General features: G+C 48.6%; 1 protein-coding gene across 1 annotated transcript; it reads right to left on the reverse strand.

Annotated features, from left to right (window-relative positions):
* Positions 1-19,430: 19,430 nt before the first annotated feature.
* On the reverse strand, positions 19,431-33,837 carry LOC119434883 (leucine-rich repeat-containing protein 24-like). Its single transcript, XM_037701924.2, is given in 5 exon segments — positions 19,431-21,492; positions 21,495-21,523; positions 24,774-25,024; positions 30,710-31,162; positions 33,515-33,837. Coding segments are annotated over 5 exon segments (1,839 nt in total). The 5' UTR covers positions 33,761-33,837; the 3' UTR covers positions 19,431-20,632.
* Positions 33,838-60,001: the final 26,164 nt, after the last annotated feature.

Below are 60,001 nucleotides of genomic sequence, written 5' to 3' on the forward strand. Positions count from 1 at the left end.
AAAATATACGCGGTGATATTCGAATTGAATCTTATGTTTTAACCATAACCGATGCTGTTATATACCTTCTGCCGACTCGTCTAGTCTGGTGGGTGGTTACCGTATACGTCTCTAAATGTGCGTGGATAATGACAATGGTATGGTAGCAAAGGTGCTCAAAATTTAGCGGGAGCGGAGACGTCTCTGCTAAAAAGTGACAGCATGTACTGTGCTCTCTACCAAGGAGGTTTAAATAGAAATTCCTTGGTCTCTACACGCTTTGTTTTTCGTTGAAGCTGCAGCAGCCACTATGCGTTTCCCGCTGTGATCGCAGTCTAACTGTGGCGCATTTGCGTTCTCACGGTTGATATCAAAGTTGTCTTTCCTTATCAGAATAACTCTTCAGAACGTCAAGTACAGTATTGGAAACCTCGTATTTTTGTTCCAGCTGTGTGCGCGATTTCAGATAACACAAAGGAAGTAAAAGGAGACAGCTGCTCTAGTCTTAACTGTGTTAGGTCAAGTCTTAAAATACGTCTAGAGATTTCAGAACGATTGGAAAGTCCTAGAAACATCGTGGTAATCAACAGAAGCAGCAACACTAAAAACGACAAAGTAACTAGAATTCGCTTCAGGAAAGAGTTCAAGACTATAACTAACGCATGTATGACACCTTTTTTTTCTTTACCTGAATGTTTCTTTTTTTTTCACTTCTTATCACCCATATATCGTATAGCCTAAAACCATAACATCACAAAGCCTTAGCGCACACTTAATACCTTTCTTTGCCTCCATATATTGTCTGTTACGAGAGTCCATGTTATAAATTGTGATATAAACACGAAACGTGGATTCATCCAAATTAAAGTCTTACTAGGCAACCCAGTATTAGAAAGTGTGGCATTTGGAGGAGCTACAGAAGGCTACATCCACCATAAGCCCTTCCACCAATTAGGCTAGGCAACGAAAAATACACTGTTGCCAGACATTGACGAGACCGCTCCACACTTCGCGTACGACGAAAGTTCGACGGCGTGGAACGAGGTTAATTAAAATTTCAAACTTTCGAAAAACCGCTTGCATCGATGTGCTGCGACCTGTGGACCATGCCGCGTAACCCAAACTTGCTTATCACGCCTCGTGGCAACAGGCGCTTTCTTCCTTTACAAATTATTGTTTCCCCATTTTCACCGCAACTGATTTTTTTTAATATTTACTTGTTCTGCATTAAATGGGTAAGCCAGTATAGACATGAGGATTAAAAGGTGGCTAACAAATTTGAGCAGCAGCATATATAAAAAGGGTGCAATGACGATGCTAACAGGTAATGAACAGGAAGCACAGGAACCAAAAGGAAGCACATTGATTTAATTTAATTAGACGTGGATATAATGGGTCATTATTATCTTCAGTTGATGCCAAAAAAATCAAAGCCACTTTCTTAAACAAAGATGGTCGAACGCGAAGCTCTCTCCCATGCAAACTGAATCAAAGTCCAAAGCGAACGACCCCGCAACGAACCCAAGATATGCTGAGCGACCCGATACGATGCATGTGGGATTTGATTGCTTGTTTATGATTGAATTTTTGGACGTTGAAGTTGAATGTAGACACATTTCGTTAAGTTGCATAGCCTTTATTTTAGATCATATAGCCGTTGATTACACGAACACACTCACACTTTCACGGACGACTCTAAACTTGCACAATATTGCCTTGTGATCGCTGTAGTAGACGGTCAGAGGGTCTGCCGTTGCCGATACACAGGATCGGCCTTACGGGCACAATCACGCTCGTGGTTACGCTCGCGTACGGCAGCCTCTTCTGCCATGCGCTGCACCCGCGGCCTACGCATTGTGACGACCGGGAATACATTGCGTGACTCGCGTGATATAATTCAGATATATACATTTCGTCTGGGTATCGTAGTGTTAGGTTGCTATTGCTCCTATTGTTCTTATCGGTACAACTGCGAATGTAAATTATTGTGTTCTACGATACGTATGTCCCGCGCCGTTGTTCTATTTTGTGCGCAGATGCGCAGCCGTTGTTCTATTGTGTGCGCAGATGTGCAGATAACTGCATTGTGTTAATTCGCTTTCCTACAGTGCGTTTTCGGCGCTCACGGACGAATCAGTGATAAAGAAAAAGCCTTGCTTTAATTATCATTCAATCCTCCGACTATTTGTAGCTCACTTGCACGCGGTCACGCGGCGTGCCAAATGGAGCTCGCGGATTCTAGTAGTTTCCAATTGCGGTAACGTGCTGGCGCGTAAAAGGGCCGTTATACTGCAAACTGAAATGACGCAGTGAAGGCGTCAATACTGAAAACAGTGTCCTTGGAGGCATGAGCAGTCCAATCATGTACTCACTTAAAAATAGAACGCTTGTAAAATTTAAGCAAGAAATCCGACACAATGTAATATATAGTGAAAGTAAATGGCACTCAATTCCACAGTAAGGATGCTATGAGCTTAGAAAGCTAGCGAAACTGGTGGCATGCAGCGTCCGGACGTTCCAGAGCACTCACGCATAGTAACCTTGTTTACATGAGGATAATCATAACTTCATCATTCCTGCAATAAAGAATTTTCGCTTCCGCATAAAATAATGAACAAGTGAACTTCCATGTCCAGCATTAGCTCAAAACACTTTCTGCTATTATATACTTCACGCAGAAACCCCTCAGCTTAGATCAAACTACCATAAAGTGCTGGTAGAAACTTTATTATAAACAAGGCACTTTTTAGCTGTTTTAGCGCACCGTTCCACAGGCGCTACCACTATGAATGTGTCGACTGCCTCGAGTCTAAAGCTGTTCGCCTAATGCTGGAGAAACGCTAGAAGTACTTCGCGGCTCTAAAAGAACTTGACAAAAGAAGACATTTCTGAAGTATATTAGCATTACTTTCATCACTTGGGGGAGGGGCGGAGGGAATGGCTATCGGCGCTAGAACAATTTACAACTAGCTAGTTAGCAGTGTGCGAAAGAAATTCTATCATCTGTTATGAGACAGGTGAAAACGTCTATTCACAAACGTTTCGTTTCTCAGTTCGAGGAATGCATTTGTTTCCATTGTAATTTGAAATAAAACTTGTACAACAGTGCAATTCTCTGCCAATTCCGATCAAGATTGCGCTTAGCGCTGTTATGCTGAGTACTTTCGTGTTAGGTTGAACTTTGTAGAGCACGTGGAGATTAAGTCCTTGCGTGCTGAGTACTAAACGCAAAAGTTCCAAGTTACCCGTTCCCCACGGGCATTCAATAAATGGTATCCCGCGCTTCTCGCACCGTTTTCTGCTGAACCAAGTGATATCTTATTTTCTGTCATTCTGATTCATTTCCTTCACTTTCTCGAGCAGCTTCAAATCTGAGCCACGACGTCGTCTTTTATTATCCTATCCCTGCAACACAGCGCTCAGCAAACTGTACAATTATTTCCTCCTCTGTCTCGAAGGTATGCGTGTCTCGAGGCTAATATTACACCTCTAATCGCACTCACGGTTCATATATAGTTTTTCCTTTTTCTTTGTTTTCATTTCTCTCTCTTCGCCTCTTTCCGTTCCGCACCGCGGAAAGAACCCCGCTCAGAGAAATCTTTATTTCATTAATTTGGAGCCCGACAAAAGCGTTCGGGCGGAGCAGCCAGATTGTTCTCGGGGGTGGAAGAAAGTAATCGCCATTGCTTCGGTGGCGGCCGCGCTGGGAATTAAGACACTTGTCACGGCAATATCGTATCCGCTACCACACAGGCTTTACACACTTACAAATTGCCGGTTGTTATAGCGGATTTATAGACTGTGGCCCTTTCTTTTCCTCAATCTAGGTCATTTATTTTAGTGCCTCCATATTATACAATCTTACAGCTTTAAAATATTTCTGCCGGCCTCCATTAAAACGGGAGGCAAGAGCCTGGCCACAGAGAAGCACTTTATAGCAGTGAAGAACTGGGCCAGCTCTTGCCTACGGAAACATGTAAGGAAGTGCGGGTTTTCAACGACGTGACATTGATCACGTGACTCCAGACACGTGACGTCCCTATAGCAGCCGCCATTGATAACACAGGTTTTAGTTTTAGTTCTTTTACTTTTCTGGCTATGTTACGTGGCCTTTCGACGTTTCGTCTTGCGCGTCTCTCATTGTTGTTCTCGTACACGTACGCTTTACACACCTTCGGTCAACATGGGAACCGCATTGCAAATTCTGTTTGACTCTGTGTATCGACCCTTTGTTTCTGGTGCGCTAATGTCACAAGAGCCCTTCCGTGTAAGTTATCTTGTGTATGTGTTCTCCGCTCAGAACCAGAATTCCTGTATTGGCAGCCCAATTAGGCGCTTGTTCCCGCATGGAACGTGTTGTAGAAGCCGCGAATTCACGCGAGGATTGAAACAAATCAGGAAGGTGTTTCTCGGGTTTGCCATAACGTAGAGCAACGTAGATTTGATACAAACCGATGAGATAGATCATGTATGTTGTGTCCCTTTTGTGTTTATTTTTTCGAAGTTAGACTGCCTGTGATTTTTTTTGTAACATTCTGTTTTTGACAGCGTTTTGTTGTCTGTTTAGAGCAACATTTTACGGTTTGTCTCTTTATTGCCCGGTGCTCAAGTATGGTGTTCGTAACATTTTATTGGTTGTCTTGTTTTGTGTGTGGGAACGTCCGCCTGAAACGCATTTTTTAAATTATTGTATGAATGTTTCTTATTTGTCCCAATAAGTTAGTGAATGGACACGAGACAAACGAATACAAAAACGTAGCTTGAACGCATTTGAAACCAAGAAAACACGTAAAAACATACACCATAGAAGGGCGGCACGCAGGAATGCTATTTATGTGAGCATGCAATGACGAAATAGCGTTTAAACCATCATGGAAACCATGAAGCAAAATATTGCTGCGCCATATCCCACCCCTCTGCCAAAGTGGGACGGGGATTACGAGTAGGTGAAAAGAGTGCAAGATTATCTTCACACAATATTTATAGGGAGATCAAATGGCAGTGCAGTCCAGCAGTTTGTGGAAACTTTCACCAAAGCCTCATCTTCGCGCTGCGAGGCGCTGCGGCAGCGTTGTTGCGTTTATGCGCAAGCGCCACGTAAAAATATCTAAAATTATCGCATGAAAACGAGTAAGCCACGCCGTTTTCTCTTGCCAGCGTCTCCTTACGTTAACTTCTTCTCAGCAACAGGGCGAACAACCACAAAGGAAAGAAATATACACAAATGGCCCTGCCCCGGCTGACCCACAACTGCAACTACCTAGACTGCACGTACGAACGTCGCGGTCACGTCTGCTCCGACGGTGACGTTAGGCCCGCGTCTGAACACATAATGCACTTCCACCGTAAAGAAGATCCAGGCTGCGAGCAATGTACACGGCTTACTGATGGCCGATAGGCCCACCGCAGAGTAGTGTATTTGATTTTTGGGGTAAGATGGCCCTAAAGAGGCCCTATATACTTTCGCATTCTCCAACATTTATGATAAAAAAAGTCCTTCAGAATCTCTTGACTTGTGGCCGGTACTGTTCGCGGGCCGTGATACTAGAGCTTTTCATCGTTCACCGTCCTGCTGCATTTCAACATTCCCCACACTTTTTCGTCGTGTTTTCTTCTACTTCTTAAATTGTGTTATCATCAACGTCACTTACGTCGTGGTTGTTGTTGGTGTTGTTGTCGTCATCGTCGTCGTTGTGGATGTTGTGGGAGACTTTAGAACATACAACGCGACCCGATGAAAAGAGGGCAATTCTGCTCTTCAGGAAGGAAGGGGGGAAATTATCTAAATAAGGGCTCGGAAAAACAATGGGCGGCTGCGACGCACATACTGGAATCTATTCGGAAGCTTTAGTGAAGCAGATAATGCTTTACAACTAACAGCGATGCCTACCATTTTCTTTACTCTCATGCTATGCAACGTCTAAAATCATGAAATGTTTCTCTTTGTCCACCACAAGATGCCACCACTTTATTGTCATGCAATTTTTATTCTTATGCACCACATTGGCCACAAGCTATGGCGAAATACAAACTCCAAATCAGGCGGGTGCACTGTGTGAGGCGGGTACGCAGCGGGATTACAAGAGCGAAGACGGTGCATGATGCTTGCCGGGGGAAGAATGGTGATGACAGTCGTATGCACAGAGAAGAACGACGAGTATCAAGCAAATTGTAGAGATTTTATGAAGCCAACAGACCATATGACACCACAAAAAGCACTGGGTAAATAGTTTTTTTTTGTGTTCTTTATGTTGAAATCTAGAAATGTTTGTTTATATTTCGATGAAAAATACCAACACAAGCAATTTTCTTACCGCTTTCCTTGGTGCATTGGTCTATTGTGACTATGTTCAAGCCGAGTGCATTGCTGCTGGAGGCAAATCATTTATCCAAATGCGACATGCTTCCCTTGCCACTGAACCTGCAAACTGGCGCTTGATGCTAATGCGGATATTGCCCGAATATTGTTCTTCATGACTTGTCGGAAGTTTATGCAACAAGCTTACTTAGTCCCATTTTGAATATGGCATATTGCTCTTAACTAAAGGTGTATAATCAAACAGGCAAGCACTCACTAGCCTTAATTTGGACAGATACGGTGGTTGGCAGAGACTGAAAGGTGAAGGAATAGTGTCACACACGGTGACGTCTTTAAAATGGGCACTGCACTCGAACAAATGACACTGAAAATGACAATAAGCTTTTCCGTTATGCTCTAGCGGTTCCGGTCAGTGCTTCTATTCGATTTGGTAGAAAGATTTAGCAGATATTTGGTCTGTTTAGTGACAAATACTTGTTTTTAGCGACCAGCTACTTTTTTTCAGTGCTGTGTGCCAGAACAATTGGTGAACAATTGTTTTAGTGACTTTCAAGTTAAGAAAGTTACTTCAAATTAGGGCATTCTAGAACGGGCTTTGTTATTCAAAACCTACAAAACGGCAACCGAAATTGGTAGTGTAGAACATGGACTCCATGACAATAAAAGCCGGGAGATCCCACGCCCTGCATGTGGGAATCGATGTTATGCGAAGCAGTGTGCGGGGAGCCTACCAAATTAACCAAACGTTCATGAAAGCACCAAGCCTTAAGCGGCTGTTGCATGACCTACATGTCAAGCATGTCATGACATTCAAGTCATGAGTCCTGAAGAGTCCCTTTAGCTAGGCCTAAGAGTAGCCTAAGTGGTTTTTGAGTGTAAGGCTTTTTTCGCTGAGTCATTGTCATTTTTGCAGGGTCATGCTCATGACTATGACTTCTACCATCATCCCTTGGTGTTTCCTTCCCTTAGTACCCACGTCGGAACCTATTCCAGTGGTTTTGGAGTGTAAGTCTTTTTTCGCAGTGATTGTCATTTTTGCTCAATCATGCTCATGACCATGACTTCTACCATCATCCTTTAATGTTTCCTTCACTTAGTACACACGTCCGAACCCATTTCAGTGGTTTTTGAGTGTTAATCTTTTTTTGGGGTCATTGTCATGACCTACATGACACGCATGTGATGAAATTTATGTCATGGCCTATTACTTATGTTCGTCATACACTCCTTTTATACTATGTCAATTTTGGTACCTACCAGGTTAACGAAACGACCATGAGAGCAACAAGACGTAGGTGGCTGTTTCATGAGCTACATGACATATCATTTGTGTTCGTCATATACTCTTGCCATGGTATGCCAATTTTGGTACATACCAAATTAACGAAACGACTACGAGAGCACAAAGTCGTAGGCGGCTTTATAGATAGATAGATAGATAGATAGATAGATAGATAGATAGATAGATAGATAGATAGATAGATAGATAGATAGATAGATAGATAGATATTGTCAAAGTAGCAAATGTTCGCCAAGAAATGCTTCGCATTTAAAAGCTGGCTGATCCCACGCCCTATAGGCACCGGGCGGCCGTCGTAAGGCGCCAGCGGCGCGCCGGCGATATCCTGGCAAACAGCGCCGCGAACGGCAGCTCTCAGAGCACTGGCATGTGAAGCAGAGACGGGACGAAGGCGCTCGGTGCTTCCAGTGATTTCGCACTGCGGGTTTTAAGGGCTGACGCACCGGAAAACGCATTTTCATGGCTCTGATTTTGAGAAAGGTCGTCACTTGTACGAGGCAGATCACATTCGTGGCATCAGGTAGTATATAACGCAGAAAACGAGCGCAAATTGCGATGCAAATGCACCACGCGAATGGAGCTCACCGCGGCAAGCTAAGACGTGGAACTCCAGCAGTTATATTCCAGATGTTATTTTGCTGTGCCCGTTACCATTCTCGCGTATTTAATCATGTCAAATAGGCGAAGAACAGAAAAATTATGGACATAAAAAAAGGAGACATACGCCTTCCTTATTCTGTTTCTTGAGCTGCTTCGCCAATCGCACATGTGTCAGTAAGTTCCCATTCTCTGTCCGTTGTAGTTGTTTTATCTTTGCAATGCTGCCCCATTGTTAATTGCTTATAAACTAGCCCAATCTTGAGTCACGGCCCATTTTATATAGCTTAGCACGACAGGAGCCGTCGGTGGTGGCGAGTGTGAACACGCCACTGTGTTGGCGTTCGCCGTCGATGGGCACAGTCATGTGCCGGACGCAACCAGAGTTGGGAATTGCAGGAAGAAAAGTGTACATTAAAAGGAGGACTTAATACACTCATAAGACGATGTCGCAGCTTAGTGTTCGCCTTCGGTGCCCAAGCTCCGGAGCCGTTACACTGCGGAGGCGAAGACAGGCAAGTGGGACACGAAGCTTTTGCGTATGAACGGCTCTTTTATTAACTTTAGAACAACTAGACCATAGCAAATCAGCGTCGGAAATGTACAGTGCCCAGTGATTGAAGCGCTGGCAGCGCGCGGCTGCCACCGTTTTTTTTTTCTTTTCGCGTCACAGGTGAGCGCCGTGGTACCAAATGCAGTCATAATGCGTTACGAAGGTTCTCGCTTTCACTCTACACCACAATGCATCAGTTTCGTGTCGCCAGCACTTACAGTCAGTGCAAAAAGCGCTGGAGACCATGCGATTCGAGTATCGCGTTTTAATTGCTGAGCACTGAGCGCGCTGTTGCCTACAGACCGCACATATACAGACTTTCCGCCTGAAAAACGCGATGCCGCGATGAACAATGGTTAAACTTAATGGCCTAACCAGCTTCAGTCATGTTTCAGTAACTGTTGGTGCACCCAAAAACGCAACGTGGTTGATCAGACTTGGTTTCACGGCAGCGCCTGCTGCGCGCGGCCCGGCCGCCACATGCCATTACATTCGCGGCGCCGCCGCATGACGGCGCCACCGGTCCAAATTCATCCCGCGCCCGGTGCCTATTGAAATCGATGTTATGCGAAGCAGTGTGCGGGGAGCCTACCAAGTTAACGAAACGTTATGAAAGCATCAAGATTTGAGCGGCTGTTTCATGACCTACATGACAAGCATGTCATGACATTCATGTCATGAGTCCTGAATAGTCTATTTAGCTAGGCCTAAGAGAGCTTAAGGCGGAAGCCTTAGTCATACTCATGAATATGACTTCGACCATCAATCTTTACCCTTTTCCTTCACTTAGTACCACATCCGAACCCATTATATTCATTTCTGAGTGTTAATCTTCTTTCGCTGAGTCAGTCATTTTTTGCTGATTCATGGTCAGACTATGACTTCTACCGCCATCCGTTAGTGTTTTCCTCACTTAGCACCCACGTGCGAACCCCATTTCAGTGCTTTTTGTGTGTTAATATTTTTTGCTGAGTCATTGCCATTTTTGATGTGTCATGCTCATGACAATCACTTCTATCATCATCCTTTAGTGTTTCCTTCATTTACTACCGATGTGAGAGCCCATTGTGTCGGTTTTTGAGTATGAATTGTCATTTTGGGCGGCTCTTTCATGACCTACATACGCATGTCATGAAATTCATGCCATGACCTGTCATTTATGTTCGTAATACACTTTTGTCATTCTATGCCAATTTTGTTAAATAGCAAGTTAACGATACGACCATGAGAACACCAAGACGTAGGCGGCTAGATAGATAGATAGATAGATAGATAGATAGATAGATAGATAGATAGATAGATAGATATTGTGAAAGTGGGAAATGTTCGCCAAGAAATGCTTCACGTTTTAAAATGCTTCGCATTTAATAACAAATAATTGTCTCTACTCAAGGGGGTCATACTCTGCGGGTTATGCTGCTGGGGCAAACAGGCTTCAAAATGTGCACATATAATGCCCATTAGTAACCTATTAGAAATGGTGTTAACGCTGCCGGTGCTACAAATACTGTACTTGAGTTCAATTTGTGGACGTTGACAAGCATGTCAGCAAAATATTTTATTAAGACTTCATCATCATCATCAGCAGCAGTCTATATACATATGCCCGCTGCAGGACGAAGGCCTGTCTCTGCGATCTCCAATTACCCCTGTCTTGCCCAAGCTGATTCCAACTTGCGCCTGGTAATTTCCTAACTTCATCACCCCACAGCTTGGTTTCTGCTGTACTCGACTGCACTTCCCTTCTCTTGGTATCCATTCTGTAATTCTTATGGGCCACCGGTTGTCCATCCTACGCATTACATGGCCTAACCAACTCCATTTTTCCTCTTTATGTCAACTAGAATATCGGCTATCCCCGTTTGCTCTCTGATCGATACCGTTCTCTTCCTGTCTCTTAACGTTAGGCCTAACATTTTTCGTTCCATCGCTCTTTGTGCGGTCCTTAACTTTTGATTTTTTGTTAACCTTCAAGTTTCTGCCCCACATGTTAGCACCGGTGGAATGCAGTGATCATGCACATTTCTTTTCAACGACAGTGGTAAAGTCCCAGTCAGGATTTGGTAATGCCTACCGTATGTATTCCTACCCAATTTTATTCTTCTGTAAATTTCCTTCTGATGATCAGGGTTCTCTGTAAGTAATTGACGTAGATAAGCGGAGGACTGGCGATCCCTAATTATTGTTTCCTTGCCAGGTTATTGAACGTTATCTTTCTTTTCTGCATATTAATCTTCAACCCCACTTTTACACTTCCTCGGTTAAGAGCCTCAATCATTTGTTGTAATTAGTCCCCGTTGTTGCTGAATAGGACAATGTCATTTGCAAACCGTAGGTTGCTGAGATATTCGCCGTTGATCCTCACCCCTAAGCCTACCCAGCTTAAGCGCTTGAATACTTCTTCTAAGCATGCAGTGAATAGCATTGGAGAGATTGTGTCTCCTTGACTGATTCTTTCTTCATAGGTATCTTTCTACTTTTCTTGTGGAGAACCAAGGTAGCTGTGGAATCCTTGTAGATATTTGTCAAGATATTCACGTGTGCCTCCTGTACGCCTTGATTACGCAATGCCTCTATGACTGCTGGTATCTCTACTGAGTCAAATGCCTTTTCATATCCTATGAAAACCATACAGAGAGGTTTATTGTACTCCGCAGGTTTCTCGATTACCTGATTGATGACATGGATATGATCCTTCGTAGAATATCCCTTCCTGAAGCCAGCCTGTCCTCTTGGTTGGCTGGAGTCAATGTTGCCCTTATTCTATTGGAAATTATTATGCTTAATATTTTATACCATGCTGAAAGCAAGCTAATGGGTCTATAATATATTTTTGAATACTTACGTGTAGTTATACGTCTGTGTTTAAAAAAAGCAAGGAGATCCCACGCCCTGTGGGAATCGATGTTATGTGAAGCAGTCTGTGGGGAGCCTACCAAGTTAACGAAACGCTCATGAAAGCACCAAGACTTGAGCGGCTGTTTCATGACCTACAAAACACGCATATCATGACATTCATGTCACGCGTCCTGAAGAGTCCCTTTAGCTAGGCCTAAGAGAGCTTAAGGCAAAATCCTTAGTCATGCTCATGACTATGACTTCACCCATCAATCTTTACCTTTTTGTTCCACTTAGCCCCACATCCGAACCCATTTCATTGGGTTTTGAGTGGTAAACGTTTTTTTTTTAGCTGAGTAATTGTCGGCTTTCTTGAGTCGTGATCATGACTATGGCTTCTACCACCATGCTTTAGTGTTTCCCTCCCTTAGCACCCACGTGCGGACCCACTTCAGTTGTTTTTGAGTGTTTATCTTTTTTGCAGTCATTGTCAATTTTGCTGAGTCATACTCATGACGATGACTTCTGCCAGCATCCTTTAGTGTTTGCTTCATTTAGTACCCTCGTCAGAACCCATTTCAGTGGTTTTTGAGTGTTTATCTTTTCTCGCCGAGTCATTGTCATTTTGCTGAGTCATGCTCATTACTGTGACTTCTACCATCAACCTTTAACGTTTCCTTCACTTAGTACCCACGTTCGAGCCCATTATGGTAGTTTTTGAGTATGAGTCATTTTTTGCTGAGTCATTGTCATTTTTGCAGTCATGCTCATGACTGTAACTTCTACCATCATCATTTGTTGTTTCCTTCCCATAGTACCCACGTCCGAACCCATTTCAGTGGTTTTTGAGTGTTATATTTTTTTTCGGTGGGTCATTGTCATTTTAGGCGGCTGTTTCATGACCTACATGACATGCTTGTCATGAAATACATGTAATGACCTATCATGTATGTTCGTAACATACTTTTGCCATTCTATGCCAATTTTGGTACTTTCCAATAACGAAACTATCATGAGAGCACCAAGACATAGGCAGCTGTTTCATGACCTACGTGACACACATATCATGATATTCATGTCATAACCTATAATTTATGTTCGTCATACACTCTTGTAATATTTTGTCAATTTTGGAAAATAGCAAGTTAACGATACGACCATGGGAGCACAAAGACGTATATATATATTGCGAGACAGCTGTTCAACCTCAACGGTTTATTATGCAGGTCGCGCGCTGAAGCGAATGGCGCTGACCATGATGATGAGTATATACAGATGAAGAAGATGAAGGGGTAATATAATGCTCACACAATCACCCCCGCGCATGGAAGCGGCCAACCTGGCCGCTGGCTATGGCGGCGAACGCCGTATGAAAGGCTTTAAACGTGAAACATGCACAATCTCTGTGGTACGGCAGCGGCCGTCCAAAGGCGTAACAACGGGCGCGACACGATAGTTAACTGGCGAAGTCTGTTCCTGAACTGTGTAAGGCTCGACAAAACGGGACTGAAATTTCTCGCATAAACCAGGAACGCGAACTGGAGTCCACAGCAACACTTCGTCTCCAGGCTGGAAGGAAACGACACGGTGGGATGCATCATAGCGAGTTTTGCGGTCTTGTTGACAGGCGTCGGTGTTGAGGCGGGCGTGTTGGCGACACTGGGTAATTCGCGAAACAAATTGCTCACACGTTGATGTGGACGATGGCACGGGGACGTCAAAGAAAGAGACGTCGAGGACAGTGATTGGTTGGCGACCATACACAAGGAAAAAGGGCGAGTACCCCGTTGTGCGTTGGACGGCCGTGTTGTAAGCGAAGGTGACGAATGGGAGAATAACATCCCAATTGGTGTGATCAGGGTTGATGTACATTGAAATCATGTCGGACAGCGTACGATGAAAGCGCTCTGTGAGGCCATTAGTTTGAGGGTGGTAGCTGGAAGTCGTTTTATGGATGGTATTGGACGCACGGAGAACATCGTCGAGAAGTTGAGACAGAAAGGTCCTGCCGCGGTCACTCAAAAGAATACGTGGGGCTCCGTGTCGTAAAAAGATGGTTTCCAAGAAAAAGGATGCAACCTCCGCTGCGGAACCGGAAGGTAGTGCGGCTGTTTCAGCGTACCGTGTCAAGTGGTCTACAGCTGTGACAATCCATCGTTTACCGCCAGCCGATAAGGGTAGTGGACCATACAAGTCGATACCAACTACTGCGAAAGGAGCTTCAGGACACGGGACAGGTTGTAGCAGTCCAGCCGGAGGTGAGGTCAGTCGTTTGCGGTGTTGGCAGATCGAACAGGAAGCCACGTATTTTGCTACGCTTGTTGCAAGTCCAGGCCAAGAGAAGCGGCTGCGAATTCGCTCATAGGTTTTATGAAAACCAAAGTGACCGGCAGTGGGATCGTCATGAAAGGTCTCCAGTATCTGGGTCCGAAGTGATCGGGGAACTACAGGGACCCAACGGTGTCCTTCGGGGTGAAACACGTACCGGTATAGCACCGAGTTTTGAATCTTGTGGTTCTTCAACTGCCGACGGAGTCGAGCATTAGGTGTGCGAGAGGAGCCCCGAATACGTTCCATAACGGAGTGGCAGTAGGGGTCACTACGTTGGCAAGATGCAAACGTAGAATGGCTAGGTGGGTGCCGGTCGAGAGCTGCGAGTGAAGGAAATGCAGGAGAGACGTCCGGCGGGTTGCTCACGGAAGGTGGTAAGCAGGCAGTGTTTGAAGACGGTGGTAGGGAACAACGAGAGAGAGCATCGGCATCCTGGTGTTTCTTTCCAGACTTGTAGGTGACGTCGAAGTTGTATTATTGTAAACGAAGTATCCAACGGCCGAGACGGCCCGTTAAATTTTTTACCGTCGCCAACCAGCACAAGGCGTGGTGATCAGTAACGACCGTAAAGTGGCGGCCGTGCAGATAAGGCCGGAATTTTTGGACGGACCAAACAACGGCAAGACACTCTTGCTCGGTAATCGTATAATTTTTCTCTGCAGGTGTTAGCGTGCGACTTGCGTATGCGACCACACGTTCTTCGGAAGTGTGCTGACGTTGCAGAAGAACAGCGCCGATACCATGGCCGCTGGCGTCAGTATGTAGAAGAGTGGGTGCGGAGTTGTCGAAATGACAAAGCACAGGTTCGGACGTGAGGGCACGCTTGAGGGCGTCAAAAGCAGTTTGGCATTCGTCGGACCATACATAGGGAGCTCCAGAAGGGAGTAGTTGATGGAGCGGCGCCGCAATGGTGGCAAAGTTACGTGTGAAGTGCCGGAAATACGAGGCTAGGCCAAGGAAGCTACGCAAGTATTTGGCGCGTTGAGGCCTGGGGAAGCGCAGGACAGCGGTAATCTTATCGGGGTCAGGTCGAAAGCCCTCCTTGCTGACAAGGTGTCCGAGTACTTTAATGGTTTTGCTGGCGAAGTGGCACTTTTTTGTATTCAGATGAAGGCCAGCAGCAGAGAGGCATGTCAAGACTTCGTCGAGGCGCTGCAAGTGCTGATGGAAGGTCGACGAAAATATGACGATGTCGTCAAGGTAGCATAAGCAAGTCTTCCACTTTAGGCCCCGTAGTACGGTGTCAATCATCCGCTCAAATGTGGCGGGAGCATTACACAGGCCGAAAGGCATTACGTTAAATTCGTAAAGCCCATCGGGAGTGGCAAAGGCAGTTTTTTCCTTGTCTTCTTCGTGCATGGGGATCTGCCAGTATCCGGAGCGTAGATCAAGGCTGGTGAAATACTCCGCGCCTTGTAATGAATCTAACGCATCATCGATTCGGGGAAGTGGATATACATCTTTGCGGGTTATTTTGTTCAAGGCACGGTAGTCTACGCAAAAACGCACTGAGCCGTCTTTCTTACGCACCAAAACGACAGGTGATGACCAAGGGCTTGAGGAAGGGCGGATGATGCTTCGTTTCAGCATGTCGGCAACGTGGGTATCGATGATCTGGCGTTCGGCGGAAGAAACACGATATGGCCGCCGGCGCACGATGGAAGTTCCATCTGTGTGTATGCGATGAGCCGTTGCAGAAGTCTGCCCCAGAAGAGGAGAGTGCACGCCGAAGGAGTCTTTATGCTTGGATAAGAACGCCAGTAACTCTTCCGTCTGCTGTGGCGTTAGATCAGTGCTGATTGCACTAGCGAGAACAGAAGTAGGGGCTGGCTCTATAGTGGTAGGTGCCCGTGAAACAGCAGTAGTCGAGGTAAGCACACAGACAGGCTGAGTGTCCAAGACGCAAATGACAACAGCGCCTTTAGGAAGAAGGACTGGCTCAGTGGTTGTGTTGAGTACAGCCAAAGTGGCCGTACCGTTGGTGAAGCGAACAAGGCTAGGTGCCAGAGCAATCCCTTTGGATAGGCAACGAGCTGATGGTACAACTAAAACGTCACCATCGGCGATGTCAGAGTGTACTACAAGAAGTTGTTCGCGGCCAGGAGGCACCATACAATCGTCAGCAGTTCGTAAGCGAAGGCGCGGTTCGGGCACGTCGTCGGAATTGTCGGTCTCGGTCAAGTTAACGAGGCGTTGACGGCACGAAATAAAAGCGGACGCGGAAGAGAGAAAGTCCCACCTTAGTATAAGCATGTGAGCACAGGAAGTCAACACTGCGAACTGAATATGGTGGCGAATCCCGTCAATCGAAACTCGAACTGTGCATTGCGCCGATGGCCGAATCACAACATTATTTGCGCCATGTAGAATAGCTCCATTGTAAGGTGTACTAACCTTGCGTAGACGAGAGCACAAGTCAGCGTGAATAACAGAAATAGCTGCGCCCGTATCAATCAATGCAGGAACGGGTACACCTTCTACACACACTAATAAAGTATTGGCCGGGCACACTGGAGGAATTGTAGTCTGTGCGGGCCATGCAGCTTTCCCTCCAAAACCTGCACCATCTAGTTTTCCGATCGGTAGTCAGGAGTGCCGGAGGCCGGTAGCAGAGGTGATGTCGAGCGTCGGAGAGGGGAAGGCGAGCGGCGGCGCCCTGGACGGTAGTTGCGAGGCTCTTCGGGATTTGGAGGCGGAGTAAGTAAGCCGGCGCTGGTAGGCACTTGGAAGAGGCAATGGGTCTCGCTCGTAAACATCATAACCACGGCGTTCGTCCTGTTGTCGTCTGCGACAAAAGCACGATATGTGCCCGCGAATACCGCAGTAATAACAAATGGGGCGGGGCGAAGGCCGGGTAGGGTAATATGCTGTGGCAGGTGCACGAGGTGCCAGAGTCGCCAGGTGGTTGGGAGTAACAGGAGCAGGAGGCGTTGTCTGAACGAACGCTGGTTGCATAGTCGCAACCTGAGCATACGAGGGCGCCGGCGCAGGAGGGACACAGCCCACAGTGCAGGTCATGGAGGACAGCTCCTCTTTGATTATGTCGCGCAGGCCAGGAACCGAAGGTTGCGGCTGAAGAACGGGAGGACTGCGCAGGCCGTACACTTGGAGCTCCTCGCGTATGAGAGTCCGAATCAGGACACGCAGGTCCGTATCGGAGGAAGGAGGCGTGTCACAGGCGACAGGTTGTAAACGGATGGCCTGCAGGGCGTCCAGATGCTGGCAAGTCGCGATAACATCGTTAACGGTATTTGGATTCTTGATGGCCAGTGCGTTGAACGCGACGGGGGCAATGCCCTTGAGGATATGACGAACACGATCTGATTCAGTCATCGCTGCGTCAACCCGGCGACAAAGGGCGAGGACGTCCTCGATATAAGAAGTGTATGTTTCCCCGGGAAGTTGCATGCGTGCATCAAGCTTTTTCTTGGCTACCTCAGAGCGGACGTTGGGGGCGCCGAAAATTTGCCGAAGCTGGTGTCTGAAAGCCGCCCAGTCTGGGAAGGAGCGCTCATGGTTAAGAAACCAAGTCCTGGCAACGTCAGTGAGGTAGAATGCGACGCTCCGAAGCTTGTGAGAATCATCCCACCGGTTAGACTCACTCACTCGGTCATAATTGTCCAGCCAGTCGTCAACGTCCTCACTAGGAAGGCCAGCGAACATGGTGGGATCGCGCTGCCGCGTGCTGACGGTCCATGAAGGAACGGCCGGTGGGCAGAGACGGTGACGCTGGGGGCTCCTGGTGGATCTTCTTGGGGCATGGTGGTGGAAAGGCGGGGCAAGCGGCGACCGGAACGAAAGCTCCAGGGAAACTCGAAGGCGTAGAGGACCAAGGGATCGAGAGCACTCTCCACCACTTGCGAGACAGCTGTTCAACCTCAACGGTTTATTATGCAGGTCGCGCGCTGAAGCGAATGGCGCTGACCATGATGATGAGTATATACAGATGAAGAAGATGAAGGGTAATATAATGCTCACATATATATTATATTATATCATAAACCCGCCCTTGTGAGGAATGGGGCGTAGCGAAAGCTTGTCGTGTGTTTCTTCGATGTTCCTCGGAACGAATTACACTGACGAGTGGCCCGTTGTGCTCGAACCCCAACCGGTCACAACAGTGCAGCTTGCTCCGAAGTTCCGGTTGAGAAACTCGCGTTGAAACATGGTTGTCGCACCGGGGAAGTTGGCCGCCTAGCGTTGGGAGGCGTGCACCACCGTTGTCGGGTTTCCTTGATGGCTATATGGACGCTGATGTTGGCCTCAACATCGCGGCTCCCGCAACTCGGGGTCGGCGGCCTCTTCGCTGACTTTTGGCCTCAACATCGCGCTCCGCAACTCGGGATCCGCGGCTCTTCGCTGACGTTTCGCCTGGGCATCGGAAGCCTTCACACTAGAATCGGCACGTCGACGACGAGCCTTTTCCCGAGCGAGTTCGCAGCGCCGTTGCTCAAACGCAGCCTGTTCCTCGGCGGAACGCACCACGCCCGGCCTTCCAACCCGGGCGCTTAAACTGATCTGAGGCGAGGCAATCCCGGCCGAGCGCGCTCCAACTCCCTTTCCTTCCCTTTCCCTCCCCGCGACACACCAAACAACCCTAATTGGTCGCACGCGTCACTTTCCCCGCACCTACTCTTCCTTCTTTCCTTCCTTCCTTCTCATTCTTCTTTCTTCTTTCTTTCTTTCTTTCTTCTTTCTTCTTTCTTTCTTCTTGTCCCTGGCTCATACACGCATATGCTATGCGGGTATGCGCCACACGTGCGTTTTTGCGTGACTACAACGCCACCAAACATGTGAGCCAATAGAAGCTCCGCTTGATAAGGTTGCTGCGGAAACAAGGATGATAATACTTGGGCTACCTCATTCCTCTATTGTTTCACGACATTCGTACTGTCGCGATCTCTCCGGTGTGCTCAATTAAAAATTAGAACTCCATTCATTATCAGCATCATAGCTACCGAAGCTTTATTGCAAAGCCATGTACCACAATTCAGGAACGAAGTAGCCTGCTGACTTCTACGTATTGAGTTATTTTCAACGTATATTCGGCAGAACGTCTAGCTTGTTTGAGAGCCTTTGAATCTGTAGTGCTGTCCATGCACGTCTCTCTACACCCTCTCTCTCTTCTTTCTATTCCCCTTCTCATTTTCCCTAGCACAAGGGAGCCAACCGGACTCTTTACTGGTTAACATCCCTGCCTTCCTTTTATCTCTCTCTTTTTATGTTCGGGAATTCAGGGGCTGTGTTCATGAATCTTCTCTTATGTAAAACCGTTTTCTCCCTGGCCAGCGATTCAGCCACTTTTGGTAACTTTGAGCCACTTTTGAGCCACACCTTGGTAAAGATCGTCGTAGCAGTAGCCATTAGCGGAAAGCCCTTACGTAGAAGTTCTGTGCATTGTATACTGGACATGGGGTACACAGAGGTGATCTTGCATCAATGCTATACTCGTACACTGACAGCATGACCGCTCCATAGGCTTACCATTTTGGAGGCGAGACAGTGCTACATGCTTCTGGCACAACAGCTTTATTGGCGTTCATTTGCAGCCTTCGGAAGTTTCACTGTCACGACAAACATTTGGTAATAAATATGTACAAGGGCGCTTATCTTCACACGCAATAATATATATATATATAAGTGTATGTATAAGGGTTCACTGAAATGTTCTCGTGGACACTGAAACCAAGTTCACCACGCGACTCTCTTCAGGGCGTCACAATGTTGTTCAGCTTGTCACCACTTTGTTCTGGTTTGTGTCAGCTCTGTGCGTGTGTTAGTGGCGTTTTGTGGACGGGCAAGCGCTGTGTACGCGTTAGTCCAAAATGCCTCGCTTTTCGTATTTCAGTTACAGCACGCCACATGTGGAGGGCATCTTAGGAACCAGTTCAGTAAACCCCAAGTCACTGGGATTCTCGCTCGCTCGCGACCGAGCCAGTGTAGACCAATGCGTCTGTAAAACACACAGTGTTTCACGAATGTGCCGCACACGCAGTCAGTTTCTGTTCTCACTTTTGAAGATCAGTCATTCATAAATTAGAATTCGTTGCAAAGTTCACAAAACAACTTTTTTTTCTTCAAAAGTTGACAAAAACCACTCGCGAATGCACGGACACGTCGGGTATATTCCACTACTCACTGACTTGCCGTTGCACATGAAACGGAAGGAACGGAGGATACGGAAACAAACACGGGGTATCGTGGGTTCCACTAGACTGAAAACTCTGTACATACAACGCGAGAGCAGTTCTTTTGAGTAAGCCTACACGTTTTCCAAGCACGCTGGAGATTAGTCCCATGGTTCGCCATACTTTTGCGAGGTGTCGTTTTCCGACCACGGATACGGCCTGTCACTTCTCGCGTAGTGAAAAATAGACTTTTACACCATTTGGCCGCCCAGTTCGTTGTTACAAAACGTTCCACTCTCCTGCATCACGCTGAGTGTTGGCTTCCGGCCTTATACGAGTGACGATGCCGGCCCGTTCCAAGCAAGAAGCTCGGTGTTATTCGTCAGGCCCTGTTTGGTTCTTGCGTTGTTTCTTTCCCGCTTCTGCAATCTTCCACGATAGTACCGCGGGACTAGACCGGGGTGTCCTTGCCGTTCAAACAACCTTCCGCCTTGAGAATAACTTTTTTGTCTGCGTCCGGCCTTCTGCGCGTTGTGGTCGATCAGCGGCTGCCAAGTTGATCCTACAGCACTATCACCATGCTTCGCTCACACCTCGGTACCTTCGTAGTTGCCCTCGCCGTACCCTTCGTCCGGAGAGTAACGGGTATCTACGCCGACTGCCACGCACGCCGCTACTGGAGGTGCGGCTACCGGGTTCCGCTTCCAAGACGAGGCTGCCGGTTCGACTACCCTCCACTGCGCAGCCGCCGCTGCTGCTGACGGTTCGGGCGGCGAGTAGAGGCCGTGTCTCTGTGGTGGTTCGGGTGGCTCTTCGAGGTACCGGTCGTGGAGCGCGTATTGGCCGTAGCAGGGGTCGGCTGGGTTAACGTAGCCGTTGCCCACGGGTCCGTACCCGTTCGGCTGCCTGGAATAGTCCAGTCCCGCGCCACTCTTGCCATGAACCAGGTCGGGCGTCGTCCGGTCGCCGGGGTCCGTGGGCGACTGCGCCGAGCCATCGTGGGGCGATCGCTGCTGCATGGCGGCCAGCTGTGCCGCCTTGGTGTCGCTTGGAGTTGCCACTTCGACCAGGTCTGCCTTGCGCGCCAGCTGCTTGAGCATGCCCGGAAACTTGGCCCTAGAGGCAGCCAGAGCCCGTTGCCGTGCCACGACGAAGCACAGTAGCAGGGCCAGTATGACCAGCGCCAGGAAGCTGGCCAGCACGATGACCACCTTGTGGGTCCTCGAGAGGCCGCTGGCAACCGGCGGCGCCTGCACCACGGCCAGCGTCGTATTGGCGGCCCGCAGGCCAGCGCGGTTCTCGGCCACGCAGATGTAGACGCCCGCGTCGTAGGGACCCGCGTGAGCCACGGACAGCCAGCTCAACTGGAACGGCCCGCTCTGCTCACGCTGCACTTGGAAGCGGGCCGAGTCCAAGTCTGGGCCCGCTTCGCCGTTCGTTGAGTTCCAGCGCCGGCACCCCAGTCGGCCGCCTCCCATCTGCACAAGGCAAGAAACGCAGATGATGATCAGGCACGACAAAAAGCAGTTCAGAATGTCCGATTTTTCTTAAAGATAAGAAAAGCAGAAGAAAAAAAACGATAAGTTTCATCTATATAACGTATTTTCCGGTACAGCACAATAGCGTTCGTGCAGATAAAACACAACGTGACACAAGGACAAAATGCTAAGGAAGAAGAAAGGCAACAAGTGTGACCGAGACAAATTGTTCTTTAAAAAAAACGCGCAGATCCTGCGCGCTGTGGAAATCGATGTTACGCGAAGCATTTTGCAGATGTACACTGACCATATCTAACTTCGCTTGGTGAACTGAAAATAATTACCAGATGGACCAAAATATCCGTGTAAGGCGAGGAATTCTCTTTGTCACGCAAGGGTTTGTTTGCTGACAGTAGCAAGGCGACCTTCAACGACGATGGCGTGCCGGTGACGGCATGACGAGTAATTTAATGTGCTCCGCCAAGGAAACTTCACAACCGGTCTAGTTACGCTCTGGGCCGATCCGGAAGGCGGTACAATGTGACGTAGCGACTCAGAGCTCTATATTTGAATCACTAGCGGAGGATGGAGGATACTGGCGCACTGTCACTTTTACAAGTAACTCGTTGGTAAGCGACGTGGCTCCTGTGAAGGGCAGTGGGAACGTCGACAATGGGTTCCATTCCGGCGTCAGTTGCGTAATGGAAGCTGCCGTGCGCGCAAGTGCCGTCACTTCTTCAAGCCAGTTGTTGCTACGCGACGTGACGGGTGCGCCAATATCAAAGTTGGGATTGTCACCATAGACGTACGCCATCGTCTGTCCCCTAATGGGCCTGGAGCGTCGGGCTATCGCACGGAGGGACACTAGTTTGAAGTCTAATACAGCTATTCTATAATTATCCATCATATTAGAGAGAAGCTTTTTTTTTTAATATGCCATAAACGACTAAAAATTGGGAGCCACTTAACTTACGGCTGCTTCACTCGCTGCTCGACTCACATAACGGCGATCGGTGCACCACTGCATTACTCGATTAGAAACACTCCGTTCCCCGCGCTACCATTAAAACCATTAAAAAACTGAAGTTAAATCTAATTCTTAGTTTCGCCGCACAAGTTCATTTATTCCGGCTAAAGTGATTATCCAGTGCGCACAACTTAAAGTCTCCTCTTTGAGCGTGGGCGACGGGCGTGCGTTAAACGTTTTATCGTTCCCATGTTTAATATCTTAAGGACTATATATATACATACACTGAGGGGGACAAAAGAACCTCTGAAAAGTAAAAGCGTGCTCCACTTATATGAAAAAAGGGAGAGGCAGAGAGATTTTTGTTTGCCTAGATTGCGCGCACTTATAACTTCCTTCGATTGTCAGCATTTTACTTTTACTTCGTGTCGACTTGATTTTTAAAAAAATGGCAATTGTGAATACGCGAATCTCACAACTGTCAGTTTAGAACGGAGCATAGCTTGCGCAAAAGAAAAGCGCCTAACGCGCTTTCTCTCATAGTAAAATACTTTTTGAAGGAGTAAGAAAAACAACAGCGCTGTGCTACCGGACTTTTATCTTCCGGTGAGCAAAAAGAAAGGTGGATGTAACCAGCACGTGAGGAGACTAAACGACAAGAGGGACTCGCTTCCTTTGCGTAGACTTCTTCGGGCAGCAGGATATGGCTGTCGCGAAAAAAAAAAATAGTAAACAAATTATGCAGAAACTCAACTAGAATTGTCTAAGTATGTGTAAGCATTCTGCCACTTGCTCATCCTCAATCTTCTCATACTTGATCCGACCAGTATAAACCCTTATCAACCCTTGCCGGTCGTTATCAACCTTATTAGACTCGATCCGACCGTTATCAACCCTTATCTGTTGTTATGAACCTTATCAGACTCGACCCGACCCTTATCAATCTTTATCGGTCGTTATTAACTTTTACCGCAATCGATCCGATCTTTATCAACTCTTTATGTCCTTATCAACCTTAACGGACATAATCCGACCCTTATCAACCTTAACGGTCGTTATCAACCCTAGCGGACTTGATCCGACTCTTACCAACCCTTATCGGTCCTTATCAACCTTATCAAACTTGCTCCAACCATTATAAGCCCATATCACTCTTTAGCACCTTTAACCATTATCAAGCCTGATGAGACCCATATAACCGCTCATCACTAATTATCCTTATCGCTCATTGACTATTTATCTGTCTGAGTTGCGCGACGCGAAGTGCATGAGCCCCCAGAGATCAGTGCCATTTCGGTCGGTGAAGGAATGACCCAACGGAAGTCGCATCCCGCGACCATCGAAACGCACCAGGGATGCGTTGACATTACCTTTTGGCAAAACCAAATTTTTCTGATGTCCACAAGGCTCTAAGTCGGCTCTACATGTGGTCCTAGAGATGGCTTTTATTCCACCGTCAGCAAATCTTTCAAGAAACCGTTCATAGACACTGTTTTCCTTTGACATTTGTTTTGTACCGCCGGTACAACACATTCGTGTGTTTCAGATATTTTCATCTTTTGCAAGCGTGGGTATTTAGCTGATGTTGGATGTCACTTATGCATAATTACTCCCATGTAATAAAGAAAAAAAGTGCGTGTTTATCTTAGTGGGTAAGACACTCAGCTTTTGAGTGTGGAGGCGTAGCTTCGAAAGTCACCGCCAGCGTGCACTCGTGTTTCGACCTTATACACTCACACAAAGCTTCGCTGTAAATAGTTCCAACTCGTTGAACCTGCTGCATTTCTTTTTCGTTGAACAGCTTGGCTAAAGTTAGCTGGTGCACTCTATATTTCTACGCTATCTGAAACTTTGATTTTTTAGCGTTCCAAAAAAATCGTTACATTTAGCCTTTAAAGTCGACCGTACTGTATACAGCTGTCGCTGTGAATGAAGCATGAAGGGAGGAAATGAACTGGGAGGAGACATTATGTCAACGCAGCCAGCGTGCGAACTCTCCGTGAAGTCACTGCCTTCAGTTTTTCTCTCGCAGTATCGGCCCAACACTTGACCCCTGAGACTCAACGTATTGGCCAAGAACTTTTGGTTCGCGTTAGTTCTTAATTGAGGCACACCAGTTCGGCTGTGCTACCGTAACTCTGCCTGCATAGCGGGAGCACTAAAACCTACCGCACGTTCCGACGTGACGATCACGTGTTGGGCAGATTCGTTTGGCTTCAATCGTGTTGAGCAATGCTCCATCCTATAGCTCGAATTCCTTCCTCCATGGGACGAAGCACGTACCTGAGCACGGCGGGTGGGTCGGCGCGCACGCGGCACACGAGCGTGGCGTTGCGCCCTTCCTGGACGCTGACCAGAGAGTCGGCGTGCACCTGTGGCGGGCAGGCGAACTGCTCGAGCGAGAGCTCGTCCCACGAGGCGGACTCGAGCCGCGGAGGCCCCGCGCAGCGAGGCGGCTCTCCCAGCGGGATGTTGCGGGTGCGCATCCATCGGCGCAGGCTGCTCAGCCGGCAGTCGCACTGCCACGGGTTGCCCTGCGGGACACAGGTCACTGATGTTAAAAAGATGCATCAAGGGCGGACTGACCAGGTCAAGACATAAATCTCTACTTGTGCAGGACATATAGCGTGGTGTAAACACAACATGCCGTGCGGTGCACTGGCGTTCCACGTATCGTTTTGACAGTCTTCCATCTTGGCACTACGGGACAACACTAGAAGCGAAGCTCCAAACTGTTTCGTCAATGACTTAATCGGTGGATATTCCGAAACTTGCTACTAGCCTCATAATTTCTACTATTGAGGGTACATGCCTTGAGCACTAACCAGATACAATTCCGTAATTGCAACATGTGTGCAGAATGCGTTAATTATGAAGTTAATTAGTGAAACTAAGGTGTGGTGGTGGTGTGTTGCAGCTACAGGCGGGTTTAGCCTGGCGATGGAGGTTGGCGATTGCTCCGTCTGAACGTCTCTTTCATTGTGACTGGGATATTCACCATCTGTCGAAGAGTTCAGTGTCTCTTAGAAATGTGAGAAGACGTGAAGCTTCCTTGCGGGCTATAGCAGCTCCTTCCAGAAACACATGGTATTGAAGACACGGATGTGGGAGCTAGGCCTTTCTCTTCAAAGTTCTCAAATAGAGCGGCCCTTTCACCTCGATAGCTTGGGCTCTACCACAGAAAGTGTTCGATGTAACTAAGGTGATCAAATATCTTATCGGTGATTATCACACAATAATGTCTCTGAATCTGGGGCAGCAAAAACTTATGATTTAGTCTCAAACCTTGTATTTTAATAGTTGGTGACAATTCGCTGAAACACCGTATTTGTATATAGTAATTATTTTCGGGGTTAAAGCCGCGGCTCGGCTAGGAGGAGTCGGTGGCAACCTAATAAAGCAGTAGCAAGTACACCGCTGCCCAACTCAAACATAATTTGTATAAGCAATCCAGCCAACTACATCCGCTCATTTCTGTGACGTCACGGTAGAGACGAACTACTTAGGATGTCGGCGTCCCTCGAGAGTCATGTGTTTTGGGGCACGGAGGCACAGATTGCAGATAGTAGCGTGGTTCTGTGGGTGTAGCTTGTACTGTATTTTTAGGTTCTTAGCTTGACAGCATCATCATCTGGCGCGGTTGCTTAGTAGCTTTGGCGTTATGCTGTGCTATGTCTACCAGACTGCTACGTCTACGACACCCCCTTCGTTCCGCTCGCGCCAGCCGCCAACGACGAACCCTTCCAACGCCCCCTCACTCTCTCCCCGTAGGCGGCTCCCGACAGACAGAGAGAGCAGGCGGCTCACAAACCGCAGCAGACGACTTCGGACCACGCTGCGCACAGGTCCCTCTCTCGATGATGAAATAAATTCCGTTCCTTGTTCCGAACGCCTTTAATTACGGCTACCGTGGACCTAACAGTGGCGACGAGGCAGTAGATTTAAAGCTCACGTTGACCTGTACCTGTGCTACGCAATGACAACGCACGCACGGGCCGACTACTGGAGTGTAATGGCGCACCGTGGTCATCGTGGTTTGGACGCCTCCAGGTTTACTTCGAGGCTAACATCATCGCGGACCATAACAAGAAGAGGGCACACCTGCTGACACTGTGCGGTGAGCTGACGGACAACACTGTCTGCGCCTCGGTGCAGCCAAGCAGCCCAGCTGAAGTGGCCTACGACGACATTGTTGCGGCGCTTCAGAAACACTGCGACCCGAGGCCATCCGAGGTCTTCAGCCGAGCTCGCTTCCAACAACGTGACCAGTTGGAGGGAGAGCCGGTAAGTGCATACGTCGCGGCGCTAAAGACCCTGGCTGTCGACTGTAACTTCCGGAAGCTACGCACAAGGGGTATTACACCAGCAGCTACCGGACAGCAGACGGCGTCAACAGCATCACCTGCCAAAGTAACAATGCTTCCCTTGGACAATACGTTGCGCGACTGATTGGTGTGCGGACTACGAGACGATCTCCTGCAACAGAGGCTGTTTTCTGAGAGTGACCTGACGTTCATAAAGGCCTACGACATCGTTGTTCAAGTGAAACGCGCTGTCCAACCGAAAAAAAAGAAGAAAAAAAACTATGGAGCCAGTTCCGCAGGCATAAAGGCACCAAGTACGTTGTGACCAGGCAAGTGCAGACAGATCTTCTAAGCTACAACGCTGCTGGCATGACGATGGGCAGCACAGCACCCAGTCATGCAAATACCAAGCAGAAAATGCAATTTCTGCCACAAGCGCGGTCATATTGACAAGGCCTCCAGCACGAAGAAGAAACAGGCGAATGGTCCATCACAGTGACGCAAAAACGTGAACGCCCCAATGACGATAACGTATGTTGGAACGCAGCATAGTCCACCGGCATCAACAGTGCTGTACGACTTACATAATGTCGTTTCTGAAGGCCAGACCTGTAACATTTGCCCTGCAACCTGCCTACAAGAGGGAGCTCGACAAACTGGAACAACAGGGTATTATTGAGCCCACGCAACATTCAGATTAGACCACACCACTGGTCGCAGTGAGGAAGAAAAAAAAAACGGAAGCCTGCGTCTTTACCTAACTTACCGGTTCACCATAGCTTGCCCACAAAATCGTCCCCGTACCCGCTGCCAACACCGCACGAAGTCTTCAATACACTACGTGGAGGAAATATTTTCAGCAACCTGGACCTAACCCGAGCGTACCAGCAGCTGAAGGTGAGCGAGAAAACTTCCCTTTTAAACCACTAGAGGACTGTACAGGGTTAAGTGACTACCATTTGGAGTAGCGGCAGCCCCACATATTATCTAAAAGTACATGGAATCCCAGCCTCAAGGAATCTCTGGTGTGTGCGTCTACTTGGACGATGCAATCATCAGTGGCGCAACCAGTCAGGAACAATACAGCTCACCTAGAGCTTGTTCTGGAAAGGCTTGCTAGCACGAACCTACACTTGAGCTTGGATAAGTGCTGCTACGCAGTGCCTCAAGTGAAATGTTTAGGGCACCTGATCGATGGCGAAGGCATTCATCCCACCAGCGACAAGGTGCGGGCCATCACGGAGGCACGCGCTCCAACCACCAAGCACGAGCTACAATCCTTTCTTGGGCTCCTAACTTTGTATGACCGGTTCCTAGAACACAGAGCAACGGTGGCCAACAGCCATTACAACATGCTGATAAACGACGTCCCCTGGATTTGCTCGTCACGCCATCAGAAAGCATTTGAATCCTTAAAGGAGCTGCTCCGAGACAGTGTAGTGCTCAGGCCCTATGACGAGACATTGCCCTTACTCTTGGTATGTGACGCGTCCCCCTATGGCGTGGCTGCATTTCTCTGATAAAGTGACGATCAAGGCAGAGAAGTAGCAATCACCTTCGCTTCCCGCAAGCTATCACCTGCAGAGCGCAATCATTCTCAGCTCGATCGCGAAGGACTGCCATCGTCTATGGTGCCACGTAGTTTTATCAGTACATCGCGTAAAGACGTGTGATCATTCTGACTGATTACAGGCCGCTTTTGGGCATCCTGGGGCCCCAGAAGCAGATTCCGTAGACACTATCGTCCCGTATGACCCGATGATTCACTAAGATGTCGGCGTATGACTACGACCTCATGTAACACCCCGGAAGCAAGCACCAAAACGCCGACGCGCTGAGCCGCCTACCCCTCAGCGAAACCATCGAGGACCCACCTCAAGTTGGCTGCGTGCTGATGTTTGAGGCGCTACAAAGGCCTCCGCTAACAACCGACATGGTCGCAACAGCGACACAAGATCACCCGACGTTGTCCAAGCTGTACAAAGCTCTACATGAAGGCAGCGTTCAAAAACTCAAAGAAGACAACTTCAACGCTTTTTGCAAGAGAGCTACGGATTTCAGCTGTCATCGCGGTTACATCACGCTCGGATCACGAGTTGTCATTCCAGGCCCACTTCGCCCACAAGTCACGGCTCTCATCCACACCGGACATAGAGGCGTTGTCGCAATGAAGAAGTGCGCCCGCAGCTACATGTGGTAACGGGGGAATAGACAAGGATATCGAGACATTTTGCGGCAGAGGGCACAGCTTGCCCTACCAATCAACGCGCTCTGCCACGAGTCCCAGTTTCGGATCAGGAAAGACCGAGCACACCTCGCCACACCCTGGACCTTGCTATCGCAGGCCCAATGGACGGGCCCACATTTTCTTGTGCCTGTGGACGCCCACTGTAAATGGGTTGAAGTTCGTCATATGAACAAAACAACATCGTCGATGCCTTCGTTCGTTGTTTGCAACTTTCAGACTGCCCCACAAAGTGGTATCAGACAACAGAGCCGCATTCGTGTCGGCAGAAATCCAGAAATTCTACAGTGATAACGGCATCACGGCGGTACATCTGCTCCGTACAACTCAGTCACAAACGGACAGGCCGGACGCTACATGGGAGAGCTAAAACATGCTCTTGCAAGAGACCCTACAGGATCAGTAAAGCAGCGCATTGCACGCTTTCTGTTCAAACAGCACACAACCGTACAGAATACGATGGGCCAGACCCCCGCAAAGCTCATGTTCTCCCGCGTGCTGTGAGCACACATCTCGGCTGTTCTGCAAGAACCACCTTTAAAGGCCGCACGAGAAATCCAAGACGCTCCGCGCTGCCAGAAACTCCAGAAAGGACAGCAAGTGTTTGCCCGCCAGTTTCGACGAAATCTCGAGTGGGTCCCTGCCACTGTGAAGAAACGCATCGGCCTGAGATCTTGGCTGGTCGACGTCAACGGGACAGTTACCCGCCGACACCCCAATCAGCTTGTGCAGCTTGCAACCGACCTCAGGCTTCTTTCAACATGGCTTGGATATTATCAAAGGAACATGACACTTTGAACGGACACTCCCGACGCAGCCACTGGCTCCGGCGGAAAAGAACCAGCCACAAGTGCGCTTCAGACAACATGGCGCCCGCCCAGTGATAGTCTAGTCGACGCGACATCGATGCCTTCCGGACCGATACCAAACGCTAAACTAAGGGGGGAGGAATTGCTATGTCTACGAGACTGCTACGTCTACGAGAACCCCTTTGTGCCGCTCACACAGCCGCCAACGACGCAACCTTCTATTCCCCTCACTCTCTCCCTGTCGACGGCTCCCGACAGACAGGCAGAGCACGCGATTCACAAAACAACAGGAGACAACTTTGGACCGCGCTGCGCGCAAGTGCCTCTCACGATGATGAAATAAAGTATGTTCCTTGTTCCGAGCGCCCTTTATTACGGCTACCGCGGACATAACACGCTGCTAAGCACGAGGTTGCGAGATCGAATCCCGCCCGCGGCAGCCGCATTTCAATGGGGGCGATATGCAAAAAACGTCCGTGTGCCGTGCGTTGGGTGCACGTTCAAGATTCCCAGGTGGTATAAATTAATCCGGAGTCCCCTACTACGGCGTGCCTCATAATCAGATCGTAGTTTTGGCACGTAAAACGCCAGAATTGAAGAAAATAGAACAGTTTTATTTGTTGTGGCCTCCGAAATTCACGAAAAGACGCCATCCCTCTCAGAGCTTGTGTAAGCGCAAATGTGCACCACTTTACAGAAATCACCGTGCACGAAGAGAGAAATTGCAGGGCGGCGTGTAAGGGTCTATGACGCGTGTTTAGATAGCATAAATAGCTTGGAGCCACTCTCAAATGCATCGCTATATGTGCAAGGCACGAATGTGTTTCCTCCTTCATTGAAAACACCCCGTATATAGTATACCTGCAGATGTAACGTCGAGAGCCTTGGAAGAGGCGACACCGCTTGCGCCGGCAGCGTAGTGAGTCGATTGTTGTCGAGCAGCAGGAACTCGAGCGCCGGCAGCCCGTCGAGTGCGCCGGGCTCGATGGAGCGCAGCTGGCACCGCGACAGGTGCAGGTACGTCAGGTGCTGGAGGCCCACGAAGCTGGCGTTCTCGAGCTGCGCGATCGGGTTGCCGCTGAGCTGCAGCCGTCGCAGGTGGGGCACCCCCCGCAGCGGGGCGCTGGGCACGGCCGTGAGCAGGTTCCAGCTGAGGTCCAGCTCGACCAGGTTGGTGAGCTGCTGGAAGGCGTCCCGTGCCACTCGCCCCAGCCGGCACTGGGATAGGAACACGCGCTGGAGGTTGACCAGGCCGCGCTCCTGGAACGTGCGGCCGGGCAGCGAGTGGAAGTTGTTCCGCTCCAGGTGGATTACCTGCGGTATGGCCCCAACAGCGGTTGTTAAGGCGAAAGCCTTAGATGGCTCACGGGTCAAACATTTAACCATCCGGAAATGTCAATGGCACCAAAATTGACGGTGTCACCATGCCACATGTATACCGCCACGTGTTGGTGGCACCATATGGGTCGTGGGTTCGAGTGCCTTAATAAACTGTACCTTCATTAAGACACGACCTTTGGTGGGAGTCGAACCAACGACGTTTGGTGGCAGAAAACAAGTAATAGGAAGTAACAACGCGTTCGAATGGGAATGTCAAGTTATTTAATTAATGTTCGTGAGCACGCAGGCATTTTCGCCTTCATCTTCTTGCGACTGTCAACTTTTTTACGGGAGCATGGCTAGATGGCCAACGAGCATGAACGTGCACGATTTCGGAAAGCAAGAAAGGATAGAGAGGAAGGAAGAAGAAAAAAAAAGCAATGGAGAAATAAAGAAAACGGGATGAAGGAACGAAGAAAAGAAAGTAAACTTTAAGGTTGAACGTCTCTAAACTCCACATGTGGGCTATGTGGGACGTCACATCGGAGGGCTGTGGGTTAATTTTGGCCATCTGGGGTTCTGTAACGTAAACAAGCGTTCTTGCTTTTCGCTCCCACGGAAATGCGGCTGCCGTGGTCGGGAATCGAACCGACGACCTCGTGCTCAGCATCAAAACTCCATAGCCACCGGGGCGAATAAAGAACGAAAGAAAGAAAAATAAATAACGAAGGAAGGCGGGAAGGAAAGAGAAAGCGAAAAAGACAGGCAGAAAACGAAAGGCGGGGGTTTAAAGAGGAATAAACAGTGAATGAAAAGTAGAGAATAAAAAGAAAGAGAGAGAACAAGACGGGATTGTTATAAAGAATTTCTCGGAAATAGGTCAGGAAATTTTAAAACTAAAATTGAACGCAAGCGTAATAGGTATAACGTGCCTCGATGGAAGGCTACGGAGTGTGAAGAAGCGTTCAAATTACTGAAAGGCAGCGCGATATCACGAAAACAGTCTTACTTGCATGAGTGCACGCATGGTCCGCAATTGCTGTACAGCCGATATAGGCTTCTATCTGACGAGGTCGGAGCGGCACAGCTTAGGCGCGCTTAAAGCGTATGCGCACTATACATTTACTTCGTCTCGATGATATAAATTATGGTATGCAGTGCCCTTATTTGATTACTTCATACTTTCAGCTCGTTTTTGGTGTGTTCTCGCTCAACCTGTGATTAAAGTGCAACACCGGGCTCTTGGAAATAAAGACTTCCAATGTAAACACAGGCCACCTGCACTATTTTAGAGTATTATTCGAAAAAATTCCGGGAAGAGAGCAATGGATCCATTACAGGCATAGGTAACTGTACAAGTTTGATATAGAGGTTTTAAGCAAGAGAGAAAAGATTAAGGAGAAGTAGGCAAAATGCTAGAATGAAAAGAATGTATAGATTATCTGAGTAGCTCAAACAGCCTATAGGTGAATATTTGTCACCGCTTCGTTTCGAAGGGGATGCCAATAAATCATCATAATCATTATTGAATGAAGGAATACCTTCGAGTCGAGGATTGTTTGATAGTACCGGGGTTAGACTTTGACGGCTAAAGTGTTCAATCTGTTATAAGTCATCCTCAGCGTTATTGCTGAAAATATATCTTTATAATCCTTGTACATGTAGTTACCTATGCTTGTAACGGATCCGGTTCTATAAATCTATTCTCTGCTTTCTTTATTTCTTTTTTCCGGAGGTCCCCTTACAGCCTTGCGCACTGGCACCTCCTTCTGTGTCTTCACTTACGTATTACACATTAGTAACTTAAACGCGATTCTAGGTGTGTTCCAATACTCGCCTTAGACGGCTAAATCGACAGCTAAGTGGACGGCGGCCATCTTAAGTCCCGTTCCAATTCTCACGAAGATGTCAAAGTAGACATCATCGCGAAGACAGCATCGAAGTCAAGAACGATGCAGGCTACTTTCCTGTCTAAGCAAGATGGCGACGAGCAGGGCGCTTAGAAACTCGACGGGAACGTCGTCTGCGCACACAAAAACGTAGACACGCTTTTCTATACCCTGTAATGTAAGTCACATCAGGTTTTTCATAGGTTCACAGGCAAAAATACTTCAAATGCAGAACCAATATGTGCTTTTCTCAACTTTCTTTTTGTCGCCGCGAGGTGGCGTCACGTCGCAGAAGCGCCCTCCAGACAGCTCGAAACGCGTTCCATTATTTGTCCTCGAAGCTGTCTTGGCTGTCTTCGTAGACGTCAAAGTAGACTGTCTACGATGATGGAAAGAATTGGAACACAACCTCTGATTCGGATTTGCGACAAGTGACTGTACAGGCGCCTATACTGACCTGTAGCCCCGGGGGCAGACCCACGGGCACGGAGAAGAGACCCTGGCTGACGCACTCGGCGGTGTGCTTGCCGCCTTTCCACTTGCAGGTGCAAGCGCTGGGACAGTGGCCCGAGGAGGAGGAGGAGGAAGAGGACGACGACGAGGTGGCCGCGCCGCTGCCCGAAGGCGACTCGAGACCCGCGGCTGCCGCGGCGCAGAGCAGCAGCGCCAGCGCTGCACACCACATGGCTGCTGCCGGAGGCATCACGTGCGGCACGGACTCGCTCGTGGTAAGCACTGTCCTCGTTCCACCGTCATCGTAGCACTCCCGCCGCACTGACGACACACCTGCACAACAGCGACGACACCGACGAACGTTTAGTCTCTCCTGGATGCACAACTTACGGAATCATCATCATCATCATCATCATCATCATCATCATCATCATCATCATCCTATATTAACAGCGGAGCTGTTTAAGCCGGGCCTAATGTGTCTGCTGAATCCGAAAATGTGGGCCGATCCTGGCGGCAGTGCAGAAAGGTTCCAAGGGCATACCCCTGTGAACTAGCGAAGCTGAGCCTGGCTAAGTTTAGCTAAGCATGGCTGGGACTACTTAAGCTTAATCACTCATCGATAGGCACTCCATAGCCAATCAGTAGCTAATCGATAATCGATCAATATTCAATAAATTCCGGAAAATGCTGGGGATGACTTCGTAGTGCTTAGCCTAGCCCAAATACGTGGCCAATACCTTGCGATAAGCAATCAATAGCTAATCGATCAATAATCAATAAATTTCGGGAAATGCTTGGGATGACTTGGTAGTGCTCAGCCTAGCCCAAATACATGGCCAATACCTTGCGATAGCCAATCGATAGTCAAGCAATAGCTAATCGGTAATCAATCAATAATCAATAAATTCCGCGAAATGCTGGGGATGACTTCGTAGTGCTTAGCCTAGCCCAAAAGCCAGGACTAGCTAGGTGCCCATCAGCTCCGCTGTCTCTTTAGCATTGCGCCTCCAGTGCAAGCTATGCTAATTTTTATGTCCACTGCAGGACGAAGGCCTCTCCCTGCGATCTCCAATTACCCCTCTCTTGCGCTAGCTCATTCCAACATGGGCCTGCAAATTTCCTAACTTCATCACCCCACCTAGTTTTCTGCCGTCCTCGACTGCGCTTCCCTTCTCTTGGTAACTATTCTGTAACTCTAACGGTCCACCGGTTATCCATCCTACGCATTACAAGGCCTGCCCAGCTCCATTATCTTTTCTCTTGATGTCAATCAGAATAGACAGACTTGCAGAATAGACGAAATCAAATCGCTATATCAGGTGAAACTGTCGATTCACCACTGTCGATTCTCCACTGCCGACTCACCAGTCCTTGGTCACCACTGCGCACGACACCTATACCACCCTTAACGAATGGCCATTCCTCCTGAATAGTTTGACCGAACTCGCGTTCCACGGCGTAATGTTCAGGTGTAAGTTTTCTGGCACATGACTCTTTTCCTGCTGCGCGTGGATCATATAGCATTTGAGAATGATGAGCAAAGATCACGCAAATTACACGCCAGAACAGCTAACATTGAAATAACGCGTCAGGTGCGCGGATTATGTGCATATCACGTAACATATCGACCGCAATGACCGCAATACGCACACGAAACTTGCGATAGTCGCTCAACCACGCGTGCTTGCCTTTGTTGCGCGCGTTCCTTAAGTGCGTGCCTTTAATTCTGGTTCACTGTGCAGCGAGAATATCCGAAGTGTATTTTAGACTTCAAGGAAACTGCTACTCAGGAGGTGTGTTGCAAGCTGCGAAAATGGAGAAACCGCTATACAGCTTGCACCCGTAGCTTGCACAACACCCACAAATTCGTATGCATGTCTTCCAACCTAAAGTAGCAATAAATTGCATCTAAAGAAAACAGTGGCGGCTGTTTCGTGCTCCTTCTCGCCCTCGTTTGTGTTGCTCTACGGTTTTCAAAACAAAGAAATTAGCTATATAGACAAGAGATACACGTGTTTGCTTCACAGAAGTCACTATACTTAGCGCTCACCTATACATGGTGCCACAGCGACGTCGTTGTCACATACGTTATCGCTTATTGAAATATACTCCCCCCCCCCCCCCCCCTTCCATAGACGCTTTGCAAAGAACCGCGACTGAGTACACAGGCCAGAGGTTGCGCGCTATCGACCCACCAGCGCGGCTGGACAACGTCGTTTATATTATTATCGCGCAAACGCACGTCCAACGGCCGCCACCAGAGCGCCCGTCGCACACGCACGTACACCCGGACGGGCTTGCCTGCGAAAGGCGCCCCTATCTCCTTGTCAATCGAAATCACCGCAGCGCGGCGGCGGTGCGTGCGACCTCTGGCGGTATTGCGCGCACAGTAGGCCTAGCAGAAGCAGCAGCAAGACACGCGGGGCGCGTGGATGTGAGAAGAATGGAGATGCGCCGACAGGGAGGTGGCGAACGAGGGCTGTGGGGCCTTCTTTCTGCGCCCCTGACACACAATGGCAATCGCTCACAGCGGGGGTAAAAGGGCGGCCAGGCGTCGGTCGACGCCGCAAGCGCGCGCGGTGCCCCCACATCATCATCGCGAGCGCTCTGGGTGCATCCGAGCGCCTCGGGAGTGTCTAGCGCTTTCACGCTAAAAGTAGAGTGTACTAGCTAAAAGGGAGCAGCACTGGGCGAGCCACAGCATGGCGCCAGCAATACGAGCGCGGAATGCACGACGCCACTACGCCTCTGGTAGAGTATAGGTTTAGGTATAGTCGACGCTACAAACATATAGGGCTGTGGGCAGCCGTACTATCGATTGTCACGTGAGATACAATACTGGGACCAAGGCTAGAACTAACTTTAGTGACCTTAAAAGGACAGCTTTGGTTGCGGAGAAATTTTACTTCTTTAATAAGCACCGATATGTGCTCAAAATATTGTCTAGGCACCTTCTTGTGCGCCCTGACTCGCGCTTGTTGTTTCGCTTTTTTTTTTTTAACACGAAAGTGTTTTATGCCGGGGTCCACCAAGACTTCACTGACGTATTTCCGTCACGGAAATACGTCATAGAACATAATACAAAGAAAGAAACCAGAAGAAAAAGTTCCACAAACATGCAAAATTTGGAAATCGAACCCACGACCTCTCGGTCCGCGACGACAGATCGCGGAGCGTTTAACCCATTGCGCCACAAACGCATTTGCAGAGAGCTACACAGACGCGCCTTATATATCTAAAGCCCAGACCACACGTACGCTTGCAAACGCGCGCGAGCTCGCGTCCGCGCGCCCACGCATGCGCAGACGGTGCGGCACGGCTCGTACGCGTCGAAACGCGGCGCGATCTCGCTGATCAGCTCCTCTCAGTTATCGCGCGCCTGGGCTGCCTCGCGTCGGCGCGCCTGGCTACGCAGCGACGGCGCGGTACATTCAACTCTCAGTTAAGCAGAATTATACCATGCAAGAAAGTGCTTCTTCTTCACTTTTGGGCTGATCTAACAGCTCCAAAAAGATAAAAATTACGTTTATAAATATCGAAGCATTTTGAAGCACTGCCAACAACGAAATACGAAGTGGCGTCTGCCAAGGTGTAAACAAGTGATGCCAGTGAGCGCGCGCTGTCGCGCGTATTTGTGGATGCAAACGCCATTCCTCGCTAGGCGCGGCAACCGCAAGGCGCGTAGACGCGAGCTTACGCGCGTCCGCAAGCGTACGTGTGGTCTGGGCTTAACACTCCTCCGTGTACCCGCGCTCTTGCTCGGGGCGGTGCCGCCGCCTACGAGCAGAAAAGAGAAGTACTGCATTATGACACTAACGCGCACCGACAGTGAACGCTTCGGTGGTCTCAGCACTACGACGCCTCGATGCCAGCATTCGAAGGGACGCTGGCATCAAGAAGCACTGCCAACGCCACCTAGGTGGCGTTCACCGTACTCAGCACAGCTGAGCGTGGCCTCCGCAATTAGCTCTGAAAATGTTTCTGAAGTTGATCGCGGAGGCTGCAATTACGACGCGCTGTACGCGCTGATTTGACTCGGTGACGATTCAGTTACGTGCTTTGTCTTGCGCGTTGTATTAGTGTGTCAGTTACGTGCTTCGTCTTTCGCGTTGTGCTAGCGTGTGCAGCGTAGTGCAGCTTCCATATGCACGACGGTTGCTCATGGTCATCGACGTTGGTAGTCGTGATGGAGGAGACGTGCCACCAGGCGTCAGCGTGGGTGCATCAACGCCTAAGGGCGCTTTAGCCACAAAACACCAATAGACATTATATATCAATGTGCAATAAACATTACACTACTTCTGTGAAGACACGTTTCACTTTCGTGTTCTATACCGATTCCTATATAAGAGGGATCAACCACATTTTTTTCTCACTCTTGTACGTTTAAGGTTTTTCCGCTTGCTCATGTGTTCTTTTTTATTGTTATTTCATTTCAGTTGCTTGCTTAAGCAAATTTGTATTTTCCCTATGGCTGAAATGGAGTAACCAGTGACGTTCTGCTTCCAACCTCTCCAGTTAGCATTTAGCCCTACTAAACAATAGATTGTTTATAGGCAGCTTATTGGCTCTCCTGGCTTCTTACAGGTTTTTTGTTGCTTTCCATACACAATTCATTGACATCCATCCCACTGATAATGGTTCAGTTAAAGTGAAAGACCGGGGGTCCACTAACTTCTTTATGACCGTTTGACCTTATCGTTTTTGTATGGAATTGTGTAACTTAAGTCGCCTATAGATGATCTAGTAACTGCAGACCTTTGCAGCGAGAGCTCTCTCAGCGCAGCTGTTAACACCCTAATCTGCTGTTATCAGGCGTACTCTAAAGAGGTTGTTAGAAAAGCCCCCCCCCCCCCTCCTTCCCAGAGCGCTTCTATGTAGTAAGAACGCTTTCCTATAAAACACGTCTTCTGGCACCTGCTTGCAGCAGTATAAAATTTTTGTTTTGCGCCCTTTGGAAAGACGTCGAGTTAATTCACAGGTCTCAATGAATGAATGTCTATAGAGACCTTCTTTAGTTAGTCGAAACAAAATTGTGTTGCGTAATTGAAACGTGTAAGGCCTGTCCATACGCTGACCGGTTACAATAGCGAGTGAAGCGAGAACTTGTGGGAGGACAGCGAGACAAAATGCCAAGTGACACTAAGATTGCGTATGCCTCATTCTGCACTGTACATGTATCACCGAGAATACATCTTGTGCCCTCTGCAACGTGTCTGTATGTCGTCTCATGTCTTGGCACTTCGATTCGAAGAGTGTCACTTGCTCCTGGGAGTATGTGCATTTGTGTTTCTTCGCCAATTAACGTCCACCTAAGGAGGTTTATTGTATAACTTTCCAACAGGCTTTGTAAGCCTGTCAAGCGGACGTCGTGGTTTAGTTGTGAGTCAGCCCTTCCCTCCTCGTCACCTCTTTCGTCCTTTATACGAGCGCTAATGAGAACAACCAGGCAACCGGTTAATCACGCGAGCCGACCCTCTACAGCGCGGGAACTGCTCAGTGACTCCGGCCCCCGATTAGCTGCCAGTAGCTCCAGCTTCCACCCCGATGCATTGTTTTAACGACAAGTGCTGTAGAGAAAGGACGGATTCAGGGGTGGGGCAAGGGAGAACGAGAGAGGAGTCTCATCCGACGGTTTCTGCGGGTAACCGGGCCGGGAGCGGCCGCGCAATGTGGGTGGAGTACGCGTACGGGACGGTACAGCGGTAGCGTCCGCTATCGCGAGCGACGCGGGCGTCGACGGACGCACGGTGCGGTTGCCGGTGCAGAGGCGACCACAGCTGAGCCGCAAGCAGGCCGGCGGGACAGACGACGTCTCCTCACGCTGCGCGGTCGCCCGCGGTGCGGCAGATAAGCCCCGTTCAACGCCGGAAAGGAGGGGCCTCTAATTAAACGCGACCCGCTCGCGCCCGCGCGCGTGGGCAAGCGGTTCCGACCGCGGCTGGCCTCCCAAATTAAGCGGCGATAATGGTTTGAACGCCGCGCACCAGACCTGCACCCTGCATGCCGACGCGCGCCTGTGTACGTGTGCGTGTGTGCGCGTATGTCAGAGCCTTGCGTCAGGGGGGCATAAAGGAGCCGGACCACGCGTACAGGGTGGCTTCTCGACATTCACGGGCTGTAGCTCTAATGCCCGTCCCTCGCCCCCCTTCAACCGGCGCGCGCGTTCGCGTGAGAACGAAATCACGGGTCCTTGCCAGGACAATCTGCGCGCGGTGGCCGACGGTATAGCGTTTGTCGAGGGTCCGGGAACAACGGCATGGCCTTTTTTGCGCCGAGCAGAAAACGGGCACTCTACGACGCGCCGCCTTTGTGCGAGCTAGCCGAGTTTTCATATCCGAGCTAGTTTGCCCCACGCGCGCTGCTGCGAAGGCCATATCTGCTTCACGGGCTGCCTACGCCGCAGCCGGGCCATCTGGCTTTATGCGGCGCTGTCTTTCTCTTACGCTGTCCGCGTTGCCGTGATTTCCAGACACCGCGGTCGCAGCCTAAGTGCTCACGCCTGTGCCGCCCAAGTTCCGAAAATAGGCAGTCAGAAAGGCTGGTGCTGCGCGGGTGTTAGAGATTCTGTTAACCTGAACATGAATGTGCGCAATCACTCTGGACTCTGGGATTTTCAGATTAAAAGAAAAAAAATACCGAGAGAGAGAGAGAGAGAGTAGTTCATTGAGCATGGCTCACAGAAATAGACACGGCTGCTCACAACTGCTAGGCAGCATTCCGTCGAAACAAAGCAAAAAAAAAAAAAAAAATTCCGACCCCACGCCGTCGCTTTTCCGACGCCCATTATATGGTCGCATTATATCGGTCGTAAGCGGTATTTTTAATGTATCGTGGTCGATATTACTCGCTAAAGCCCGCGAATGGATCGTGCTAATGCGCAGTTCCACGCATCTTCCGCTATTTCAAAGAGGTGGTCTCTCATGACTACCATACCATACGACCAACATCTATCCCTTTCCAACTCTGCTATACCACGAGCCAATACAAACACGGGAAACCCCACACAAGCCGTTCCCATAGGCCGTCGTGACCTCAGTAGCAGATGCCTGGTCCGCGGTGTCACAAGCGGCGCATGATCTGTCCCTCTGTCAAGGCGCAATGTCCTTTCGAACGACCCGATGGTTCCCAAGATACGGGGGTCCCGAACCTGTGACAGACATACGCAAGCGACGTCGCCGAGGTCGCAACGCCCGGACACCGACAGACACCACTTCCGAGGCGCAGCCAGCTGCCTGTATTACTTTGAACTGAAATCGTGACGCCTCATTTCACGGCTGCGATCGGGCGTGACGGGCGTATCGTCGCGGCAGTCCGGCGTATAGGTCTCGTCACGCTGCTCGACGATTGCGACGGGCTGCAAGTAATAAAGGGGGGAGGCGCAGGACGGACAGGTCCGTGACTCGTACAGAAACGTGCCTCGTCCGCGATCGTTGGCTTGTGAACTTGCTAATACGGTTGGCGCAAGAGTAACGGAAAGAAAAGGAGGCATACAGTGACGGAACACGTTCCAAACAAACTTGATGTCGTCGTGGGCGGTGGCGGTACACGAAGCCGTAGCCTCGCAGAAGTCGCGGAACGAGCCAGTGAGTCACCGCTTAACAACAGACTCGGCAGCGTTGGAGGAGCCAGAAGTTTATCTCAGCGCGCGTCTATGCCCATGAGATGCAGTTTGCGGAGCAGAATTAGCAACACACGCTGAAAACGCAAATAAAGCTCGTTCGGACGGCGACTTCGAACGATTATGAGCCGTCTTGGACGTTTGTCACGCACGGTGTTTCCTCGGAATCGGTACGGCGGCGACCGTTGTCTCTTACTCTTTCTCTATCTCTTTCTTTGTTTGACCGCTTGCTTGCTGGCTTGTTTACACACCGAGACATCACTTAGAGTTCCACGCCCTTGAGCTTTTCTTATTACTATGTTTGCTAAAAGGGGATATGTGGTCGATGACTCGAGCTTGTTCCGTAGTGCGTGCCCTATAGCGGCGAGAGGTCTCAGTGACGAAAGTCAAACATACGAACTAAGGCAGGTACTGTGACGTCTTCAGCCAGAATACTTGCATTGCTAATTGAAAAGCGGAACGAAATAAAAGTAATAATAATACACCGTACTAGCAGCAATTTGAGAGCGCCTCCGCACGACGCTTTCCTGCCAGCTTTCACCAGCCCTTCGTTTGACAGTCGCATTTGTAAGAAAACAAATATATTTGCATATATCACTCAATTATAGCACGCTTTCACCGTACGCACACTGCCGTGTTTCGATGATACATAATTCGGAGCAGAAGAGAGAGACAGGCGTTTAAGTTTACGTCGAACGATATATGTCTGAAGTGTAACAGTTTTTCGCTGTGCTGCCCTTTTCAAGCTCAACCAACTGTGTAGTCACGCCGGTGCACGGCTCCATAACGCGACGTCAAAAATTATTCGGTATGAAGTAATTTTCGCTACGTGTTGCAAGCAATAGCAGTATAGTAACTTCATTGCCGTGGTTCCAAAGCAAACATGATATCGAAGCAGAAATCTTGACTCATCTGTTCCCAATAACTCCGGGGCCACAAAAAACAATCGTGTTCATGAGAACCTTCTCTGCGCGACGTGGTAAAAAAAATATTACAACTGCCCGCAAGAACAGATGCCAGCGAAAAATTTGTGCATCCTTAAAGGTGTTTTCTACCATGGCGAACAACCTTATCTTTAAGGATGCAATTTTTTTATTGAGATAGCAATTACATGAACAATCCAGGCGAATTTTCGCCGTCGTCGCCGCCATTGCCATCCCTATCAGCGTTATGTTCTGTATGAATGCTTCGGTCTGTTAGGTAGATGCTGCGCAATTCAAACGCCAAAGTTACTCTGACCAGGTTTTCTAGTCGTGAATGAATTTTTACTGTACGCGACAGCGAGCTCAAACTACACCTGCCATGAGAGAAGCTGTAGTGGAGTACTCTGTACTAATTCTGACCACCTGTTGGGTACCGAAATATCTGACCCGTAAGTTCGACAGTTGCAGCTATAAAAGTTTGTTTCACACAGTTCTCGTGTCGTCATGTCTACTTGCCACAAAAGGTCGCCCAAAAAGAAGACTTAATTTGTCCCCATCAATGATTCGATCTTACTCCTTTAAGGGATAAGATCGAAGATGATAACATGGAAGGAACCAGCACCCTTAAATGAGCATTTTTTTTTATTGTGCTACAGCGAAGGCACCCGGCGCCATCTGCAAACAGCACTTGCGAAGAAAATGCCTTATTAGTTCAACCACCCCTTCCGAAACCTAATAAAACAAACCTATTTAACTTAAGCCCCCTTTGAGCACATTCTCTTTCCTCACCAGCGCGTTCGTTAACTGTAAACTAAAACAAATAAATTAATATACGTAAATAAGTAAATACGCATAGTATTACCTTCCGCGTACACCGCTTCTCAGGGCGCACAACGGCGGCTGGCATAGCGATCGCATAGCGCAGCATCGATGCCTGCAGAATCCCGACTCAGCTGGAGGCAAAAACGCGAACGAAAGCACTGATTGCTTCGAGAAAGAAGAGAAAATGGCAATGGCGCGGACGGCGCGTCCCTATTTTGCAAGAGCTGTGCCGCGCGGCTGTAGGAAATCAGCGCTAATAAAGGGCCTGCAGGTGATTAGGTTCTCATAATCAAGTTTTCTTCAATTGTGTCATTACAAGAGGGGCCAAATTGCCCATCCAAATCGCCGCTGACGCAAGTTGTCGTACGCATGCCCCTCCACTGGCACGCGCCGCCAGCAGAGGCGCGGAAAAAAAGATCGCTCGTTTGCGCCCGACGACCCATACGGGCACACATAACTCGTGAGAACAAAGTTGGAGGAAGCACCAGGTATTCCGTTATTAATGCTCTCCATTAGACAGACGTAACGTTTTATTCCCTTTTTCTTGCTTTCGGCGACGTTTTGCTACAGGTGCCTCCGCGTGTTCACTCGAGAAAACAAAGGAGAAAGCACTAATGCGGTGTCCGAATGTTCGTATACAGACCAGCTCGAAAGAGCGCTGAAGTGACTGCCATGATGCGTATAGTGCGAGCGCGTTCTCTAACCTTATAAGGACCGATGCACTGTACCTGCCATACGTCGAATTTGTATAAGCGTGAATGGTCATAGCGGACTCGTTCGGCACTTAAACGAAGGTGCGTTAACGTCACATGACATAAAGTACGCGGAAGAAGTAAGACAATATTAGAATTACCGTCCAAAGTGGGCGGCGTCGATGGGCCAAAATTAAAATGGTCTTATTATGAAGCCGAAGTAGCGAATGACTTTAAACACGTGTAGAGGGGATCCCGGAAGGTATGTGTACCTCTTTTAACTTGCTGATACTTTGGAAGATCTTGGGTAGATCTGATTCACCTTGTACAATGAGTATGGAGAACTTTTCGAGCTCCCCTTAATCGTGTGCATAGATTCAAACATATATTCAACAGGTTTCGGTTATTTATGTCTACATTTTATGAGTACGTCGATTTTCGAAGAAACTCAGTGTAGAACTTTGAAAACCACATCCAGTATAACTGTGATTCGGAACTTTATATGATACGATGTCTGCTGCTAGGTTTGATAAAGTTTGTCATTTCGTCGAATTTCGCAATAAAGTGGGATGTTGTCAAAGCAAGGCCGCAGTGTTTCGTGCCAACATCCGCGCGCTCGCGCACGGGGGTAAGGCTGTCCTCTCATTTCCGGATTGCGCCGTCTGCCTCAACAAGTTACGTCATCGTCTGCTGCCGTCTGCCTCCGTGTGTTGTACACAGGCTATGTACTGCATTTGTATCTCGAGTAATAAATGAAGTAATATCTCGAGAGTATGGTTTCCGTTGCACCGCTGCTTATCCTGTCACGAGAGTCGGTGCAAAGTTCAAACTAAAAGCGTACGAGCCAAAAGCGTGAAGTGCTCCCGACATGACAGGAAGTAGGGAAAGTGAAAACTAAAGAACGTGTTCTTCTAGGTTCTAACTTGTTCGTATTCCATTTGTCCATGAGGTGGGGGAAAGCCTATAGGTAATGCTGGAGCGGCGCGAGAAGTGCGTCAGTGAGCTGTTGGCACGCGACCTCGGTCGAGACCTATGGTTATTCAGGTTGCTCCTCACAGCAAACGTTGAGAAATATCGACGACGGGCCACTCCGCACTCAGCCAGGGAAAAGCTCCAGTGGTGTGCAGACTGGTGCTCCTGACAGTACTTCGAATGCAGGCATGCAGTCTTTTCGCGGCTGTGGAAGTTTCGAGTGCTAAGTGGGCTATCGAAATGCGAAGGCAGATGAAATGTTAAAAGGACACGAAAATCCACGACGCTTGTTTGAGTCAGCGAGGTAGTAGCAGTAGCTGCTGACACGAGCACAACCTTGCCGACTGTAGATGCTGTGTCACTGTCCGCATGACGAGGACGGAGGCGATGTATGATGATTGTCGAGCGAAGGATGTTGATGATAATTGTATGCACATTGAAGTGCGACACGTATCTAAATACACTTAAGGCTTCATACCCGTTTTGTCACCGTGGCACATACCCTGCTGTATGCATACCAAGTGCCGAAGTTGTCTATACATATCCACAAATTTATCCGGCGAGAAAACGACGACGAACGTCCAACTCCGAGGAAGAGTCAAAGAAAGCTTCGCTTTAAAAGGTTGGCTCGCAGTGTTACATTTCGTAAAATTTGTTTTAAGCGCAATCTATTTTGACTTAACGTGGCAGCAGCTTATCTTGGCGAGTCACGGTCGCCTGCACTCAATTTCGCGCAGAAAATTGCCCGCCCCCAGTCGTGAGACGAACACGGACAGAAAGAATACGATCCTAACCTCGCGAAGAAAATGCAGTTACCACGCGAACGTCAGTATGATAAAATTTGCATTTACACGGGAAAATAAAGGTCCTCTCCAGTGGGTAAATTAAGTGCGAGCGAGGCTCGTCTTGTTAAGAGATTGGACACTACCTAGTTAAGCGCAAACGTTCGTCCCCATTAATTTCTTTATTCGTAATAACTAACTTTAAGAACGCAGTGCTGCTTCATAGAAAACGACTTGTGGCACATCAGTTCAAGGTAAAGAAAGAAGAAAAGAAAGAAAGGAGCCTGCAGCCGACACACACACACACACACACACACACACACACACACACACACACACACACACACACACACACACACACACACACACTTATATATATATATATATATATATATATATATATATATATATATATATTCATTCCTAGCTTTCAGAACCAGCCAAGAACCTGCCAGGCGGGCGCTAATGCTTTCTGGCAGCACATGCACGCGGGTTGAAAATCTCGCAGTCCTTTCTTTCGGTCTCTCTCTCTCTCTTTCTATCTTAGCACCCTCGCCGAGATAGCTCACGTCTTCTCCTCTCATTTCCCGAGGCGACGTTTCTCTCTCTCGGAGGGGATATACGAGCCTTCGGGATCCCGTGTATGCGCACTCCGTGACGCAATCGCACGAGAAGCGAACGGTGTTGCTGCAGAGAAGAGAGTTCTCACTGCATTTTTTTTTCTTTTGGCACAAAGGAAAATCACTTCAGACTGCCACCGGCGGGCGAGAGCAAGTGCCTAATAAGGCCCGCGCTGAGGAGCAGAAGAAGCCGGGAGTCCCCAACCAGGCAAGTCCATTAAACTCGCCGGGTCCTGCCCAGTGAAGCGTAGAGCAGTTGAGCCAGCACGGTCCCTCTCTGTCGGCGCGAAAACCTCTCCACGGGCTTCTCAGACGAGAGAGTCCACGGCCTTCCTTCAGATTCCACCGCTATCGGCGCCACTAGCGTTGTCGTTGCCCGTCGCTATAGTATGCTCTGTTTCTTGCGCTGCTGCTGCTGCTGCTGCTACCGCTGCTACCGCTGCTACCGGTTCTTTTTTAAAGAGAGCCGAGTGCTTTGCCTTCGAGCGCGCCGACAGCACGAAGTCTCTCCGCGAGCTATATAGTAAGAGTTGGAACGCGCTAGTGATCGCGAGACTTGTGTTGTTCCGTGCTCGGGGAGCCGGGCGTTTCGCTTCAACGAGCTTCCACCGCACGGCCGCCGTCGCCGCCCGAATTGTCGCTCCATTCCACCCGCCAAGCAATCCCAGCATCCACCCCGCTGTAGCACGCTAATGGGGAGCGCGCCGTCGTAACAGCGCTGTTTAACTCGCGGCCGTGACTGATTCGGCTGGCGTTGCTGTCCGGCTGCGTGGAAAGAAAACCCGCGCACGTTCTCTGGTCGCTCGCAGCGTTGAGTGCTTCGTGCGAGTGCTTTCCGGGCGTGCTTGCTTTTTCGGTGCTTTGCGGGCTGCCAACCGGGCTACCGCTATACTCTCTCTCTTTCCGACTAATGGCACTATAGTCGGACTATCATGGAGCAGAGTTCCCGAAGTTTGCCGTCCTTGACAAACATTTCCTCATTTCACAGCATCCGTGCGTAGCCCGGTCACGACTAGCAGCGGTGCTATTGTTTATTGAACCGGTAAATAACGACTTGTTCTGTAAATGGCTCTCTGTAAAATGGCAATTCGTAAGCTGATGTTATTCACTTAGCTTACACAGCGATTCAGGCTTCAATGCTTCAGCACTGAAGAGCGGGAACCTCACCGCTGGAAAGGAGGGGGGGGGGGGGGGGGGGGACTCAGAGTCGACGCCAGAGCACTAATCCACGTACGCCGGCTTGTTTTTTCCAGTTTTGCCGACGTAGAAACAGATGAACCAATGCGAGCCGCGTTTACAGATGTGTTCCTTGTTTTTCAGCTCTCGACTGACAGGGTGCTGAACAAACTTAACAAAGATCTGCGCGATACGCACATCAACTACAACGACACGTGAAGCTGCGCCATCTTCTTTCTTTCTTTCTTTCTTTCTTTCTTTCTTTCTTTCTTTCTTTCTTTCTTTCTTTCTTTCTTTCTTTCTTTCTTTCTTTCTTTTGCGAAATGTTGGGAGGTAATCCCCATTCTCGTACATCTTTCCGGCGCAACAGATGTGGAGCTCATCCCTTCTACTGGCGGGGCGCTCTATTTCTCTAAGCCATCCTAAGCTGCGTTAAGTACCGTAACACCCGTTTTTGTTAATACCGTATACGTGGCAAAAAAAAAACTAAGAGGAAGGGATTCCGTGGCTCAAAGCAGCTGTCTTGTGCCTCAGCAGATTACGGTTCGAATGCGGCTACGGTGTAGGATCGTTTTTTCGTGGTTTTCTTTAAAAGGCAACATGAAAAGAATAGCGTTGCCAGACGCCACGAGAGTAAGTAGACGCCGCTTTTACAGACATTGCGGTGACAAAGATAGCATTATCAAGAATAATTCAGACAGGTTAGCGATCTGAAGTAGATTTATTTACATTTTTGTCGACTTTTTTGCCCTCTTATATCTGTATTCGACCTCTGACAGAAGTCGTTAAGGGTATCATTTATTTTTGCCTACTTGTGGTGCATACTACGCTTTCAAACGAATTGTCTGAAGAAAGTTTACAAAGGCAGGCAAATCGACAAAACGTTCCACGTCATAAAGCCATGGTATTCTATAGAATTCACAGAAAGAAATTTACATGTAGAGGTCCGGGAGTTTGTCCTTTCTTGCGTTCCTTCTTTCTTTTTTTCGTAGAAGCATTACAAATGGAAAAATACACTTCACATGACCAATTATGTCAGCTGTAATAAGCACATATTGAGATGAAAATTACGAAATACGCGGTCGGACAATAAACTATGCGTTCAATGCTGAAATTTACAAGTGCACCGCTGCGGGCGGCGAGCCGTACTTGTTTTATCGTTCGCTCCCTTTAACGTTTTTCGCCGCATCCACTCTGTTACACCATCCTTAATGTATAAATAAATACACCTATCTAAGATCGAAAGTGGCCGGCCGTTCATATTGTTTGGCGAGGAAAACAAACGTAACCACAACGCCGTACATCATGTTAATGGTGCAGACACGGCAGGTCTAACCAAGAGAATGCAACTTCGCATCAATCAAGGCCATAAGCGCCCCCAGCGACTGTCTTTGGTTAAGTCGCTCCAGGTTAGCATGCAAACGACTCGATTTCGACACCACGTCGCTCAGAAAGTTCTGAGTAGTAGCTAAGTATATCTGATTGGGTCGATTTGATAGCAAGCACTGGAGGCGGCCAGAGGAGTACATGCAAACGACTCGATTTCGACACCACGTCGCTCAGAAAGTTCTGAGTAGTAGCTAAGTATATCTGATTGGGTCGATTTGATAGCAAGCACTGGAGGCGGCCAGAGGAGTGTGTGTGTGTGTGTGTGTGTGTGTGCGTGTGCGTGTGCGTGTGCGTGTGCGTGTGCGTGCGCGTGCGTGCATGCGTGCGTGCGTGCGTGCGTGCGTGCGTGCGTGCGTGCGTGTGATTGTGTATTACGTGAATAGATTTTAAAAAGTAATAACGTTGGTCCGTACACACCATGCAATAGAATAAAGGTTAAAAATGTTCCTACAAACATTATCTCAAGCAAGACACTGTTCAGCCACTTAATGTTAGTCGAAATCAGGGGCCGAATGCACAAAGCTTTTTGTTCGCAAGTGCAATTTGCGATTGGCCAGCCACCTTCGCTAATAGTATGTCCCGAGTCAATATTGATCGAAATTTGCTCTTACGAAAAGATTACAATGTAAGAGCTTTGTTAGTGAATCCTGGCCTAGTTTCTCTAAAACTATATATACTCAAATTTTTCACTTTCAATGTGCTATCCGATAGTTTAATAATATTGCCGTTGTAGCTTCGCGAAGTCTTCAAACCGGCGTAAACAACATCATCTGCAGTTATCCTTTATTATTAATCTCGTGAAAAAGAGATAAAACAATGAAGGGGGGCAGAGAGAAGACGCCCACTACCGCTTAGTTATTGTGGGTAAGTTCAATGCAGCTCGCAAGGACAAAACTATGCATGTATACTCAAAGGTCCACTACATTTATTCCAGGATATTCATTCAGAATCAAATTACACAAATCATCAATTAGCGAGCACTACAGCAAACGAAAAGTACAGTGGCTATAGTGACTAAGATAAAAACGCCCGAGCGACGTCAGAGAGAACCCAGTCTTCAGCGGGACTTGTATCTCGAGTCCGGATCACTAATCACACCAGCCCTACCCTACGCGCCTGCTTTCTGTGATTACTCAGATCACGTGCAAGAGTCGCTCGCATCGGGAGAAAGAAGGGCCAGATAAACTGAAAATGATGACTACGACCTTTGGCTAGGGAGCAGCTAACGCCGTGATATATCGGTGGCAAGTAATTAGCTGTCGTGACTGGCGCTATAGAAGAAGCATGGGATGCCTCCGTGCAGTAATTTATCGACAATTTGTGACCCGTGCAAAAAAAAAATAATAATAACAAGTGCTCGGGGCTAAGCAGGCAACGACACCCCCCGACGCTGTGTGAACAATAGAACACGCTCTGCTATCGCAATTTCGTTCGCGGTGCGATAATCTGTAGGCGCGAAACCACTACATGGGGAAGGTCACAGCGGCACGCGAAGCCAGAGCTGGAACAAAGGTGCGCGCGCGAAATACCGAGCTTAGTTAGGCTTGGGATGTCGTCGACCCTGCAGGAACAACGCATGCGACCTCGAATACGGCTTCTCTCTTTGTGGAGAAGAATAACTCGTCTCCGTAGCGCCAGAGTGAGAACAAAGAAAGGGCGCCCCCTCATTCGGCGTTAGGCGAGCTTGCGCCATCGACTTGATAGAACCGATTACTATAACGCAATCCATCGCAGACGGAGATTTAAAAGGGAAAGAAAAAAAAGGGAAAGGCAGGTAATTACGCCGCGGGCGATGCATCAGGTGCAGGCACCGCGCCGATCTGCCTCGATTAAGCGAAAACAAACATTAAGGTATGCCGTGCCGCCTTCGCCGCACTGCAGGCAAGCCGCGCGGTAAAACACGTTCGGATAAGCGCTGTGTGGATCGACCCGCGGCGGCTTCCCCCCGTAATGTCCCTATTCCCTTCCCATCTCGCCTTTACTGCCTGCCGCATTCTCTCTCTCTCTCTCTTTCTCTCTCTCTCTATCCGTGCGTTATCGGCGCAATCTCCTATCGAACGCTGGTTGGGCTTCGCCGGGCCGCCCCCGTGTCGTGCGGGGCTCGCCGCCCCTCCAGCGGCCGGCGGCTGACACTCGCGTGCAGTCCTCTTGGTAGACGCGCATCGACCTGCCGCAGCGCTCCGGGATGCCTGCCACATCAGTGGTGGTTGCATGTGTCAGCAGCATCAGCACAGACAGATACAGGGAGTTACCGCCTCCTTGTCAGCAGAGTGCACGTCAGGGCTAGCTTGCGGCCCGTGATTTCGGGACCTGTACAACGGGAACACTGGTACTCGCAAGTAATTCATGTGCTATAGCGGTGCCTAAGAACAGAGACTGGCCATTTGTGATTAAAAAAAACACGTTGTTAGCAATGTCCGTTGATAGAAAGGTCATTTTGGTTTCAGCTAGTTGGTGTCTTTGGTGTGAAACGTCTACTCAGCGCGAAACGACCAGTATACGGAACCTTATACAGCACCACGAGAAGACAGGAGAGATGCAGTTCTGCGTTTACGTGTACCTCGTCTGTTCGCCGCTATCTCATAAAAAACGTGACTCTCAGACAATCAGATACAGTTCTTACGATCCAAAACAAAAACTATGGCAGACGGAAAGTTAGAAGTTAAAAGTTAAATACTGACGACGAAAGGAAATGTGCGACGAGAATCAGTTCTGTTGAGGACATCACAGCGGCAATGATTATAGTTAAATTGCACAGCGAAGATACTGGACAGGAAACAAAAAAAAAAGAAATAGAAAACTCGCATTCATTGCAGGTAACGTAGGCAAGAATATGGTGCAGCTTGTTGTAGAACTGATCTAGAGGACCCCGACTATCGGACGACAAATTCTAACAATAACTCTGATGCTCCGAGTAATCGTTAGAACTTGTCTCCCGCTTTTAAATGCAGCCAATCATTTTTTATTTTTATTGGTTTACAAGTTGTCTGAACGAAGCAGTTGAGCATTTCACGTGCACTAAGTACATCCGCGTAGAACACAAGATAATTGTCTGGCGTGCACAACACAACTTCCGCGACATCTGTATTTTCCAGTCAGAGGCGGTCCGATCGCTTGCACAGACAAAATGGTTCCAGCAACCGGAAATGTTTTGACTGGATGGAGAATTTCGTGACGTCAATCAACCACGCTTTTCTCGCTTGCGATGTATTTTATATTTAACTCGTGCCACGTTAGGGTTCGCGTAGATATTTTTACCAGCGGTTTCGTTCCATTGGTTCCCACACATGCGGAAAAGCGTTAACCCAGATCTGATTAAAAATTGCAACGACGGCGAATTATTGAATTTATCCGGAAAAAAAGAAAGAGTGAGAGCAAGAGATATAGTGAGAGATAGAGTGCTTTAACGACAGTTTTGCGCCGACACTGTTTACGCCGTAGTCCACGTAGATTCGAAGTTGATAAATGCAAGTTTTGGGGACCTACGGTAGAAGCCTTCCCATAATCAGTTGCATCCTCCCTCTCTATCTTAAGCTAAATCGAACGTGTTTACAGTGCCAGAACTCAACGGTCCGGGGCCATTAGCCTGGATTGTTCAGGCCCCGAGATATCTATGATGCATCAGATTTAACATTGAAGTCAACCGCCTGTTTAAAACCCGTTCGCCGTAAACAGATTTAGTCAACGTTTCAGGCGATACGCACTCTTTCCGAGGCGTAGTCCGGCATTATAATAATGTCGCAAAACACAGGTATAATCGAAACTGACGACATGGGCGTTGTTTCACCCGCCTTGCTTAGTCATGGGTTTATCGTATGGGAATGGCCGAGAGCCCGATGTGCGACTCCTGTATGTGCGAGGAAACCATCGAGCGCCTATTGTGTACCTGTCCTCGCTACGACGTACAACGCCTCTCTCTCAGAACAACTTTAAACCGGCTGGACTCGAGACCGTTCTCTGAGTCAAAGATACTCGGACCGTGGCTACACCCGTCACTGGCACAAAGAGCGTTGCGTGCATTAGTACTGTATTTGAAGTGCACCGGTTTAAGAGACCGCCTATAGTGTCCCTGTACATAGTCCCACGTGTACTCAGTGCTCATTCTCTCCCTATTTTTCTCTATCTCCCCTTTCCCTTACGCCCTAGTGCAGGGTAGCAAACCGGATGCTCTTCTGGTTGACCTCCCTGCCTTTCCTCTTCTTGCTCTATCTCTCTCTTATTTTATTCCTTGCGATATCATTACAATGCTGTAACATGAAACAACCAGCTCAACTTTATAAACTTGTGTAGTTCTGCAGCAACCTATTGCTCTGGTTTCTTCCGCTGTGGCCCACAGCGCGTATAAGACCACATTAAGCCGCACATTGACAAAATAGTAAGTAATATTATAAAATTAATTATGATATGAAATATATAAATATAATTATAATAATATCAGGACAACTTGACAGGACGACGATCCTCCTTTTGAAGAAGGGTATTCTTCGAAGTGGCAAAAAAAAGGAAAAACAATATGAGAGGAAATCGCGGAGTCGGAGTGACAGAAAATGGTGGCAGATAGAAAAAACATTGGCAATAAAATTTATTACATAAACCGAAACGAGAGAAAACGAACAGGACAAAAACAAAACGTAAAAATGTCAGGCAGGCGGCGGTGGCTTCACTTTCAGGATCCTCAGGGCGCATGAGGTGAAATGGGAGGCGTGGGGCATCGAAAATCGAAGCTGCGGACGGCGGGAAAACAAACAAAAAAATCATCGTAAGAGGAAACAATTGGAAAGAGACCGGTGCCCTGGAGGGTGGCGCCATCGGCGCCCGCCATAACGGGGACCCCCGCGCTTTTGATACGAGAAGCCCCCCGGTATAACTCTCTTTGCTTTCTCAAACGTCTCGTTCGTCCCTCATCCTTCCTCCTATACCCTCCCCCCCAACCCCCCACCACCCCCTGTTCTGACCCGGCGCGCACGGACCTTATCTCGTCACATCTGCCGCCGCCTCTGGCTCCTTGAAAACAAAAGAGTGAGGAACTGGACACAGGACGACTCCACCATTCCGTCCGAGCTGATCGCTGTTCTTTCTTTCTCTCTCTCACTGTCTTTCTTTCTTGCCTTATTTCTTTTCCCGCTTCCGAGACTAAGACATATTGAGCCGTCACGCCCCTCCAATATCCTGCAACGAGAGCTAACGTCCGTCACGAGAACGGCCGAGAGCCCGGCGGCCGAAAGGTATTTCCGAGAAAACGTTGATCCCGGTTCTTCGAAGGCTCCTTTTTCGCCGCGAGCGCCTACGTACGCTTCGGCGTCGGCGAAATTCTATGCCGCACCGAGTGAGAGCATGATTCCCGTCGTAGGGAAAAGTCCGAAAAATTTTGATCGAGTAGCCGAGATGGACGCCGCGTGTTCCTTTTGTTTGTTGTTGTTATCGTTTACTTATCACTCGGTGCATTTGTCAACGGTGTCATCTACGCATATCAACATCGTCATTTTGTTCCGAATAATCGGCACGTCCGAAAACAAGGCCAGACACGCAAGGTTACGCGGTGAACTTTGCCTTGCGTCCTTTATTTCTATTTTGCCGTTCTCTCTGCTATACTGTTTCGTCGATAGAAAGACAACGGACACATGCGGACAAGACCAGCGCTGACTATCAAGTGAGAGAGAGAGAAAGAAAGGAAAAGAAAGACAAGGAGGTTAGCCAGTGTAAATACCGGCTTGCTACCCTGTACTGGGGAAAGGGGTAAGGGGAATAAAAGGTGATAGAAGAAACAAATAAAAAAATTGAAGTAAGAAAATTCGCGCAATAACGTGACCCTACGCGCTACAACGTTCAAAGCCGGTCCTTGAAAGCCGGAAAGGATAAATAAAAGTGAAACTTTTATTTATCAAGAGCGCTTCTTATAAGTGCCGTCCCTTCAGCTTTTCAATATAGGGAGACACTTATTGAGGAATGTAAACACACAATACACTCCTAAGACAAACAACAGATACCTATTTCTTGATCTAACCAAGTATGCAACGAGAGATACTTATCCAACAAGCGAATAACATTGATTCTACGACTGCTTGCGTTGCTTTCCGTGCGCAGCCTTCACAATTGCCGCTCTAAGTTATATATATCAAGAAGTGTGGCAGCTCAAACTACAAGATCGTAGCTATAGCTCGAAACTTCCCCTAATTGCATCGCTATAAGTTTAAAAAAAATTATAGATTCGCTAAGCGTCACGTAAATTTTTCATGCATCGTTACGGTGCAAAGTGACCAGCGCTATAGGCATGGGTACTTGACAGGAGAAGAGGAGCTTGAAAAGCATGGCTCGAATTGTATATAGGATCTAACGGCCCGATACTGAACCCAAGGTTTTGACGGATGCCGTATATAGCAAAGGGTCCCGGATTAATTTCTGCCACCTGTGGTTCTTTAGCGTACACCTAGAAGAAGTACACAAGTGTCTTTTTGCATACGTCACCCATAGGCACGCAACCGGTAATCGAACAGACGACCTCGTGTTCAGTATTACAGAACGCCGTAGACACGCAGCCACAGCGGCGATTGACAAGCATGGCGCCCGTTTTTGAGTAGGGTGATGCCGCCCTGTGCATATAAGTACTGAATTGTTTCCGGCTTCCTCGTTTCGACATAAATTAATTAATCCAACAGAAGACAGCTACAACAGCCTGCGAATAAACAATAGGATGCATGCGAAAGGTAGGGACGTTAACCGGAAGACGAACATACGGTCTGCTACCCTACACTGGAGGAGTACTAAGGGAAAGCAGAAGGAGTTCAGAGAAAGCTCAAAAGGAAGCGCGCCGCGCAATGAAAGAAATAAATAAAACATATTGCAGACCCCGCGCTCTGTGGGAATCGGCTCAAGCGAAGCTTTCATCCGTGTTTGCAAAGGACGCGCAGCTTTTCCTTAGCGAACACTTGTATGCGTACAGCACACGACCAAGCTGGAACAAAGGCAGTCAAGGCACCCATGACTCGCTATTGCCGTTGTCTCATTACGCTCCATTCGCTCCCCTTCCCCGCCGCATTCAAACTTACTTTCACGGAAGGAGGGCGCTGGTTAAAATATCGCTTCGGTGCTCGCATACTGCACTGCCTCGACGTCTGTCCCCCGTTCACTCGCACCTGACGCCACCCGTTCTCCGAGTCGGATGGGTCTCGAAACGAATCGGGAAGCAGTTTGTTCCGATGCGACGGCGTTCCCGCCCCCCCCCCCCCCTCCCCCCTTGCGCGACACCGCGGTGCCAGTTCGTGGCCCAAATTTATCCACCCTCCCCCTACAGCGTCGAGCGATGCGGCGCGCGGAGGAACAGCGTCATCGCTTCTCCTTTCTCCTCAGACGGGGAGAGGGCGCTGCCTGTCACACACAGTTGGGACCCAAAGTGTCCCCCCCGTCTTGCGAAGAAAATCCGGGAGAATGATAAAAACAAGAACGCATCAAGGAACCAAAAAGTAAACAGAGCGGCTGGCGGCTACCTAGCATTGCAGCCAGGCAGCACCGACGCGACCGCAGCTGCCGCCGCCGCCGCCTAGATGCCGCTGTCACGGACTGAAGGCGGCTCAGGCGGCAAAAGCGCGCCGGCCCTACGTCGTCGGCACACGCGCTTTCTCCGTAATGGAAAAATCACACCGCGGATCCAAGCAGGCAAGTAAACGAAGCAATCAAAGCAAGTAAGCGAGCGCGTGGTTTGCTGTTTTGTCTTTTCAATACGGTCTGCTTCGGAATGTCTCGAAGCCTGCGACGCGTACGCGCTCGTGCGAACTAGTCTGCTCGTCTTCGTGATTTCATTCAGTCTTCTTTTTCTGCGTATTTGCCGGCTCGCGAAAGCTTTATGGATGGTTTAAAAGCTCCGGGATGCCGCCTTTTGCGAAGTGTCTCGTGTTATGGCGAGTCACTGGTAAACGCACGGTTTAGGTTTACGGGTTAAGTGCTTGTGAGCTTCGGCGGCTGGTTGTGGCACATGTAGTTAAGCGTGGTTTTCGTGTAGGTAAAGGCGAAATGAAAGTGTTTCTCACTGTGGCAGGGACATGGTGCTCGATTTAATTCTCCGCGTGAAATTGCATAATGAATAGAATTGGTGAATAGTCGCTTATAGATTTGACCCTTTTTGCCGGCTTTGCGTTGTCTCCAAGGGTACAACTAGTTATTTCCGGGGTGCTCTTCGTCTGTGTACTTCTCCCAGTAGGTCAACATTTCAACAGAATATATGATTGCAGTACTAGCTGCAATCATATATTAACTTGTATATCGTGATATTGGTGATTGGTGTCAGTCGAAGAGACGTGATGCGGCTTATAATTTCATGTTAATTTTATGCATGTATAAATGGTGCAAAAAAAAATAAAGCTGAACCATGTAAGACGATACGAGACTGAGCTTTTGTCTTACGCCTTATTCCATTTATTTTTTTTTCATCTACTGTACTAGTACTGTACTAGTAGTTAATCTTCAATAGAGGTTTATACCGCCACATACTTACACGTAGCTTGCAAGCAGCCTAATATATCACATCAAATTATATGAGCAGCTTAGGATATGAACAGTTATTATAGAGGTTCTTGAGATAACAAGGCTGGGCGAGTCTTTGTTATGCTATCAGTTATGGATGTCTGCTTTCTATCGGGATCTGTTATTCAGGCCAAGCAGGTTTGTGCTTTCGTTTTCTTTGTACTTGTGCGTATATTTGGTTTATTCTTGTACAACCAGTATTGATTATGCACGTTAAAGAACTAAACCTTCAGTTGTTAGTGCGCCTTATGATCGTCCCCGCCTCCTCTTATTTTTGTTTTTTTTTTTTTTATTTTTTGTCCTTCATGTTCTTTGGCACTGTTTGCCGCTTCGGAGGTGACATCAATTTATTAAAGCATGAGAATCGAGTATCAGACATCAAATATTGCGATGAAAGGAAATCTGTAAGACAAAGGGAAAGAGAGAGAGAGAGAGGAACCGATGGAAGTTGGAGAAGTTAATTAAACTTGCCAACTGTATAATACAGTAGCTCGAACAGTAGTGTGCTCATGCCACTGAAGCAAGTCTATTATTTCTAAAGATTTCGCTGATGAAAGTGATGACCCATTCTTTAGTAAAATAATTTCTTTGATGACTGACCCATGCCGGACGGCTCAATAACAGCGCACAGGATCACAGCAAGAAAGCGCGCACGGAAACGAGGACGCGCTATGTTTCTCGTCTTGTGTCCAATTTTGTTTATATTGCTACACGCGTGTGGTACTTGATTGTTTGACCGAGGCGCGCGGGCGCCATCACTCGAGAAAAGAAGAGGAAGAACGAGCTGGGCTCGCGCTGTGAACCTAACCGGTCAGCGCTGCAACCGCTGTTGTAAATACAACCTGTAAATAGTTGCCCGAAGAGGAAGAACGAGTCAGTAAGATGGGCAACTATTTACAGGTTGTATTTACAACAGCGGTTGCAGCGCTGACCGGTTAGGTTCACAGCGCGAGCCCAGCTCGTTCTTCCTCTTCTTTTCTCGAGTGATGGCGCCCGCGCACCTCGGTCAAACAATCAAGTACCACACGCGTGTAGCAATATTTATATGGCGGGCAGGGTAACGGCAAGGAATAGCGGGGCATGTGCATCCAAATTCTCGATGTTGTAGTTTTGCCACTCTATAGCCACGAAGAACTTCGCTTAAAGCTTGAATTGTCGCAAATCTTTAATGTTGCGATTGTGTTTCGCACAACTAAGAGAAACAGCGGAAAATTGGCACATATATTACACCACAATACCGAGCACGAAACGGCTGTGTAGTAGCCGCCACGCGAGACGAAATGCGGAAGTGAACGTCTTTGAGACCGAACCATCAAATATAGAGCGTTTTCGCCGAATGATAAACTGTGAAAAATAATGTATCGCGCTTTCTTCCCGCAACGCCATGTGATTTGACAGAGGTGCAGCATCTTCAGCACCTCGTGTACCAAGAGCACGTTAAAGAACTCCGGGTGGTCAAAAATGTATTAATCCCGAGCCCTCCACTGCGGCGTTCCTCATATAGTCCACTGTGAAGTTTTGGAACGTTAAGCACCATCAATCCTCTTTAGCATGCAGGAAAAAGACGCTCCTGCTTAGCAGTTGACGGCTTGGGCCAGCGGGCTGGCACCGCTCTGAAGCAACACCACCACGACCATGTATTGAGATTGCGAGTAGCATTAACGTGGGGATGGTGTTAAAGGGAAGAAAGGGGAAAAAGGGGGAAAGCAATACAAAAACAACAGAAGTCCAAGCATCTTCTCCTGTCCGCCGCAGGCGTCCATGCAACGCTGCGAAATGAATAAAGGGGAGCCTCGCGACAACAACGCGACGCCGCTTCCCATCGGCGAGGCGGAGAGCAAATCGGCCACGGAACGCGCCGCGCCAACAGCTCCCCCCCCCCACTTCCGTGAAATATGGCGGCGATGCGCGTAATTAAATGAAAACAACGCGTTGCGTGCCCGTGTGCGCGCGCGCTCCTGAGGAGGCGCGCGAGCGCCCAAATCGAGGTCAGGCCGACGACGCGACGACGCCAGGAGGAGGAGGAGGAGGAGAAAACCCAGCGCAGCGGCGCCGGCTAAAGGAAGCTCGCGGAGTTCCGCTAAAGGGGGGTGGGGAGCAAGGCACAACGGAACGGCTGGCGCCGAGCCAAAATCTGGAGGCAGCGACGGTGAAAACTCCGCCTACGAGCTCGGGCACGAGGCCTGACGGATCACCGCCGGGCCTTCTTGAGCGCGGCGACCTCGCGGTTGTGTGTTTAGTGCAGTGCGAGGGACAGTGTGGCCGACTCTGCGGAGCCCTTTCCTCGTTGCCCCTGACCATTCTCACGAGACCCGAAGCGCATTTAACGGGCATCATCTGGTTCACCTTGGATGCCTTCGCTATAGGATGTTTTCTCACGTGATCGTAGTGTGGACCCCCGTATAGACACGTACTAAGGAACAAATTCAGTATTTCAAAAGCAAGCCAAATGGAAGACGAAAATGTGGGAAAAGAAAGGCTCCCCGCGCGCGTGTAACAAGCCTGTCACTAATGTTTGCGACGTGGTGACTGTTGTCGCTGCCGTCTGTGTTTACGTTATTGTTCGCGCAGTTTTCCTTTGCTATTGAAGAGGTTTAGAAATAGCGCTTTCCAGAGGCTATAGCGTACCCAGAGACACAATCCCCGCTCGCGTTCTTTTGCATTTCTTTTGTATGGCTTTTGTGTTTTTTTTTTTTTTTTGTAAGTCGGTCCGATAGCGTCCCATATATATTTGGTTTCCTTATTTCTAACACTCCATAATGACCGATCAAGTATATACTCATGTAAGTAAATGATCCGTGTGTGTGTGCGTGCATGCGTGCAGCCAGCGACTAACAAGCTCAATTCCTTCGTCTTTATCATTATGGAGTAGTATCAGCAGTGGCATGCAAGACCTTCTGCTGAAACCTTATCCTTCGAGCGTTCCTTGAACACGTCCACTGACTTTCCTTATTTTTCGCTGTAGAAACATAGA

This window comes from Dermacentor silvarum, unplaced genomic scaffold (assembly GCF_013339745.2).
Source record: "Dermacentor silvarum isolate Dsil-2018 unplaced genomic scaffold, BIME_Dsil_1.4 Seq304, whole genome shotgun sequence".
Classification (NCBI taxonomy): domain Eukaryota; kingdom Metazoa; phylum Arthropoda; class Arachnida; order Ixodida; family Ixodidae; genus Dermacentor; species Dermacentor silvarum.